The following is a 72,089-nucleotide window of genomic DNA, read 5'->3' on the forward strand; positions in this document are numbered from 1 at the left end:
TCTGTCTGACTGGCTGGTTGGCTGACTGGCTGGCTGGCTGCCAGTCTGACTGTCTGTCTGTCTGTCTGTCTGACTGGCTGGCTGGCCGGCTGTCTGTCTGTCTGTCTGTCTGACTGGCTGACTAGCTGGCTGGCTGGCTGTCTGACTGGATGCCTGACTGTCTGCCTGCTGTCTGACTGGCTGCCTGCCTGTCTGACTGTCTGCCTGCCTGGCTATCTAGCTGTCTGCATATCTGTCTATCTATTTGTCTGTTTAGTCTCTATTCAACAGCGTGTTTCTTGCCAGAAACGTATTGTGTTTGACCTATTGCCATAGAAACATATTGTGTTTTACCTATTGCCATAGAAACGTATTGTGTTTGACCTATTGCCATAGAAACATATTGTGTTTTACCTATTGCCATAGAAACGTATTGTGTTTGACCTATTGCCAAAGAAACGTATTGTGTTTGACCTATTGCCATAGAAACGTATTGTGTTTGACCTATTGCCATAGAAACATATTGTGTTTTACCTATTGCCATAGAAACATATTGTGTTTGACCTATTGCCAAAGAAACGTATTGTGTTTGACCTATTGCCATAGAAACATATTGTGTTTGACCTATTGCCAAAGAAACGTATTGTGTTTGACCTATTGCCATAGAAACATATTGTGTTTGACCTATTGCCATAGAAACATATTGTGTTTGACCTATTGCCATAGAAACTTATTGTGTTTGACCTATTGCCATAGAAACTTATTGTGTTTGATGTATTGCTTTAGAAACATATTGTGTTTGATGTATTGCCAAAGAAACATATTGTGTTTGATGTATTGCCAAAGAAACATATTGTGTTTGATGTATTGCCTTAGAAACGTGTTATGTTTGATGTATCGTGGCAATACGTTTCTAAGGCAATACATCAAACACAATACTTTTTTAAGGCAATACATCAAACACAATACTTTTTTAAGGCAAAACATCAAACACAATACTTTTTTAAGGCAATATGTCAAACACAATACGTTTCTATGGCAATACATCAAACACAATACGTTTCTATGGCAATAGGTAAAACACAATATGTTTCTAAGGCAATATGTCAAACACAATACGTTTCTATGGCAATACATCAAACACAATACATTTCTATGGCAATGCGTTTCTAAGATAGAAACATATTGTGTTGTGTTTGACGTATTGCTGATTCCTGATTGTGATGGTCTCTGTAGATAAATGGTGTGTGGTAGTCTCATCTCTCTCTGTAGGTAAATGGTGTGTGGTAGTCTCATCTCTCTCTGTAGGTAAATGGTGTATGATCTCTCTCTGCAGGTAAATGGTTTGTGAGTACCGGGAAAGACAACCTGCTGAACGCATGGAGAACCCCTTACGGAGCCAGCATATTCCAGGTGAATAGTTCACACTGGTTGTATGACTGACAGTTGTATGGCTGACTGACATCAGTTCTGATACAAAGGAGTTTTTCTGGCATTTTCTTTTTGACAATCATCGTGTGGTTTTGCTTCTCTCCTTCTATCCTCCCATTCTCTCTCTATCCCACCTCCTCCCCCTCTCTCTCCATCCTCCCCCTCTCTCTCCTCCTTCCTCTCTCTCTCCGTCCTCTTCTCTCTCTCCTACCCCCTCTCCCCCCTCTCCCTCTCTCTCCAGTCTAAGGAGTCATCCTCAGTGCTAAGCTGTGACATCTCTGGGGATGACAAGTACATTGTGACTGGCTCTGGAGACAAGAAGGCCACCGTCTATGAGGTCATCTACTAGACCCCTGACATTGACTTGTCACCCGACCAAAAAACGACCCTGTCCGAGGGTATTTTGTCTGTCCTGTGATGTAGTTTTGCCTGAAAACGGACAACTTCCTAATATGGATTCCGTACACCATCCTCTCCCCCCAGTGCCCCCACCCCAGGACTGATATGGATTCCGTACAGCACCCCTCACCCCTGACCTGGATGTGGACCAATCAAAATGCCTGAACAGAACAGAACCAAATACTGGAGACTTCTCTTCTTCTTCTGACTGTTTTGTTTTCTATCGAACCAATGACTTTTCTAACACTTGTTTCCACGAAGACGAATGAAGCCTCGTCTAGGAGTGCAGATAGAGGGGACATTCTGGAATGATAAAATATGACAAGACGACAAAATATCGTCCCTTGTATCACACCAGGAAATTACATTTTTCCTGATGCCTTTCTCAACACCCGGAGAAACTGCTGGTTGTCATCGGAACTTGTAAACAAGGCAGCATGGTATTTATCTTAACGTGACTCCATGCAGCCACTGGCAACGTCCAGGATAGGTTTGCCTGGAACCGCTTGTGGATTTGATAGCACTAACGCAGCACCTCCTGACACGGCTGATTGAATCGGGCCCTAAAATACCTTTCAAATGAGCGGTTGGACTAGTAGTGTCAGACTACCTAAGACAGGACAGTCGAGGCAGCTTGTAAACTTTCAGAAATGCCTTGAAATAACTTGTTCTGTATATTCCTCAGTTCACACTGAAATACTTTTTTAAGGCTTGGTGTTCAATCACATCCTCAACTCCAAATCAAGAGTCCATTCTGAATGTTAAACACAGTTAGCCGATGAACTTATTGACCTGGGAAAGACAGTTAGCTGATGAACTTATTGACCTGAGAAAGACAGTTAGCTGATGAACTTATTGACCTGGGAAAGACAGTTAGCTGATGAACTTATTGACCTGAGAAAGACAATTAGCCGATTAACTTATTGACCTGAGAAAGACAGTTAGCCGATGAACTTATTGACCTGGAAAGACAGTTAGCTGATGAACTTATTGGCCTGAGAAAGACAGTTAGCTGATTAACTTATTGACCTGAGAAAGACAGCTAGCAGATTAACTTATTGACCTGAGAAAGACAGTTAGCTGATGAACTTATTGACCTGAGAAAGACAGTTAGCCAATGAACTTATTGACCTGAGAAAGACAGTTAGCTGATGAACTTATTGACCTGAAAAAGACAGTTAGCTGATGAACTTATTGACCTGAGAAAGACAGTTAGCCAATGAACTTATTGACCTGAGAAAGACAGTTAGCCGATGAACTTATTGACTTGAGAAAGACAGTTAGCTGATGAACTTATTGACCTGAGAAAGACAGTTAGCCGATGAACTTATTGACCTGAGAAAGACAGTTAGCTGATGAACTTATTGACCTGAGAAAGACAGTTAGCTGGAGAACTTATTTACCTGAGAAAGATGTTATAACGTTGCTTCTGCTGATCTGGTTGAGCGTCTGTCTGATTGACATCTGTCAGTCATTAGAGAGATTGTCCACGATGATACTAGTGTAACATAGAAGTCCGACAGTGGAAGAAACTGCCTGTTGTTAGTTAAGCTAATTTCTTTCATACAAAATGCCTTTTGTCAGTTTTTCCATGTCTGAATTTATTAAAATGTTCTGTGGTAAAGATGTTTTGTGTGGCTGTTTTTTTCTCCCACCTTTCTCTCAGTGGTCTCCACGTTCCTCGATCCTAAATCTATCCCCCTAAGATTAGATAAATCAGGGTTGGCCAATCGAGTTAATGGCTGTGCAGGTTTTTGCTTCAGCCTGCTTTAACAAAACAAGTTAATTTTATCAGGTTTGTATGATTAGGCCTGGGTCGAAGAAAAAGCTTGCGATGAGCTGTCAAAACCTTGTTTGTCTCAGTATAGTTACATACCAACCTACCACTCTCTGTCCACGTCAAAGTGAAGGCTTAACTACCTAGGTATTTTTATCCACGTCAGCACCAACGATGTTAGGATAAAACAGTCAGAGGTCACCAAGTGCAACATAGCTTCAGCATGTAAATTAGCTAGAAAGATGTGTCGGCATCGAGTAATTGTCTCTGGCCCCTCTGTCTCTAACTCCTCTAGCTCCACAATGAGATAGGGTGCAGGCCAGGCAGCAGGCTGTTAGCCAGCCTGTCAGCATAGTGGAGTCTGCTACTAGCACAGTCAGTGTAGTCAGCTCAGAAATCCCCATTGTGACCGTGTCTGTGCCTCGACCTAGGTTGGGCAAAACTAAACATGGCGGTGTTCGTCTTAGCAATCTCACTGGAATAAAGACCTCCTCCATTTCTGCCATTATTGAAAGAGATTGTGATACCTCACATCGCAAAATAGGGCTACTTAATGTTAGATCCCTCACTTCCAAGGCAGTTATAGTCAATGAACTAATCACTGATCATAATCTTGATGTGATTGGCCTGACTGAAACATGGCTTAATCCTGATGTCACGCCCTGGCCATAGAGAGGCTTTTATTCTCCATTTTGGTAAGGCCAGGGTGTGACTAGGGTGGGCATTCTAGTTTGCTTATTTCTATGTTTTCTATTTCTTTGTGTTTGGCCGGGTATGGTTCTCAATCAGAGGCGGATGTCTATCATTGTCTTTGATTGGGAATCATTCTCAGGTAGCCTTTTTTCCTTTCGCATTTGTGGGTAGTTATCTTTGTTAGTGGCCAAGTTAAGCTTCACGGTCGTTTCCTTGTTTTGTTGGCGACATTAATTTCAGTCCAGTCAGTTCCAGGAAGAGGGTCGTGACAGAACTACCCACCACAAACGGACCAAGCAGCGTGGTAAGGAGGAGCAGCGTTTTCTGGACTCATGGACTTGGGAGGAAATCCTGGACGGTAAAGGATCCTGGAGGCAGGCTGGGAAATATCGCCGTCCAAAGGAGGAATTAAAGGCAGCGAAGGAGGAGCGACGGTATAAGGAGGCAAGTCATCGAAGCACGAGAGGCAGCCCCCCAATTTTTGGGGTGTGTTATGCAGTAGCGCACGGTTTCTCCGGTGCGCATACACAGCCCGGTGCGCTCCCAGCCAGTGCCACGCTAGAGTGGGCATCCAGCCAGGGCGGATTGTGCCAGCTCTGCGCACTGGGTCTCTGGTGCGCTGTAACTGCTCAGTGCGTCCTATGCCTTCGCTCCGCCGTGCCGGGCTAAAGTGGGTATTCAGCCAGGGGGAGTGGTGCAAGTTTTGAGCACCAGATCTCCAGTGCTACCTGTGCCTGCGCTCTGGAGGTGCCGGGCTAAAGTGTGCATTTAGCCTGGAAGAATGGTACCAGGGAAAAGCACCAGATCTCCAGTGCTACCCCACAGCCCGGATCATCCTGTGCCTCCTCCAAAGGACCAGGCCTCCAGTAGGTCTCCCCAACCTGGTGAATCCTGTGCCTCCTCCAAGGACCAGGCCTCCAGTAGGTCTCCCCAACCTGGTGAATCCTGTGCCTCCTCCAAGGACCAGGCCTCCAGTAGGTCTCCCCAACCTGGTGAATCCTGTGCCTCCACCAAGGACCAGGCCTACAGTAGGTCTCCCCAACCTGGTGAATCCTGTGCCTCCACCAAGGACCAGGCCTCCAGTAGGTCTCCCCAGCCTGGTGAGTCCTGTGCCTCCACCAAGGACCAGGCCTCCAGTAGGTCTCCCCAGCCTGGTGAGTCCTGTGCCTGCTCCACGAGCCAGTCCGGGGCCTCCAGCAACGGTCCCCGAGCCGGAGCCGGCAGCGAGGGCCTCCAGTCCAGGGCCCGCAACGAGGGTCACTAGTCTGGGGCCCGCAACGAGGGTCCCCAGTCCGGGGCCCGCAACGAGGGTCTCCAGTCCGTGGCCCGCAACGAGGGTCCCCAGTCCGGGGCCCGCAACGAGGATCCCTAGTCTGGGGCCCGCAGTGAGGGTCCCCAGTCCAGGGCCTGCAGTGAGGGTCCAGAGTCCGGGGTCGGCGCCGAGGGTTCCCGCACCAGAGGTGCCACCTCTAGTGACTGCGCTTTGGTCCAGTCATTTCCAGGAAGAGAATCGTGACACCTGATGAATTTACTGTGTTAAATGAGGCTTCACCTCCTGGTTACACTAGTGACAATATCCCCCGTGCATCCCGCAAAGGTGGAGGTGTTGCTAACATTTCCGATAGCAAAATTTGTATTTACAAAAAAAAAAAACATTTTCATATTTTGAGCTTCTAGTCATGAAATCTATGCAGCCTATTCAATCACTTTTTATAGCTACTGTTTACAGGCCTCCTGGGGCCTATACAGCGTTCCTCACTGAGTTCCCTGAATTCCTATCGGACCTTATAGTCATGGCAGATAATATTTGCATTTTTGGTGACTCTAATATTCATATGGAAAAGTCCACAGACCCACTCCAAAAGGCATTCGAAGCCATCATCAACTCAGTAGTTTTGTCCAACATATCTCCAGACCTACTCATTGGCACAGTTATACCCTGGATCTAGTTTTGTCCAGCATTTCCCAAGAGAGGATGGCTTTCACTTCAGCAGTTATAATTTCATGAACTTCTTAGATGAAAATATCATGATCATTAGAAAACAAATTACGGACTCTTCTTTGAATCTGCATATTTCTCCAAAACTCAGTTGTCCTGAGTCTGCACAACACTGCCAGGACCTAGGATCAATAGAGACACTCAAGTTTTCAGCCTATATCGAATCTCCCATCCCTCTCAATTTTATTTGAAAAAGCTGTTGCGCAGCAACTCACTGCCTTCCTGAAGACAAACAATGTATACGAAATGCTTCAGTCTGGTTTTAGACCCCATCATAGCACCGAGACTGCACTTGTGAAGGTGGTAAATTACCTTTAAATGGCGTCAGACCGAGGCTCTGCAACTGTCTTCGTGCTCCTAGACCTAAGTGCTACTTTTGACACCATCGATCACCACATTCTTTTGGAAAGATTAGAAACCCAAGTTGGTCTACACCAGGGGCCTGGGCAATTATTTTCCATGGAGGGCAACATTAGGATATATTTTTGCCATCGTAAGCCAGAATCATATTACAGGATTATACATCATGTGTATGACTGTGTTGACAGAGATGGCCGCCTCACTTCGCGTTCTAGGAAACTTTGCAGTATTTTGTTTTTTTATGTATTATTTCTTACATTGTTACCCCAGGAAATCTTAAGTCTTATTACATACAGCTAGGAAGAACTATTGGATATAAGAGAGACGTCAACTTACCAGCACTACAACCAGCACTACGACCAGGAATACGACTTTCCCGGAGCGGATCCTTTGTCCGAACCACCCAGAGCATTTGAACTGCTTCCAAAGGCTGACCCAAAACAACAGCTTAGGAGAAGAGGCAGACGGTGTCACGCCCTGACCATAGAGAGCCCTAGGGGGACTTGGGGGGTTTCTAGGTATTACATTTCTATGTTGGTGTGTGTGTATGGTTCCCAATTGGAAGCAGCTGATGATCATTGCCTCTAATTGGGGATCATACTTAGTGTGTCCTTTTTACCGATGTGGGATATTGTTTTATATTAGTGCCTATGTGCGCTACATGGTTCACGATCGTTATATCTTTGTTGTTTTGGAAGATTCACTATCATTAAAATGTGGAACTCTACTCACGCTGCGCCTTGGTCCAATTATCCATACGATGGTCGTGACAAACGGAGCTGGTCAGAATTCAGAGGCACACCACCCACCGCTTCCGAGTATATTACTCGCTAATGTCCAGTCTCTAGATAACAAGGTAGACAAAATTAGAGCAAGGGTTGCTTTCCAGAGAGACCTGGGATTGTAACTCTGTTTCACGGAAACATGGCTCTCTCAGGATATGCTGTCGGAGTCGGTACAGCCACCTGGATTCTTTGTGCGTCGCGCAGACAGGGATAAACATCTCTCCGGAAAGAAGAAGGGCTGGGGTGTATGTTTCATGATTAACATTTCACGGTGTAATTGTAACAACATACAGGAACTCAAGTTCTTTTGTTTACCTGAACTAGAATTCCTCACAATCAAATGCCGACTGTATTATCTCCCAACGAAATGATCCTCGGTTATTGTCATAGCCGTGTATATCCCCCCTCAAGCCGAAACCTCGATGGCCCTCAAAGAACTTCACTGGACTTTATGCAAACTGGAAACCATATATCCTGAGGCTGCATTTATTGTAGCTGGGGATTTTAACAAAGCAAATTGAGAACAAGGCCACCTAAATTCTATCAGCATATAGCACTGTAGCACTCGCGCTGGAAAAACATATAGACTGTAGCACTCGCGCTGGAAAACACTGGGCCATTGTTACTCTAACATCCGGGCCCTCCCCTCCGCCCTCCTTTCTGCAAATCTGACCACGACTCCATTTTGCTCCTCACTTCCTATAGGCAGGAACTCAAACAGGAAGTACCCGTGCTAAGGACTATTCAACGCAGGTCTGACCAATCGTAATCCACGCTTAAAGATTGTATTGATCATGCGGACTGGGATATGTTCCCGGGTAGCCTCAGAGAATAATGTCAACGTATACGCTGATTCGGTGAGTGAGTTTATAAGGAAGTGTTTAGGAGATGTTGTACCTACTGTGACTATTAAAACCTACCCTTGGAAACAACACCTCCACTTCGCTGATCCTCAACACAGGGGCCCCACAAGGGTGCATGCTCAGCCCCCTCCTGTACTCCCTGTTCACCTATGACTGCGTGGCCATGCACGCCTCCAACTCAATCATCAAGTTTGCAGACGACACAACAGTAGTAGGCTTGATTACCAACAACGACGAGACGGCCTACAGGGAGGGGTTGAGGGCACTCGGAGTATGGTTTCAGGAAAACAACCTCTCACTCAACGTCAACAAAACAAGGAGATGATCGTGGACTTCAGGAAACATTGTGGACTTCAGGAAACAGTAGAGGGAGCACCCCCCCCCCCCCCCCCCCCCCCCCCCCCCCCCCCCCATCCACATCGAAAGGACCCATCCACATCGAAAGGACAGCAGTGGAGAAGGTGAAAAGTTTTAAGTTCCTCTGCGTACACATCACAGACAAACTGTATTGGTCCACCCACACAGACAGCATGTTGAAGAAGGCTCAGCAGCGCCTCTTCAACCTAAGGAGGCTGAAGACATTTGGCTTAACACCTAAAACCCTCACAAACTTTTACAGATGCACAATCAAGAGCATCCTGTCAAACTGTATCACCGCCTGGTACAGCTACTGCTCCGTCCACAACCGCAAGGCTCTCCAGAGGGTGGTGTGGTCTGCACAACGCATCACTAACACAGAGAAGCTGCTGCCAACATACAAACTTGAAATCATTCGCCACTTTAATAAATGGATCACTTGTCACTTTAATAATGTTTTCATATCTTGCATCACTCATCTCATATGTATATACTATATTTTATACCATCTATTGCATCTTGCCTATGCCGCTCTGTCATTGCTCATTCATATATTTATATATTCTTATCCCATTCCTTTACGAGATTGTATGTATTAGGTTTTGTTGTGTAATTGTTAGATATTACCTGTTAGATATTACTGCACTGTCGGGACTAGAAGCATTTCTCTACACTCACAATAACATCTTCTAACCATGTGTATGTGACCAATAAAGCTTGATTTGATGTATCTACTGTAAATCCCATCCAAATATGCTACTTATTTTACTTTTTTTGAACATGCACAGAAATAAACCACATCCACATTCTCCTTTTGGTTGGTATTTTCATGATTGAACATGCAATGAACTACACGGAGGGAAAAGTACACTGAGCATTCAGCACCACGGACAGAACTCTTGTTAACGGGTATGCACCAAAACACAAAGAGAGAGAAAGTAACATTACATTTAAACTACTCAATCAGTGTGAGGAGTGAAGTCTCTGATGGGCATTGACTAGAGCAGTGAAGTCAGGTATAATTTCTGACATCGCTATGCGCAGGATTGCTGAGAGGTGAGAGTCAGTAAGAGATGATCTGTGCCTTGACTTGTTATATGAAAATGTCTGTCCACACACATAGGTTCACCCAAACAGTACAAACATCTTCTGAGCAGGACTCCTAATCTTTGGAAAGTTGTGTTCATCGAGAGATGCATAGAACCTTGTCAATGACATTGTTCTGAATAGGTCTCCAATCACTGCATCAGACTGAAGATGGATAAGCTCAAGTTGCAGGTCAGTGGGAGCGTTATCCACATTGAAGGTGAAAGGAGAGGAAACCAACAGCATGTCATTTTCCAACACTTTTAAATCCTCAAAACAATGAGAACTGTTCATAGCGCGCAGCAGCGATGTATAATTCTCTCGCTGGTCATCTGATAGGGAACACACTAGTAGTGTCAGAAGGTCATCTGATAGGGAACATACTAGTAGTGTCATCTGATAGGGAACAGACTAGTAGTGTCAGAAGGTCATCTGATAGGGAACAGACTAGTAGTGTCATCTGATAGGGAACAGACTAGTAGTGTCAGAAGGTGGGTGAGACTGTTGTCATCTGATAGGGAACAGACTAGTAGTGTCGGAAGGTGGGTGAGACTGTTGTCATCTGATAAGGAACAAACTAGTAGTGTCAGTAGGTGGGTGAGACTGTTGTCATCTGATAGGGAACAGACTAGTAGTGTCAGAAGGTGGGTGAGACTGTTGTCATCTGATAGGGAACAGACTAGTAGTGTCGGAAGGTGGGTGAGACTGTTGTCATCTGATAAGGAACAGACTAGTAGTGTCAGTAGGTGGGTGAGACTGTTGTCATCTGATAGGGAACAGACTAGTAGTGTCAGAAGGTGGGTGAGATTGTTGTCATCTGATAGGGAACAGACTAGTAGTGTCAGAAGGTGGGTGAGGACTGTGGTCATCTGATAGGGAACAGACTAGTAGTGTCAGAAGGTCATCTGATAGGGAACAGACTAGTAGTGTTGGAAGGTGGGTGAGACTGTTGTCATCTAATAGGGAACAGACTAGTAGTGTCGGAAGGTGGGTGAGACTGTTGTCATCTGATAGGGAACAGACTAGTAGTGTCAGTAGGTGGGTGAGACTGTTGTCATCTGATAGGGAACAGACTAGTAGTGTCAGAAGGTGGGTGAGATTGTTGTCATCTGATAGGGAACAGACTAGTAGTGTCAGAAGGTCATCTGATAGGGAATAGACTAGTAGTGTTGGAAGGTGGGTGAGACTGTTGTCATCTGATAGGGAACAGACTAGTAGTGTCAGAAGGTGGGTGAGACTGTTGTCATCTGATAGGGAACAGACTAGTAGTGTCAGAAGGTGGGTGAGACTGTGGTCATCTGATAGGGAACAGACTAGTAGTGTCGGAAGGTGGGAGAGATTGTTGTCATCTGATAGGGAACCGACTAGTAGTGTCGGAAGGTGGGAGAGATTGTTGTCATCTGATAGGGAACCGACTAGTAGTGTCGGAAGGTGGGAGAGACTGTTGTCATCTGATAGGGAACAGACTAGTAGTGTCAGAAGGTGGGGGAGATTGTTGTCATCTGATAGGGAACATAGACTAGTGTCGGACGGTCATCTGATAGGGAACAGACTAGTGTCGGACGGTCATCTGATAGGGAACAGACTAGTGTCGGACGGTCATCTGATAGGGAACCGACTAGTAGTGTCAGAAGGTGGGTGATATTGTTGGCTTCTACTTGGTGGATCAGGAGGAGTAATGTTCCATTGAAGGCTTTGACAAGGCTGTACATCTGATGTGCAAAAAGGTCCTTCCCTTGTAGTTTGGAGTTCAGTTCATTCATGAGGCCATGATGTTCACGGTGAAGGAAATATCTGCCAACCATTCTTTATCTTGCAGTTGAGTGAAATCCACATATTTTCCTTTCATTTGCAAAAACGCAGCATTCTCCGACTTCAGGACCCTTTTAAGCACCTTCCCAAACTCACGTTTGTGTGATCTCTCTTTTGACAAACATATCAACAATATTTTTTCCATATTTGTGACATTGCATAAATCTGAATCTTTTTGTCTAAAAATGATGCAGAAAAACGAATCCATGCTTTTGTCACTTCTAGATTAGACTACTACAGCGCTTTACTCTCTGGCTTCCCGGATAAAGCACTAAATCAACTTCAGTTAGTCCTAAACATCGCTGATAGAATCCTGACTAGAACCAAAAATGTGATCATATTACTCCAGTGCTAGTCTCCCTACACTGTCTTCCTGTTAAGGCAAGGGCTGATTTCAAGGTTTTACTGCTAAGCATTACATGGACTAATCTCCTACCTAATCTTTACGATTTGGTCCTGTCGTACATACCTACACTAACACTACGGTCACAAGACACAGGCCTGCTTACTGTCCCTAGAATGTCTAAGCAAACAGCTGGAGGCAGGGATTTCTCCTATACAGCTACATTTTTATGGAATGGTCTGCCTACCCGTGTAAGAGACGCAGACTCTTTAAGTCTTTACTGAAGACTCATCTCTTCAGTTCGTCATATGATTGAGTGTAGTCTAGCTTACTGGTGCTCTTCCATGCCGTCCCTAGGAGGGGTGTCACGTGAGTGGGTTGAGTCACTGACGTGATCTTCCTGTCCGGTTTTGCACCACCCTTGGGCTCACAGGATGAAGGAGATCTTTGTGGGCTATACTCAGCCTTGTCTTGTCTCAGGATGGTAAGTTGGTGGTTGAAGATATCCCTTCTAGTGGTGTGGGGGCTGTGCTTTGGCAAAGTGGGTGGGGTTATATCTTGCCTAGTTGGCCCTGTTCGGGGGTATCGTCGAACAGGGCCACAGTGTCCCCCGACCCCTTGTCTCAGCCTCCAGTATCTATGCTGCAATAGTCTGTGCCGGCGTGCTAAGATCAGTCTGTCCTATCTGGAGTACTACTCCTGTCTTATCCGGTGTCCTGTGTGAATTTAAGTGTGCTCCCTCTAATTCTCTCTGCCTCCCCTCCCGGAGGACCTGAGCCCTAGGATCATGCCTCAGGACTACCTGGCATGATGACTCCTTGCTGTCCCCAGTCCACCTGGCCGTGCTGCTGCTCCAGTTTCAACTGTTCTGCCTGCGGCTATGGAACACTGACCTGTTCACCGGACGTGCTACCTGTCCCAGACCTGCTGTCTCGACCTCTGAATGCTGTACTATGAAAAGCCAAATGACATTTCCTCCTGAGACACTGACCTGTTGCACCTCTACAAACACTGTGGTTATTATGTGACGCTGCTGATCATCTATGAACATTTGAAAATCTTGAAGAACAATCCGTGCTTAATGGCCATGTTCCTCTCTACCCAGTACAGCCCGAAGAGGACTGGTCACCCCTCATAGCCTGGTTCCTCTCTACCCAGTACAGCCAGAAGAGGACTGGTCACCCCTCATAGCCTGGTTCCTCTCTACCCAGTACAGCCAGAAGAGGACTGGTCACCCCTCATAGCCTGGTTCCTCTCTACCCAGTACAGCCAGAAGAGGACTGGCCACCCCTCATAGCCTGGTTCCTCTCTACCCAGTACAGCCAGAAGAGGACTGGCCACCCCTCATAGCCTGGTTCCTCTCTACCCAGTACAGCCAGAAGAGGACTGGCCACCCATCTTCCTAGGTTCCTGCCTCTATAGGGAGTTTTTCCCCTCAGAGCCTGGTTCCTCTCTAGGTTTCTTCCTAGGTTCCTGCCTCTCTAGGGTGTTTTTCCCCTCAGAGTCTGGTTTCTCTAGGTTTCTTCCTAGGTTCCTGCCTATCTAGGGAGTTTTTCCCATCAGAGCCTGGTTCCTCTCTAGGTTTCTTCCTAGGTTCCTGCCTCTCTAGGGAGTTTTTGCCTCTCAGAGCCTGGTTTCTCTAGGTTTCTTCTTAGGTTCGTGCCTCTCTAGGGTGTTTTTCCCCTCAGAGTCTGGTTCCTCTCTAGGTTTCTTCTTAGGTTCATGCCTCTCTAGGGTGTTTTTTCCCCTCAGAGCCTGGTTCCTCTCTAGGTTTCTTCCTAGGTTCCTGCATCTCGAGGGAGTTTTTCCCCCTCATAACCTTGTTCCTCTCTAGGTTTCCTCTTAGGTTCCTGCTTTGTCCTGCACTGCTAGTCTGTTCCTCTCTCTCCATATCCCTCCCCCTTTCCATCCCTCCCTCCCTCCCTCTCTCCATCCCTTCTCTCCATCCCATCTCTCTCTCCATATCCCTCCCACTTTCCATCCCTCCCTCCCTCTCTCATCTCTCCCTCCCCTCCCTCTCTCCATCCCTCCTCCTATCTCTCTCTACATATCCCTCCCCTTTCCATCCCTCCCTCCCTCTCTCATCCCTCCCTCCCTCCCCTCCCTCTCTCCATCCCTCCTCCTATCTCTCTCTACATATCCCTCCCCCTTTCCATCCCTCCCTTCCTCTCTCCCTCCCTCCCTCACTCTCTCCATCCCTCCCTCCACTTTTCCATCCCTCCCTCCCTCTCTCCCTCCCTCCCTCTCTCTCTCCATCCCTCACTCTCTCCATCCCTCCCTCCCTCTCTCCATCCCTCCCTTCTCTCCCTCCCTCCCTTCCCTCCCATGGTGGTACGAGGGCCAGATTGGGAATTTAGCTAGGACACTACTCTTACAAAAAGTGCCATGTGATCTTTAGTGACCACTTAGAGGGAAGACACCAGTTTAACATCCCATCCGAAGTACAGGTGCATCAAAGCAGGGACTGAGATTCTGAAAAACAGCTTCTTTCTCAAGGCCATCAGACTGTTAAATAGCCATCACGAACTCAGAGAGGCTGCTGCCTACATTGAGACCCAATCACTGGCCACTTTAATAAATGGATCACTAGTCACTTTATACAATGCCACATTAAATAATGTCACTTTAATAATGTTTACATATCTTGCATTACTCTTTTCTCTGTATATATCAATGATGTTGCTCTTACTGCAGGCGATTCCCTGATCCACCTCTACGCAGACGACACCATTCTGTATACTTCTGGCCCTTCCTTGGACACTGCTATCTAACATCCAAATGAGCTTCAATGCCATACAACACTCCTTCCGTGGCCTCCAACTGCTCTTAAACGCTAGTAAAACCAAATGCATGCTTTTCAACCGTTCGCTGCCTGCACCCGCACGCCCGACTAGCATCACCACCCTGGATGGTTCCGACCTAGAATATGTGGACATCTATAAGTACCTAGGTGTCTTGCTAGAGTGTAAACTCTCCTTCCAAACTCATATCAAACATCTCCAATCTAAAATCAAATCTAGAGTCGGCTTTCTATTCCGCAACAAAGCCTCCTTCACTCAGGCCACCAAACTTACCCTAGTAAAACTGACTATCCTACCGATCCTCGACTTCGGCGATGTCATCTACAAAATAGCTTCCAATACTCTACTCAGCAAACTGGATGCAGTTTATCACAGTGCCATCCGTTTTGTTACTAAAGCACCTTATACCACCCACCACTGGCTCCAGGTCATCTACAAGTCCATGCTAGGTAAAGCTCCGCCTTATCTCAGTTCACTGGTCACGATGGCAACACCCACCCGTAGCACGAGCTCCAGCATGTGTATCTCACTGATCATCCCGAAAGCCAACACCTCATTTGGCCGCCTTTCCTTCCAGTTCTCTGCTGCCTGTGACTGGAACGAATTTCATCCCTACTATTGCTGCCCCAGTCAACTGTAAGTGCTGTTATTGTGAAGTGGAAACGTCTAGGAGCAACAACGGCTCAGCCGCGAAGTGGTAGGCCACACAAGCTCACAGAACGAGACCGCAGAGTGATGAAGCGCGTAGCTCTAAAAAAATGTCTGTCCCTGGTTGCAACGCTCACTACCAAGTTCTAAACTGCCTCTGGAAGAAACGTCAGCACAAGAACTGTTCATCGGGAGGATTAATGGAAAGGCGTTCTCTGGCGAATGAATCTGGGTTTTGTGGATGCCAGGAGAATGCTACCTGCTTGAATGAACAGTGCCAACTGTAAATGCCCTCAAACAACAAGTGTGTTGAAGAACTTGACTGGCCTGCACAGAGCCCTGACCTCAACTCCATCGAACACCTTTGGGATGAATTGGAAGGCCGACTGCGACCCAGGCCTAATCGCCCAAAATCAGTGTCCGACCTCACTAATGCTGTTGTCTCTGAATGGAAGCAAGTCTACGCAGCAATGTTCCAACATCTAGTGGAAAGCCTTCCCAGAAGAGTGTAGGCTGTTATAGCAGCAATGTTCCAACATCTAGTGGAAAGCCTTCCCAGAGGCTGTTATAGCAGCAAAGGGGTGACCAACTCCATTTTAATGCCTTCCCAGAAGAGTGGAGGCTGTTATAGCAGCAAAGGGGGGGCCAACTCCATATTAATGACTTAGCAGAAGAGTGGAGGCTGTTATAGCAGCAAAGGGGGGACCAACTCCATATTAATGACTTAGCAGAAGAGTGGAGGCTGTTATAGCAGCAAAGGGGGGGACCAACTCCATATTAATGACTTCCCAGAAGAGTGGAGGCTGTTATAGCAGCAAAGGGGGGACCAACTCCATATTAATGTCCAGGATTTTGGACTGAGATGTTCGACTAGCAGGTGTCCGCATACTTTTAGTAATGTAGTGTATGTAATCTACAGCTCCATATTTAATACTGTATCATGTATAGATGTATAAATGCTATCCACATCAGCCACTTTGGGCAGGGGGAAAGGCAGGAATAAGCATGCTAGCTTTCATGGAAGTATGTCTGTGTATGCAGGGAGAAGCAGCCACGATCTTCCTCCTGGGAGAAGCAGCCACGGTCTTCCTCCTGGGAGAAGCAGCCACGGTCTTCCTCCTGGGAGAAGCAACCAGAGTCTTCCTCCTGGGAGAAGCAGCCACGGTCTTCCTCCTGGGAGAAGCAGCCAGAGTCTTACCCTGGGAGAAGCAGCCAGTCTTCCTCCTGGGAGAAGCAGCCAGAGTCTTCCTCCTGGGAGAAGCAGCCAGAGTCTTCCTCCTGGGAGAAGCAGCCAGAGTCTTCCTCCAGGGAGAAGCAGCCAGAGTCTTCCTCCAGGGAGAAGCAGCCAGAGTCTTCCTCCTGGGAGAAGCAGCCAGAGTCTTCCTCCAGGGAGAAGCAGCCAGAGTCTTCCTCCAGGGAGAAGAAGCCAGAGTCTTCCTCCTGGGAGAAGCAGCCAGAGTCTTCCTCCTGGGAGAAGCAGCCACGGTCTTCCTCCTGGGAGAAGCAGCCAGAGTCTTCCTCCAGGGAGAAGCAGCCAGAGTCTTCCTCCAGGGAGAAGCAGCCAGAGTCTTCCTCCTAACGAGGTGTGACCATGATTCATTCATATCTCTGTCCTGTCCCAAATGGCACGCTATTCCCTATATAGTACACTGCTTTAGACCAGAGCCCTATTCCCTATATAGTGCACTACTTTAGACCAGAGCCCTATTCCCTATATAGTGCACTACTTTAGACCAGAGCCCTATTCCCTATATAGTGCACTACTATAGACCAGGGCCCTATTCCCTATATAGTGGTACTACTATAGACCAGAGCCCTATTCCCTATATAGTGGTACACTGTTACCTGTTTGTTAATGAGATTCTCTCTGCTGGAGTCTACCACGGCATCGACACAGAGGGGTCAGAGGTCACCAGGGAGAGACGATAGCTGGGGAGGTCAGAGGGCAAGGAGGAGAGTGGACGATTCTGTAATTCTGTAAAACAGGAGCGTAGATTTGAGTGGGGGTCGCGGCAGATTCCATGCATACCAACAGGATCATAGATAATGGGAGTGTTTCTGAAAAAACATGAATCTCTTTCAACACTAAATGAACTAAAAGCTATTGTGCTGAATGTCTCTCATCGTATCTCTCGTCCTCGCCACTCTTCCTCTCCTCTCGTCCTCTCCTCTTCCTCTCCGGACTCCACTTGTGAACAGAGCACTACAGAGCACTCGTGGCTGGAGAGGTTGTTTTATCACTGCTTTTAAGCTCTCTCCAACAACTAAAGCAAAAGCCTGTTCTAACTCTCTGTGTACGTGTGTTGACTGTGATACAATGTAAATGCTTCATTACAGGGAAAAGGCCATCCTCTTAGACACGTGGATTAATGCGGGAGTCTGCTCTGTCTAATCAACTTCTGTGCAAATAGACACAAATAGCCTGTAAGACAAACATCTGACCTTCTCCTGTCTTTTTACAGACAGAAAAAAGGAACGTAGTTTTGTTTTTAGCGGAAGGAGAGAGTGAGATGTATAGAAAGACCTTCCACATGCACCATATGCTAATCTCCCTGTCTCCTCAGAGCTAATATAACACAGCTGATTGTCCTCTCTCCTCAGAGATAATATAACACAGCTGATTGTCCTCTCTCCTCAGAGCTAATATAACACAGCTGATTGTCCTCTCTCCTCAGAGCTAATATAATACAGCTGATTGTCCTCTCTCCTCAGAGCTAATATAACACAGCTGATTGTACTCTCTTCTCAGAGCTAATGTAACACAGCTGATTGTCCTCTCTCCCCAGACAGAGCTAAAAAAACACAGCTGATTGTCCTCTCTCTTCAGACAGAGCTAATATAACACAGCTGATTGTCCTCTCTCCCCAGACAGAGCTAATATAACACAGCTGATTGTCCTCTCTCCTCAGACAGAGCTAATATAACACAGCTGATTGTCCTCTCTCCCCAGACAGAGCTAATATAACACAGCTGATTGTCCTCTCTCCTCAGAGCTAATATAATACAGCTGATTGTCCTCTCTCCTCAGAGCTAATATAACACAGCTGATTGTCCTCTCTCCTCAGAGCTAATATAACACAGCTGATTGTCCTCTCTCCTCAGACAGAGCTAATATAACACAGCTGATTGTCCTCTCTCCCCAGACAGAGCTAATATAACACAGCTGATTGTCCTCTCAGCTCAGAGCTAATTTAACACAGCTGATTGTCCTCTCTCCTCAGACAGAGCTAATATAACACAGCCGATTGTCCTCTCTCCCCAGACAGAGCTAATATAACACAGCTGATTGTCCTCTCTCCTCAGACACAGCTAATATAACACAGCTGATTGTCCTCTCTCCTCAGAGCTAATATAATACAGCTGATTGTCCTCTCTCCTCAGAGCTAATATAGTACAGCTGATTGTCCTCTCTCCTCAGAGCTAATATAATACAGCTGATTGCCCTCTCTCCTCAGAGCTATTATAACACAGCTGATTGTCCTCTCTCCTCAGAGCTAATATAATACAGCTGATTGTCCTCTCTCCTGAGAGCTAATATAACACAGCTGATTGTACTCTCTTCTCAGAGCTAATGTAACACAGCTGATTGTCCTCTCTCCCCAGACAGAGCTAAAAAAACACAGCTGATTGTCCTCTCTCTTCAGACAGAGCTAATATAACACAGCTGATTGTCCTCTCTCTTCAGACAGAGCTAATATAACACAGCTGATTGTCCTCTCTCCCCAGACAGAGCTAATATAACACAGCTGATTGTCCTCTCTCCTCAGACAGAGCTAATATAACACAGCTGATTGTCCTCTCTCCCCAGACAGAGCTAATATAACACAGCTGATTGCCCTCTCTCCTCAGACAGAGCTAATATAATACAGCTGATGTCCTCTCTCCACATAGCTAATATAATACAGCTGATTGTCCTCTCTCCTCAGACAGAGCTAATATTACACAGCTGATTGTCCAATCTCCTCAGACAGAGCTAATTTAACACAGCTGATTGTCCTCTCTCCTCAGACAGAGCTAATATAACACAGCTGATTGTCCTCTCTCCTCAGAGCTAATATAATACAGCTGATTGTCCTCTCTCCTCAGAGCTAATATAATACAGCTGATTGTCCTCTCTCCTCAGAGCTAATATAACACAGCTGATTGTCCTCTCTCCTCAGAGCTAATATAATACAGCTGATTGTCCTCTCTCCTCAGAGCTAATATAATACAGCTGATTGTCCTCTCTCCTCAGAGCTATTATAACACAGCTGATTGTCCTCTCTCCTCAGAGCTAATATAATACAGCTGATTGTCCTCTCTCCTGAGAGCTAATATAACACAGCTGATTGTACTCTCTTCTCAGAGCTAATGTAACACAGCTGATTGTCCTCTCTCCCCAGACAGAGCTAAAAAAACACAGCTGATTGTCCTCTCTCTTCAGACAGAGCTAATATAACACAGCTGATTGTCCTCTCTCTTCAGACAGAGCTAATATAACACAGCTGATTGTCCTCTCTCCCCAGACAGAGCTAATATAACACAGCTGATTGTCCTCTCTCCTCAGACAGAGCTAATATAACACAGCTGATTGTCCTCTCTCCCCAGACAGAGCTAATATAACACAGCTGATTGCCCTCTCTCCTCAGACAGAGCTAATATAATACAGCTGATGTCCTCTCTCCACATAGCTAATATAATACAGCTGATTGTCCTCTCTCCTCAGACAGAGCTAATATTACACAGCTGATTGTCCAATCTCCTCAGACAGAGCTAATTTAACACAGCTGATTGTCCTCTCTCCTCAGACAGAGCTAATATAACACAGCTGATTGTCCTCTCTCCTCAGAGCTAATATAATACAGTTGATTGTCCTCTCTCCTCAGAGCTAATATAATACAGCTGATTGTCCTCTCTCCTCAGAGCTAATATAACACAGCTGATTGTCCTCTCTCCTCAGAGCTAATATAATACAGCTGATTGTCCTCTCTCCTCAGAGCTAATATAATACAGCTGATTGTCCTCTCTCCTCAGAGCTAATATAATACAGCTGATTGCCCTCTCTCCTCAGAGCTATTATAATACAGCTGATTGTCCTCTCTCCTCAGACAGAGCTAATATAACACAGCTGATTGTCCTCTCTCCTCAGACAGAGCTAATATAACACAGCTGATTGTCCTCTCTCCTCAGACAGAGCTAATATAATACAGCTGATGTCCTCTCTCCACAGAGCTAATATAATACAGCTGATTGTCCACTCTCCTCAGACAGAGCTAATATTACACAGCTGATTGTCCAATCTCCTCAGACAGAGCTAATTTAACACAGCTGATTGTCCTCTCTCCTCAGACAGAGCTAATATAACACAGCTGATTGTCCTCTCTCCTCAGAGCTAATATAATACAGCTGATTGTCCTCTCTCCTCAGATCTAATATAATACAGCTGATTGTCCTCTCTCCTCAGACAGAGCTAATATAATACAGCTGATTTTCCTCTCTCCTCAGACAGAGCTAATATAATACAGCTGATTGTCCTCTCTCCTCAGACAGAGCTAATATAACACAGCTGATTGTCCTCTCTCACCAATAGCTAATATAACACAGCTGATTATCCTCTCTCCCCAGAGCTAATATAATACAGCTTATTGTCCTCTCTCCTCAGACAGAGCTAATATAATACAGCGTATTGTCTTATTAACTTAAACAGAGGTAATATGCAGGTCTTATAAGAGACAGGATTTATAAATTGAATTAGTGGCTCCACCATGTGGCATCCTGCTGTATAGGCTCCCCCTTGTGGCAGCCTGCTGTAAAAACAACTCCACGTGAGTAAGGGTGACTGAATAGAACACAACACAGAAGTAAGCATCAAATTGCAGAGTTAGTTTTTCATGGAATGTCTATATAACTCCTTGCAGATAAAGCATGAAATCACTGATGGTCTACAGTAAGTAAACCCAGACAAAGCTAAGGTTAACAAGAGACAATATAAAAGGTGGTTAAGGCAAGGTAACTGGAATAGGGGCCATTTGACCAGAACCCAAGGGGAATAGGGGGCCATTTTACCAGAACCCACAGGGAATAGGGGCCATTTGACCAGGGCCAACGGGAAATAGGGGCCATTTGACCAGGACCCATGGGGAATGGGGCCATTTAACCAGGACCCACGGGGAATAGGGGGTCATTTGACCAGGACCCAAGGGGAATAGGGGGCCATTGATCAATGCCCACAGGGAATAGGGGGCCATTTGACCAGGACTCAAGGGGAATAGGGGGCCATTTGACCAGGACCCAAGGGGAATAGGGGGCCATTTGACCAGGGCCCACAGGGAATAGGGGGGCATTTGACAAGGGCCCACAGGGAATAGGGGCCAGTTGACCAGGGCCCACGGGGAATAGGGGCCATTTGAACAGGTCCCACGGGGAATAGGGGCCATTTATTCAGGGCCCACAGGGAATAGAGGGCCATTTGATCCTGACCATAGGGGAATAGGGGGCCATTTGACCTGTGCCCACTAGGAATAGGGGGCCATATGACCTGTGCCCACTAGGAATAGGGGGCCATATGACCTGTGCCCACTAGGAATAGGGGGCCATTTGACCACTGCCCACGGGGAATAGAGGGAATTTTTCTCCAGGACCCACGGGGAATAGGGGCCATTTGACCACTGCCCATGGGGAATAGGGGTCATTTGACCCAGGCCCACGGGGAATAGGGGCCATTTGACCAGGGCCCATGGGGAATAGGGGCCATTTAACCAGGGCCTACGAGGGCCATTTGACCAGGGCCTACGAGGAATAGGGGGCCATTTGACCAGGGCCCATGGGGAATAGGGGCCAATTAACCTGGACCCAAGGGGAATATGGGCCATTTAACCAAGACCCACGGGGAATAGGGGGCCATTTGACCAGGGCCCACAGGGAATAGGGGGCCATTTTACCAGGGCCCATGGGGAATAGGGGCCAATTAACCTGGACCCAAGGGGAATATGGGCCATTTAACCAAGACCCAAGGGGAATATGGGCCATTTGACCAGGACCCACAGGGGAATAGGGGGCCATTTGACCAGGACCCACAGGGGATAGGCGGCCATTTGACCAGGACCCACAGGGAATAGGGGGCCATTTGACCAGGACCCACAGGGGAATAGGGGGCCATTTGACCAGGAACCACAGGGGAATAGGGGGCCATTTGACCAGGACCCACAGGGGAATAGGGGGCCATTTGACCAGGACCCACAGGGAATAGTGGGTTATTTGACCAGGACCCACAGGGGAATAGGGGGCCATTTGACCAGGACCCACAGGGAATAGTGGGCTATTTGACCAGGACCCACAGGGGAATAGGGGGCCATTTGACCAGGACCCACAGGGGAATAGGGGGCCATTTGACCAGGACCCACAGGGAATAGTGGGCTATTTGACCAGGACCCACAGGGGATAGGGGGCCATTTGACCAGGACCCACAGGGAATAGGGGGCCATTTGACCAGGAACCACGGGGAATAGGGGGTGTCTGTACAGCTAGGGAAGATGGGTTGGATATACAGTTGTAGAAGTGGTGAGGTTTTGGTTATTGTGATGTGTGGTGTTGTTTTGTATCGTGGGGTAGAGGGCAAGGTGAGGATGCATCACAGGGGATATTTGTTTTAAAGGGGGGGTGAGGTTTTAATGAAATTAAATGAGGATGTATCATTATCATTAAAGAAAGACAAAAAGTCTCTCTCTAAATTTCAATTTCAATTCAAGAGGCTTTATTGTCATGGGAAACATGTTAACGTTGCCAAAGTAAGTGAAATAGATAACAAACACAAGTTAAATAAACAATGAAAAATAACAGTAAGCATTACACAAAAGTTCAAATGTCATATTATATATATACAGTGTTGTAAACGATGTGCAAATAGTTAAAGTACAAAAGGGAAAATAAATAAGCATAAATATGGGTTGTATTTACAATGGTGTTTGTTCCTCACTGGTTGCCCTTTTCTTGTGGCAACAGGTCACAAATCTTGCTGCTGTGATGGCACACTGTGGTACTTCACCCAGTAGATATGGGAGTTTATCAAAATTGGGTTTGTTTTCTAATTCTTTGTGGATCTGTGTAATCTGAGGGAAATATGTCTCTCTAATATGGTCATTCATTGGGCAGGAGGTTAGGAAGTGCATCTCAGTTTCCACCTCATTTTGTGAGCAGTGAGCACATAGCCTGTCTTCTCTTGAGAGCCAGATCTGACTACGACTGAGTCTGTACATAGTCAAAGCTTTCCTTAAGTTTGGGTCAGTCACAGTGGTCAGGTATTCTGCCACTGTGTACTCTCTGTTTAGGGCCAAATAGCATTCTAGTTTGCTCAGTTTTTTAGTAGCAGCATGGGTCGGCTTCCTATTGGGCAATCTCAGGGGACCAATGACTGTGCTTGCAGTTGATATAAATTTTTACAACCATGATTGGTTTTTCTAAAACGTGATCAGTGCATGAACACGCACGCACACACACGCACACACTACAACATTGCTGTAGTACTACAGTACTACGTTACTACAGTACTACAGTACTAGAGTATTACAGTATTACAATACTACAGTACTACAGTAGTAGAGTATTACAGTATTACAGTAATACAGTACTAGAGTATTGCAGTATTATAGTACTACAGTACTACAGAATTACAGTATTACAGTACTAGAGTATTACAGTACTACAGTACTGGAGTATTACAGTATTACAGTACTAGCGTATTACAGTATTACAGTACTACAGTATCACAGTACTAGAGTATTACAGTATTGCAGTACTACAGTACTAGAGTATTACAATACTAGAGTATTACAGTACTACAGTACTAGAGTATTACAGTACTACACTACTACAGTACTACTATGTTCTAGACTAGAGAGACCAAAAATATAAATAAAAATCCACACAATGAATAGGAAGAAAACATTTACATAATAAATATGAATAAAGATTAACATAATGAATATATATAAAATGTATATAATGAATAGGAAAACATGTTAACATAATTAATAGGAATATCAGACAGTAAAAAAAACCTGAACAAAGACATAAAAGACATAGAATGACATATTACAGAAATCACATGACCCATTGGGACCTATTACATGAGTTACAGAAATCACATGACACATTGGGACCTATTACATGAGTTACAGAAATCACATGACACATTGGGACCTATTACATGAGTTACAGAAATCACATGACCCATTGGGACCTATTACATGAGTTACAGAAATCACATGACACATTGGGACCTGTAACATGAGTTACAGAAATCACATGACCCATTGGGACCTATTACATGAGTTACAGAAATCACATGACCCATTGGGACCTATTACATGAGTTACAGAAATCACATGACACATTGGGACCTGTAACATGAGTTACAGAAATCACATGACCCATTGGGACCTGTAACATGAGTTACAGAAATCACATGACCCATTGGGACCTATTACATGAGTTACAGAAATCACATGACACATTGGGACCTATTACATGAGTTACAGAAATCACATGACCCATTGGGACATGTAACATGAGTTACAGAAATCACATGACACATTGGGACATGTACCATGAGTTACAGAAATCACATGACACATTGGGACCTATTACATGAGTTACTGAAATCACATGACACATTGGGACATTTAACATGAGTTACAGAAATCACATGACCCATTGGGACCTGTAACATGAGTTACAGAAATCACATGACACATTAGGACATGTAACATGAGTTACAGAAATCACATGACACATTGGGACATGTAACATGAGTTACAGAAATCACATGACACATTGGGACATGAGTTACAGAAATCACATGACACATTGGGACATATTACATGAGTTACAGAAATCACATGACACATTGGGACATGTAACACGAGTTACAGAAATCACATGACCCATTGGGACATATTACATGAGTTACAGAAATCACATGACCCATTGGGACCTGTAACATGAGTTACAGAAATCACATGACACATTGGGACATTTAACAAGAGTTACAGAAATCACATGACACATTGGGACATGTAACATGAGTTACAGAAATCACATGACCCATTGGGACATATTACATGAGTTACAGAAATCACATGACACATTGGGACCTCAGTCTCAGAGATCACGACAGGCATTAGCTAACAGACACACGCAACTGTAAATAAATAATGAGACATTTGGCCTTCAGGTCCCAGATGAAAGAAAGTGCATCTCTGTGTCCACGTTGGGGGCCTGGCACTCTGTCCCCCCCCCTTCCCTCCCTGCCTCCCCCACCCTCCCCCTGCCCCCCCCTCTCCCTTGGCCCTGCGGGCTGAAGACAGAGGGGAAGGCATTTTTAAAGGCCTTTCTGAAGTTGTTGCCCATGAAAGCGTAGACCAGAGGGTTGACAGAAGAGTTGGAGTAGGACATGCAGTGGGCCCAGATCTTCACCTGGCAAACAAAACATCACTTTATTTACATGTAATTAACCAAAACGAAACCAATCAAACAAACACTTTATTTTCACGTTATAAAACAAAACAAAACCAGCACTTTATTTACACGTGCACTTAAAAAATTATATATATTTCCCCTTTATTTAACCAGGTAGACTAGTTGAGAACAAGTTCTCATTTGCAACTGCGACCTGGCCAAGATAAAGCAAAGCAGTGTGACAGAAACAACACAGAGTTACACATAGAATAAGTCAATAACACAATAGAAATATCTATATACAGTGTGTGCAGATGTAGTAAGATTAGGGAGGTAAGGCAATAACTAGGCCATAGAGGCGAAAATAATTACAATTTAGCATTAGCACTGGAGTGATAGATGTGCAGATGATGATGTGTAAGTAGAGATACCGGAGTGCAAAGGAGCAAAAAACAAATAACAGTATGGGGATGAGGTAGTTGGGTAGGCTATTTACGGATGGGCTATGTACAGGTGCAATGATTGGTAAGCTGCTCTGACAGCTGATGCTTAAAGCTAGTGAGGGAGATATAAGACCAGCTTCAGTGATTTTTGCAGTTCGTTCCAGTCATTGGCAGCAGAGAACTGGGAGGAGAGGCGGCCAAAGGTGGAATTGGCTTTGGGGATGACCAGTGAAATATACCTGCTGGAGCGTGTGCTACGGGTGGGTGCTGCTATGGTGACCAGTGAGCTGAGATAAGGCTGGGATAAGGTGGGGCAAAGACTTATAGATGACCTGGAGCCAGTGGGTTTATCGACGAGTATGAAGCGAGGGCCAACCAACGAGAGAGTACAGGTCACAGTGGTGGGTCGTATATGGGGCTTTGGTTACAAATAGAATACAACCAATTTGCTGAGTAGAGTGATGGGGGCTATTTTGTAAATGACATCGCTGAAGTCATGGATCAGTAGGATAGTCAGTTTTACGAGGGTATGTTTGGCATCATGAGTGTGATGCTTTGTTGCGAAATAGGAAGCCAATTCTAGATTTAACTTTGGATTGGATATGTTTGATGTGAGTGTGGAAGGAGAGTTTATAGTCTATAGAGACACCTAGGTATTTGTAGTTGTCCACATATTCTTTTTTACCCCTTTTTTCTCCCCAATTTTGTGGTATCCAATTGTTAGTAGTTACTGTCTTGTCTCATCGATGCAACTCCCGTACGGACTCGGGAGAGACGAAGGTTGAGACCCATGTGTCCTCCGAAACACAACCCAACCAAGTCCTGTGTTCAGCGCTCCACCATCTGTGTTCAGCGCTCCACCATCTCTGTTCAGCGCACCACCATCTCTGTTCAGCGCTCCACCATCTCTAATCAGCGCTCCACCATCTCTGTTCAGCGCTCCACCATCTCTGTTCAGCGCTCCACCATCTCTGTTCAGCGCTCCACCATCTCTGTTCAGTGCTCCACCATCTCTGTTCAGCGCTCCACCATCTCTGTTCAGCGCTCCACCATCTCTGTTCAGTGCTCTACCATATCTGTTCAGTACTCCACCATCTCTGTTCAGTGCTCCACCATCTCTGTTCAGCGCTCCACCATCTCTGTTCAGCGCTCCACCATCTCTGTTTAGCGCTCCACCATCTCTGTTCAGTGCCTGCCAGGGTTGGGGTCCATTGAAATTCCAATATATTCAGAAAGTAAACCAAATTCAAATTCTAACGCCACATTTTCTGTCATTGAAACGCATTGAAAATAATTTGAGTTGTAATTTCAGTGTACTTCCTGAATTGAAGAGACATTAAATGGAGTTAACCTCAAGCCTGCTATTTGTCCACTGTGATGATGGGTGGCTTGTTACCATAGAATAGCTATAGAACTCAATTGAATGAATAGGCGGGCAGGCGGGCGGGCGGACGGACGGACGGACGGACGGACGGACGGACAGACAGACAGACAGAGTTACCTTGTAGAGTATGCAGGACAGACAGACAAACAGACTTACCTTTTAGAGTGCGTAGGGCAGACAGACAGAGTTAACATGTAGAGTGCGTAGGGCAGACAGACAGACAGAGTTATCTTGTAGAGTGCGTAGGGCAGACAGACAGAGTTACCTTGTAGAGTGTGTAGGACAGACAGAGTTACCTTGTAGAGTGCATAGGACAGACAGACAGAGATACCTTTTAGAGTGCGTAAGGCAGACAGAAAGACAGACAGAGTTACCTTGTAGTGTGCATAGGGCAGACAGACTAACAGACAGACAGACAGACTTACCTTTTATAGTGTGTGGGGCAGACAGACAGACTTACCTTTTAGAGTGTGTAGGGCAGACAGACCTTTACCTTGAAGAGTGTGTAGGGCAGACAGACAGACAGAGTTACCTTGTAGAGTGCGTAGGGTAGACAGACAGACAGACTTACTTACCTTGTAGCGTGCATAGGGTAGACAGACAAACAGAGTTACCTTGTAGAGTGTGTAGGGCAGATAGAGTTACCTTGTAGAGTGTGTAGGGCAGACAGAGTTACCTTGTAGAGTGTGTAGGAGCGCAGGTGTGGTCCGAAGGCCTGGAGCAGGATGCAGATCTGGATGGGCCCCCAGCACACAGTGAACAGAGCCACCATCACCACCACCATCCTAGAGACACGAGCCCTGACTGTTGCACCACGTTCTGCTTGGGCTATTACCTACAGGGGGTAGGGGTTAAGGTTAGGGGGTGGGGATAGGGGTGGGGTTAGGGGTTAAGGTTAGGGGAAGGTTAGAGGATGGGGTTAGAGGATGGGGTTAGGGAAGGGTTAGAGGATGGGGTTAGGGGAGGGTTAGAGGATGGGGTTAGGGGAGGGTTAGAGGATGGGGTTAGGGGAGGGTTAGAGGATGGGGTTAGGGGAAGGTTAGAGGATGGGGTTAGGGGAGGGTTAGAGGATGGGGTTAGGGGAGGGTTAGAGGATGGGGTTAGGGGAAGGTTAGAGGATGGGGTTAGGGGAAGGTTAGAGGATGGGGTTAGGGGAAGGTTAGAGGATGGGGTTAGGGGAGGGTTAGAGGATGGGGTTAGGGGAGGGTTAGAGGATGGGGTTAGGGGAAGGTTAGAGGATGGGGTTAGGGGAGGGTTAGAGTATGGGGTTAGGGGAGGGTTAGAGGATGGGGTTAGGGGAAGGTTAGAGGATGGGGTTAGGGGAGGGTTAGAGGATGGGGTTAGGGGAGGGTTAGAGGATGGGGTTAGGGGAAGGTTAGGGGAAGGTTAGGGGATGGGGTTAGGGGATGGTTAGGGTAATGATAGAGGACGGGGTTAGGGGAGGGTTAGAGGATGGGGTTAGGGGAGGGTTAGAGGATGGGGTTAGGGTAAGGATAGAGGACGGGGTTAGGGGAGGGTTAGAGGATGGGGTTAGGGGAAGGTTAGGGGATGGGGTTAGGGGAGGGTTAGGGTAATGATAGAGGACGGGGTTAGGGGAAGGTTAGGGGATGGGGTTAGGGGAGGGTTAGAGGATGGGGTTAGGGGAGGGTTAGAGGATGGGGTTAGGGGAAGGTTAGGGGATGGGGTTAGGGGAAGGTTAGGGGATGGGGTTAGGGCAGGGGTGTCAAAGTCAAATGGACGGAGGGCCAAATAAAAAAATCAGCTACAAGACGAGGGCCGGACTGTTCGAATGTTCATTGAAAATTTTTTAAATGACGCATATAGTCTAGTGAACCTAATTGAACCTACTGAAAACCTAACAAATATATTACAATATGATCAGATAAATAAAGCAATATTTTCTTATGGCTCTGTCAGTAATCTTTAATTTTCAACAGACACAAAAGACAAATTTCCTTTATATAAATATCCCCATAACATGAACATTAAATGAAAGAAACCGGTATTCAAGGCACCATCAGTAGACTATATTTTCTATTTTAGCAAAAGTGGGCTAAATTTACTTCAAAGAAAAAACAATAATAGCAATTTTCTATCATCCACTCAACTGAAATATTTTTAAAATATAATTGGATTGAAATACAAAAAAATAAAGTGCAAAAATCTATTAATCAAAAACAACACTTTGTTTAAGGAGAAGTAACATGCAGTGAAAACAAATATTAAATTTTAACTTTTAAACTTGAACTGAGTAAAAACTCTAAATATGTGATTGCACAGTAATGTTCACTTGTTTGAGGTTGAGGGTGATACTTGGTGGTGTCCCATCTTTTCCACAAGTTCATCAATGTTCGGGGTAAGGCTCTGAGCTGAAGAAATCCTCAGAATTGAGTGGAGGTGTTCAGCAGTAAGTCGACTTCTGTGTGATGTTTTGTTCAGGTTCATCAAAGAAAACAGTTGTTCACACAGGTATGTGCTGCCAAACATAGACAACGTTTGAGCAGCCTGGATGCGCAGCTGGGGCATTGTGCCGGGGAGGAAACGGGCAAACTCCGCAGCACCCACTGCCGCATATTTTTCCCTCAGTGCATCATTGCATTGGAGGTCAATCAACTCCATTTGGAGGTTTGGTGGTGAGCTTTCCACGTCAACAGCAAATGGGTTACCGAGCAGTTCCAACCTGCTTTTTTGTGCTTCAAAGTCAGCAAATCGGCGTCGAAAGTCAGTGGTAAGCATACCTATTTTATCAGCCAACTGTGTGCTCGGGAACGCACTGGTAGAGAGCTTCTCTTTCATGGTCTGGCAGCTGGGAAAGTGGCTCAAATTTTCTTTCCGCATCTGCGTCTCCCACAGAGTCAGTTTGGTTTTAAATGCCTTCACTGTACTGTACATATCAGAGATGACACGATCCCGACCCTGCAGCTGCAAGTTTATTGCATTCAGATGACTCGTAATGTCACACAGAAAAGCCATTTCACACAGAAACATTTCGTCTCGGAGTTGTGTTGTGTCTTTCCCTTTGCTGTCCAAGAATAGACAAATCTCCTCACGAAGCTCGAAACATCTTTGAAGCACCTTTCCCTGGCTTAGCCATCGCACCTCTGTGTGATAAGGCAAATCACCATGCTCCGTTTCTAACTCCGTCAGAAATGCCTTGAACTGGCGGTGATTCAAACCTTTGGCTCTGATAAAGTTAACTGTGCGCGTGATGATGCTCATTACATGCTCCATTTTCAAGGCTTTACCGCACAACGCTTCCTGGTGTATGATACAATGATAAGCTGTCAGCTCACCTGTCGCGTTTTCCTCTTGCATCTTTTCCCGTATCTTCGCCACCAGTCCGCTCCTGTGTCCACACATCGCAGGTGCTCCGTCGGTTGTCAAACCCACGAGTTTTTCCCAAGGCAGCTCCATCTCATTTACACATCTTGACACCTCTTCATACAAATCATGCCCCGTAGTTGTGCCATGCATAGGACGTAAAGCCAAAAACTCCTCTGTCACGCTTAGGCTGGAGTCCACTCCGCGGATGAAAATTGACAACTGGGCAATGTCAGAAATGTCGGTGCTCTCATCCACAGCCAAGGAATATGCAATAAAATCTTTTCCCTTTTTCACAAGCTGCTCTTTTAGATTGATGGACAACTGGTCTACTCTCTCGGCAATGGTGTTTCTGCTCAGACTCACATTTAAAAAGAGTTGCCTTTTTTCTGGGCAAACTTCGTCACAAACTTTAATCATGCAGTTTTTGATGAAATCCCCCTCCGTAAATGGCCGGGCTGATTTAGCGATCTCTTCTGCCAAAATAAAACTGGCCTTGACAGCAGCCTGGCCTTGTGATTTGGCTTTTTTGAACAGAGCCTGTCGAGATTTGAGGCCTCGTTTTAATTCCTCTGCCTTTTGTAGCCTTTGTTCCATGTCCATATTCTTGTTTTTGTCCGCGTGTTTCGTTTCATAATGTCGTCTCAGATTATACTCTTTCAGTACCGCCACACTTTCTCCACACAGAAGACACACAGGTTTTCCAGCTACCTTCGTGAACATATACTCCGACTCCCACCTTGTTTGAAACCCCCGGTTCTCAGTATCCACCTTCCGTTTTGCCATTTTTGATGGGTATCTGAAAGTTAATTTTACTGTGATGCTGACGACTGCTGTGCCAATAAATATTGAAATGAAGCAGCCTACTGCTCGGTGCGTCACCTTTGCATTGTGGGAAATGTAGTATTGGTGCGTGTAAAAGATCTGCGGGCTGCCGGCTTGCTGCGGGCCGGTTCTAATAATAAATCAAGATCATCCCAGGGGCCGTAAAAAACCTTCTTGCGGGCCGGATGTGGCCCGCGGGCCTTGACTCTGACATATGTGGGTTAGGGGATGGTTAGGGTAATGATAGAGGGCGGGGTTAGGGGAGGGTTAGAGGATGGGGTTAGGGGAAGGTTAGGGGATGGGGTTAGGGGATGGTTAGGGTAATGATAGAGGACGGGGTTAGGGGAAGGTTAGGGGTTGGGGTTAGGGGATGGTTAGGGTAATGATAGAGGATGGGGTTAGGGGAGGGTTAGAGGATGGGGTTAGGGGAAGGTTAGGGGATGGGGTTAGGGGATGGTTAGGGTAATGATAGAGGACGGGGTTAGGGGAGGGTTAGAGGATGGGGTTAGGGTAAGAGGTAGACATGTTGTGTTGTCTAACTACCTGGTAGTTGCTGTCGGTGGGCTGTACCGAGGGCTGTCCCATGCGTTTGATCATGAAGGCGTAACAGAAGCAGATGGTGACGAGAGGTAACAGGTAGACAGCCAGGAAGCTGTAAAGGATAAACGCTCTCTGGAGGCGGGCTGAAGGAAACACTTCGCTGCAGTAGGTCTGGGGACCGAACCAACAGCCTTCCTCTAAACGCTGATACAGAGCTATAGGCACTGACAGCAGGAGAGAACCTGGGGGAAGGATGGAGAGATGGAGAGATATGGAGACAGAGTGATGGAGAGGGAGAGATGGAGAGATGAGAAATAGAGGTGGAGAGATGGAGATAGAGATGGAGAGGTGGAGATGGCGAGAGAGAGAGATGGAGAGCAGGATAGATGGAGATGGAGAGAGGGAGAGATGGAGAGCAGGATAGATGGAGAGATGGACATGGAGAGATGGAGATGGAGATATAGAGATGGAGATATAGAGATGGAGATATACAAAGCTGTGAACGATCTGAGAGACAAGGCAAGAAGGACCTTCTATGCCATCAAAAGGAACATAAAATTCAACATACCAATTAGGATCTGACTAAAAATACTTGAATCAGTTATAGAACCCATTGTCCTTTATGGTTGTGAGGTCTGGGGTCCGCTCACCAACCAAGAATTCACAAAATGGGACAAACACCAAATTGAGACTGCATGCAGAATTCTGCAAAAATATCCTCCGTGTACAACGTAGAACACCAAATAATGCATGCTGAGCAGAATTAGGCCGATACCCACTAATTATCAAAATCCAGAAAAGAGCCGTTAAATTCTACAACCACCTAAAAGGAAGCGATTCCCAAACCTTCCATAACAAAGCCATCACCTACAGAGGTGAACCTGGAGAAGAGTGCCCTAAGCAAGCTGGTCCTGGGGCTCTGTTCACAAACACAAACAGACCCCACAGAGTCCCAGGACTGCAAAACAATTAGACCAAATCATGAGAAAACAAAAAGATAATATAACTTGACACATTGGAAAGAATTACCAAAAAACTGAATAAACTAGAAAGCTATTTGATGGTAAACAGAGTACACAGTGGCAGAATACCTGTCCACTATGACTGACCCAAATTTAAGGAAAGCTTTGACTATGTACAGACTCAGTGAGCATTGCCTTGCTATTGAGAAAGGCTGTGGTAGGCAGACCTGGCTCTCAAGAGAAGACAGGCTATGTGCACACTGCCCACAAAATGAGGTGGAAACTGAGATGCACTTCCCCTAACCTCCTGCCCAATGTATGACCATATTAGAGACACATATTTCCCTCAGATCCACAAAGAATTAGAAAACAAACCCGATTTTGATGAACTCCCATATCTACTAGGTGAAATTCCACAGTGTGCCATCACAGCAGCAAGATTTGTGACCTGTTGCCACAAGAAAAGGGCAACCAGGGAAGAACAAACACCATTGTAAATACAACCCATATTTATGCTTATTTATTTTCCCTTTTGTACATGAACGATTTGTACATCGTTACAACACTATATATATATATAATATGACCTTTGTAATGTCTTTATTGTTTTGAAACTTCTGTATGTGTAATGTTTACTGTTAATTGTTATTGTTTATTTCACTTTTGTATATTATCTACCTCACTTGCTTTGGCAATGTTAACACATGTTTCCCATGCCAATAAAGCCACTTGAATTGAATTGAATAGAGATGGAGATGGAGAGAAAAATAGATGTAGAGATAGATAGAGAGATAGAGATGGAGATATAGAGAGAGTATGTAGAGATGGAGAGAGTATGTAAAGATGAAGATATGTAGAGATGGAGAACAGGACAAATATAGAAGGAGAGATGGAGATGGAGAGAAGGAGAGATGGTGAGAAAGAGATGGAGAGAGGGAGATGGAGAGAGGGAGATGGAGAGATAGAGAGATGGAGAGACAGAGATGGAGAGAAAGAGAGATGGAGAGATAGAGATGGAGAGATAGAGAGTATGTATCGCACAGATATGGAAATATAACAGAATAGATGTGAAAGTGTGTGGTGTGCGGTGTGTGTGGTGTGTGTGTGTGATGAGTGGTGTGTGGTGTGTGTAGTATGTGGTGTGTATGGTGTGTGGAGTGTGTGGTGTGTGGAGTGTGTGGTGTGTATGGTGTGCGGTGTGGGTGGTGAGTGCTGTGTGGTGTGTGTGGTATGTGGTGTGTATGGTGTGTGTGGTGTGTGGTGTGTGTGGTGAGTGGTGTGTGTGTGTGTGGTGTGTGGTGTGTGCGGTGTGTGTGGTGAGTGGTGTGTGCGGTGTGTGTATGGTGTGTGGTGTGTGTGGTGTGTGGTGTGTGGTGTGTGTGGTGTGTGTGTGGTGTGTGGTGTGTGTGGTGAGTGGTGTGTGTGGTGAGTGGTGTGTGTGTGGTGTGTGGTGTGTGGTGTGTGGTGTGTGGTGTGTGGTGTGTGGTTTGTGGTGTGGTGTGTGTGGTGTGGTGTGTGTGGTTTGTGTGGTGTGTGTTTGTGGTGTGTGTTTGTGGTGTGGTGTGGTGTGTGTGGTGTGTGTGATGTGTGTGTGGTGTGTGTGTGTGGTGTGTGTGATGTGTGTGTGGTGTGTGTGTGTGTGGTGTGTGTGTGGTATGTGTGTGTGGTTTGTGTGGTGTGTGTTTGTGGTGTGTGTGGTGTGTGGTGTGGTGTGTGTGGTGTGGTGTGTGTGGTTTGTGTGGTGTGTGTTTGTGGTGTGTGTGGTTTGGTGTGTGTGGTGTGTGTGGTATGTGTGTGTGGTGTGTGTGTGTGTGGTGTGTGGTGTGTGTGGTGTGTGGTGTGGTGTGTTTGGTATGTGTGTGTGGTTTGTGTGGTGTGTGTGTGTGGTGTGTGTGTGTGGTGTGTGGTGTGGTGTGTGGTGTGGTGTGTGAGGTATGTGTGCGTGGTTTGTGTGGTGTGTGTGTGGTGTGTGTGTGTGTGTGGTGTGTGTGCGTGGTTTGCGTGGTGTGTGTGTGTGGTTTGTGTGGTGTGTGTGTGTGGTGTGTGTGTGTGGTGTGTGTGGTATGTGTGTGTGGTTTGTGTGGTGTGTGTTTGTGGTTTGTGTGGTGTGTGTTTGTGGTGTGTGTGGTGTGGTGTATGGTGTGTGTGGTGTGTGTGGTATGTGTGCGTGGTTTGTGTGTGGTGTGTGTGTGGTGTGTGTGTGTGGTGTGTGTGGTGTGTGTGTGGTGTGTGTGGTGTGTGGTGTGGTGTGTGTGGTATGTGTGCGTGGTTTGTGTGGTGTGTGTGTGTTGTGTGTGTGGTGTGTGTGTGGTGTGTGTGTGATGTGTGTGTGGTGTGTGTGTACCTATCCAGATGGAAACAGAGACCATCACGGCCATGCGAGGGGTGCGGTGGCGTAGGGACTGTAGAGGGTAGACGGTCACATAGCAACGGTCAACACTCATAGCAGACAGAGTGATACAGGTCGCCTGGGCTGTCACCTGGAACACACAGATAAACAGGTCGACCTGGGCTGTCACCTGGAACACACAGATAAACAGGTCGACCTGGGCTGTCACCTGGAACACACAGATAAACAGATCGCCTGGGCTGTCACCTGGAACACACAGATAAACAGATCGACCTGGGCTGTCACCTGGAACACACAGATAAACAGGTCGACCTGGGCTGTCACCTGGAACTCACAGATAAACAGGTCGACCTGGGCTGTCACCTGGAACACACAGATAAACAGATCGCCTGGGCTGTCACCTGGAACACACAGATAAACAGGTCGACCTGGGCTGTCACCTGGAACACACAGATAAACAGGTCGACCTGGGCTGTCACCTGGAACACACAGTTATACAGGTTACCTGGAACACACAGATAAACAGGTCGCCTGGGCTGTCACCTGGAACACACAGTTATACAGGTTACCTGGAACACACAGATAAACAGGTTACCTGGAACACACAGATAAACAGGTCGACCTGGGCTGTCACCTGGAACACACAGATAAACAGATCGCCTGGGCTGTCACCTGGAACACACAGATAAACAGGTCGACCTGGGCTGTCACCTGGAACACACAGATAAACAGGTCGACCTGGGCTGTCACCTGGAACACACAGATAAACAGATCGCCTGGGCTGTCACCTGGAACACACAGATAAACAGATCGACCTGGGCTGTCACCTGGAACACACAGATAAACAGGTCGACCTGGGCTGTCAACTGGAACACACAGATAAACAGATCGCCTGGGCTGTCACCTGGAACACACAGATAAACAGGTCGACCTGGGCTGTCACCTGGAACACACAGATAAACAGGTCGACCTGGGCTGTCACCTGGAACACACAGTTATACAGGTTACCTGGAACACACAGATAAACAGATCGCCTGGGCTGTCACCTGGAACACACAGATAAACAGGTCGACCTGGGCTGTCACCTGGAACACACAGTTATACAGGTTACCTGGAACACACAGATAAACAGGTCGCCTGGGCTGTCACCTGGAACACACAGATAAACAGGTCGACCTGGGCTGACACCTGGAACACACAGATAAACAGATCGCCTGGGCTGTCACCTGGAACACACAGATAAACAGGTCGACCTGGGCTGTCACCTGGAACACACAGATAAACAGGTCAACCTGGGCTGTCACCTGGAACACACAGTTATACAGGTTACCTGGAACACACAGATAAACAGATCGCCTGGGCTGTCACCTGGAACACACAGATAAACAGGTCGACCTGGGCTGTCACCTGGAACACACAGTTATACAGGTTACCTGGAACACACAGATAAACAGATCGCCTGGGCTGTCACCTGGAACACACAGATAAACAGGTCGACCTGGGCTGTCACCTGGAACACACAGATAAACAGGTCGACCTGGGCTGTCACCTGGAACACACAGTTATACAGGTTACCTGGAACACACAGATAAACAGGTCGCCTGGGCTGTCACCTGGAACATACAGTTATACAGGTTACCTGGAACACACAGATAAACAGGTTACCTGGAACACACAGATAAACAGGTTGCCTGGCCTGTCACCTGGAACACACAGTTATACAGGTCACCTGGAACACACAGTTATACAGGTCACCTGGAACACACAGATAAACAGCTTGCCTGGCCTGTCACCTGGAACACACAGATAAACAGGTTGCCTGGCCTGGTACCTGGAACACACAGATAAACAGCTTGCCTGGCCTGTCACCTGGAACACACAGATAAACAGGTTGCCTGGCCTGTCACCTGAACACACAGATAAACAGGTTGCCTGGCCTGTGACCTGGAACACACAGATAAACAGGTTGCCTGGCCTGTCACCTGGAACACACAGATAAACAGGTTGCCTGGCCTGTCACCTGAACACACAGTTATACAAGTCACCTGGAACACACAGTTATACAGGTCACCTGGAACACACAGTTATACAGGTCACCTGGAACACACAGTTATACAGGTCACCTGGAACACACAGTTATACAGGTCACCTGGAACACACAGTTATACAGGTTACCTGGAACACACAGTTATACAAGTCACCTGGAACACACAGTTATACGGGTCACCTGGAACACACAGTTATACGGGTCACCTGGAACACACAGTTATACAGGTCACCTGGAGCACACTAATCACTATTGAATTTTTACAATAATTTAGTTAAAAGCACAAAAATCACCTTTGAGCTTCTATGTTTAGACAAAACAGATACAGACCCTGCAGAGTCCAACTCTGACCCCTGTGTGTGTATTTTATGTGACCCACCTGTTGTAGGTAGCTGACAGTCTGTGGTTTGTGTGTGACCCACCTGTTGTAGGTAGCTGACAGTCTGTGGTTTGTGTGTGTGACCCACCTGTTGTAGGTAGCTGACATTCTGTGGTTTGTGTGTGACCCACCTGTTGTAGGTAGCTGACATTCTGTGGTTTGTGTGTGACCCACCTGTTGTAGGTAGCTGACAGTCTGTAGTTTGTGTGTGACCCACCTGTTGTAGGTAGCTGACAGTCTGTGGTTTGTGTGTGACCCACCTGTTGTAGGTAGCTGACAGTCTGTGGTTTGTGTGTGACCCACCTGTTGTAGGTAGCTGACAGTCAGTGGTGTGTGTGTGACCCACCTGTTGTAGGTAGCTGACAGTCAGTGGTGTGTGTGTGATACACCTGTTGTAGGTAGCTGACAGTCTGGGGTTTGTGTGTGAACCACCTGTTGTAGGTAGCTGACAGTCTGTGGTTTGTGTATGACCCACCTGTTGTAGGTAGCTGACAGTCTGTGGTTTGTGCGTGACCCACCTGTTGTAGGTAGCTGACAGTCTGTGTTTTGTGTGTGTGACACACCTGTTGTAGGTAGCTGACAGTCTGTGGTGTGTGTGTGACCCACCTGTTGTAGGTAGCTGACAGTCTGTGGTTTGTGTGTGTGACACACCTGTTGTAGGTAGCTGACAGTCTGTGGTGTGTGTGTGACCCACCTGTTGTAGGTAGCTGACAGTCTGGGGTTTGTGTGTGACCCACCTGTTGTAGGTAGCTGACAGTCTGGGGTTTGTGTGTGACCCACCTGTTGTAGGTAGCTGACAGTCTGTGGTTTGTGTGTTTGACCCATCTGTTGTAGGTAGCTGACAGTCTGTGGTTTGTGTGTGACCCACCTGTTGTAGGTAGCGGACAGTCAGTGGTTTCTGTGTGTGACCCACCTGTTGTAGGTAGCTGACAGTCTGTGGTTTGTGTGTGACCCACCTGTTGTAGGTAGCTGACAGTCTGTGGTTTGTGTGTGTGACCCACCTGTTGTAGGTAGCTGACAGTCTGTGGTTTGTGTGTGTGACCCACCTGTTGTAGGTAGCTGACCAGACGACACATGAGATCTCCGAAGACCCAGCTTGGCAGAGGGTACAGGGTAGCGGTGAAGGGAACACAACACACCAGGAACATTATGTCTGTGGTGGCCAGGTTCACTGCAGCAACACAGGACAGAGAGGTTAGAGGGTAGCCAGGAACACAGGACAGAGAGGTTAGAGGGTAGCCAGGACACAGGACAGAGAGGTTAGAGGGTAGAGGGTAGCCAGGAACACAGGACAGAGAGGTTAGAGGGTAGCCAGGACACAGGACAGAGAGGTTAGAGGGTAGCCAAGGCCACAGGACAGAGAGGTTAGAGGGTAGCCAGGAACACAGGACAGAGAGGTTAGAGGGTAGCCAGGGACACAGGACAGAGAGGTTAGAGGGTAGCCAGGGACACAGGACAGAGAGGTTAGAGGGTAGCCATGAACACAGAACAGAGAGGGTAGAGGGTAGCCAGGAACACAGGACAGAGAGGTTAGAGGGTAGAGGGTAGCCAGGAAAACAGGACAGAGAGGTTAGAGGGTAGAGAGTAGCCAAGGACACAGGACAGAGAGGTTAGAGGTTAGAGGGTAGCCAGGAACACAGGACAGAGAGGTTAGAGGGTAGAGGGTAGCCAGGAACACAGGACAGATAGGTTAGATGGTAGCCAGGACACAGGACAGAGAGGTTAGAGTGTAGAGAGTAGCCAAGGACACAGGACAGAGAGGTTAGAGGTTAGAGGGTAGCCAGGAACACAGGACAGAGAGGTTAGAGGGTAGAGGGTAGCCAGGAACACAGGACAGAGAGGTTAGATGGTAGCCAGGACACAGGACAGAGAGGTTAGAGGGTAGCCAAGGCCACACGACAGAGAGGTTAGAGGGTAGCCAGGGACACAGGACAGAGAGGTTAGATGGTAGCCAGGACACAGGACAGAGAGGTTAGAGGGTAGCCAAGGCCACAGGACAGAGAGGTTAGAGGGTAGCCAGGAACACAGAACAGAGATGGTAGAGGGTAGCCAGGAACACAGGACAGAGAGGTTAGAGGGTAGAGGGTAGCCAGGAACACAGGACAGAGAGGTTAGAGGGTAGAGAGTAGCCAAGGACACAGGACAGAGAGGTTAGAGGTTAGAGGGTAGCCAGGAACACAGGACAGAGAGGTTAGAGAGTAGAGGGTAGCCAGGAACACAGGACAGAGAGGTTAGAGGGTAGAGGGTAGCCAGGAACACAGGACAGAGAGGTTAGAGGGTAGCCAAGGACACAGGACAGAGAGGTTAGAGGTTAGCCAGGAACACAGGACAGAGAGGTTAGAGGGTATCCAGGAACACAGGACAGAGAGGTTAGAGGGTAGCCATGAACACAAGACAGAGAGGTTAGAGGGTAGCCAGGAACACAGGACAGAGAGGTTAGAGGGTAGATGGTAGAGGGTAGCCAGGAACACAGGACAGATAGGGTAGAGGGTACCCAGGAACACAGGACAGAGAGGTTAGAGGGTAAAGGGTAGCCAGGAACACAGGACAGAGAGGTTAGAGGGTAGCCAAGGACACAGGACAGAGAGGTTAGAGGTTAGCCAGGAACACAGGACAGAGAGGTTAGAGGGTAGCCAGGAACACAGGACAGAGAGGTTAGAGGGTAGAGGGTAGCCAGGGACACAGGACAGAGAGGTTAGAGGGTAGCCAGGAACACAGGACAGAGAGGTTAGAGGGTAGATGGTAGAGGGTAGCCAGGAACACAGGACAGAGAGGGTAGAGGGTAGCCAGGAACACAGGACAGAGAGGTTAGAGGGTAGCCAAGGACACAGGACATAGATGTTAGATGTTAGAGGGTAGCCAGGAACACAGGACAGAGAGGTTAGAGGGTAGCCAGGGACACAGGACAGAGAGGTTAGAGGGTAGCCAGGAGCACAGGACAGAGAGGTTAGAGTGTAGCCAAGGACACAGGACAGAGAGGTTAGAGGTTAGAGGGTAGCCAGGAACACAGGACAGAGAGGTTAGAGGGTAGCCAGGAACACAGGACAGAGAGGTTAGAGGGTAGCCAGGAACACAGGACAGAGAGGTTAGAGGGTAGCCAGGGACACAGGACAGAGAGGTTAGAGGGTAGAGGGTAGCCAGGAACACAGGACAGAGAGGTTAGAGGGTAGCCAGGAACACAGGACAGAGAGGTTAGAGGGTAGATGGTAGAGGGTAGCCAGGAACACAGGACAGATAGGGTAGAGGGTACCCAGGAACACAGGACAGAGAGGTTAGAGGGTAAAGGGTAGCCAGGAACACAGGACAGAGAGGTTAGAGGGTAGCCAAGGACACAGGACAGAGAGGTTAGAGGTTAGCCAGGAACACAGGACAGAGAGGTTAGAGGGTAGCCAGGAACACAGGACAGAGAGGTTAGAGGGTAGAGGGTAGCCAGGGACACAGGACAGAGAGGTTAGAGGGTAGCCAGGAACACAGGACAGAGAGGTTAGAGGGTAGATGGTAGAGGGTAGCCAGGAACACAGGACAGAGAGGGTAGAGGGTAGCCAGGAACACAGGACAGAGAGGTTAGAGGGTAGCCAAGGACACAGGACATAGATGTTAGATGTTAGAGGGTAGCCAGGAACACAGGACAGAGAGGTTAGAGGGTAGCCAGGGACACAGGACAGAGAGGTTAGAGGGTAGCCAGGAGCACATGACAGAGAGGTTAGAGGGTAGCCAGGAGCACAGGACAGAGAGGTTAGAGTGTAGCCAAGGACACAGGACAGAGAGGTTAGAGGTTAGAGGGTAGCCAGGAACACAGGACAGAGAGGTTAGAGGGTAGCCAGGAACACAGGACAGAGAGGTTAGAGGGTAGCCAGGAACACAGGACAGAGAGGTTAGAGGGTAGCCAGGGACACAGGACAGAGAGGTTAGAGGGTAGAGGGTAGCCAGGAACACAGGACAGAGAGGTTAGAGGGTAGCCAAGGACACAGGACAGAGAGGTTAGAGGTTAGAGGGTAGCCAGAGTTGACGTTAGAGAGTTGATGTAACAGAGTTGACATAAGAGAGTTGACGTAACAGAGTTGACATAAGTGAGTTGACGTAACAGAGTTGACGTAAGAGAGTTGACGTAACAGAGTTGACATAAGAGAGTTGACGTAACAGAGTTGACATAAGAGAGTTGACGTAACAGAGTTGACATAAGAGAGTTGACGTAAGAGAGTTGATGTAACAGAGTTGACGTAAGAGAGTTGATGTAACAGAGTTGACGTAAGAGAGTTGACATAACAGAGTTGATGTAACAGAGTTGACATAACAGAGTTGACGTAACAGAGTTGACGTAACAGAGTTGACATAACAGAGTTGACATAACAGAGTTTATATAACAGAGTTGACATAACAGAGTTGACGTAACAGAGTTGACATAACAGAGTTGACGTAACAGAGTTGACATAACAGAGTTGACATACAGAACAGTACCTATATAGAAGTTGGTGACGGTCCTCATCTGCTGGTGCCTGGTGATAACGTGGATGACCAGAGAGTTCCCCACCAGGCCGACCAGCATGATGAGGCTGAACATGGTGGGCACCAGCCAGGCATCCACCAGCACCGGGGGTCCCTGGACATCCTGGTCCTCCAGAGAGGCTGACTGGTTACACAGTAAGCCTGAGAGGTCTGTTACGGCCAGGGGACGGAGGCTGCTGGGACCGGTCTCCACAGGGCTGTCTGTCATTATGCACAAGTACTGCAGCTAGTCCGCTGCCCTAATCTAAAATAAGCAACAGTGGACAAAGGATGTTAAAATATTTGTTCTATAATATCTTTTTCAAATTCATGTTCCAATCAAACGGAGACTTGATCTAAACCTGGTAAATAAAGGTGAAAATAATATCTAATTTCTGTTTGATCTGTGGTTAGAATAATTTATCAAAGCTAGAGGTCGAGTCACCTGTTCGGAGTATTCCTCTTTTAGCTCACTCCTACCAAGATGTTGAGGACACTCGACGGCCAGTTCAGATCTCACACAGGAGACGGTCAATGTTCGCTCGTGTCCTCCTTCACCCTGGTCAATCTGTAGAATATCAGCTCTCAGTTCAAAGCACTCTGTCAAAGCCACAGCAATGGACAGACAGACAGCACTGACTTCAGAGGTAGAGAGAAGAGAGGGGTGGGGAAGGGGGTAGAGAGAAGAGAGGGGAGGGGAGGGGAAGGGAAGGGGGTAGAGAGAAGAGAAGGGAGGGGGAAGAGAGAAGAGAGGGGTGGGGAAGGGAAGGGGGTAGAGAGAAGAGAGGGGAGGGGGAAGAGAGAAGAGAGGGGAAGGGAAGGGGGTAGAGAGAAGAGAGGGGTGGGGAAGGGGGTAGAGAGAAGAGAGGGGAGGGGTAGAGAGAAGAGAGGGGTGGGGAAGGGGGTAGAGAGAAGAGAGGGGAGGGGTAGAGAGAAGAGAGGGGAGGGGGTAGAGAGAAGAGAGGGGAGGGGGTAGAGAGAAGAGAGGGGAGGGGGAAGAGAGAAGAGAGGGGAGGGGGTAGAGAGAAGAGAGGGGAGGGGAAGGGGGTAGAGAGAAGAGAGGGGAGGGGAAGGGGTAGAGAGAAGAGAGGGGAGAGGGGAGGGGGTAGAGAGAAGAGAGGGGTGGGGAAGGGGGTAGAGAGAAGAGAGGGGAGGGGTAGAGAGAAGAGAGGGGAGGGGAAAGGGGTAGAGAGAAGAGAGGGGAGGGGGTAGAGAGAAGAGGGGGGAGGGGGTAGAGAGAAGAGAGGGGAGGGGGAAGAGAGAAGAGAGGGGAGGGGGTAGAGAGAAGAGAGGGGAGGGGAAGGGGGTAGAGAGAAGAGAGGGGGGGGGGAAGGGGTAGAGAGAAGAGAGGGGAGAGGGTAGATACCATACTATATACAGGGTCAGTTAATACCATACTATATACAGGGTCAGTTAATACCATACTATATACAGGGTCAGTTAATACCATACTATATACAGGGTCAGTTAATACCATACTATATACAGGGTCAGTTAATACCACACTATATACAGGGTCAGTTAATACCATACTATATACAGGGTCAGTTAATACCATACTATATACAGGGTCAGGTTAATACCATACTATATTCAGGGTCAGTTAATACCATACTATATACAGGGTCAGTTAATACCATACTATATACAGGGTCAGTTAATACCATACTATATACAGGGTCAGTCAATACCATACTATATACAGGGTCAGTCAATACCATACTATATACAGGGTCAGTTAATACCATACTATATACAGGGTCAGTTAATACCATACTATATACAGGGTCAGGTTAATACCATACTATATACAGGGTCAGTTAATACCATACTATATACAGGGTCAGTTAATACCATACTATATACAGGGTCAGTTAATACCATACTATATACAGGGTCAGTCAATACCATACTATATACAGGGTCAGTCAATACCATACTATATACAGGGTCAGTCAATACCATACTATATACAGGGTCAGTTAATACCATACTATATACAGGGTCAGTTAATACCATACTATATACAGGGTCAGTTAATACCATACTATATACAGGGTCAGTTAATACCATACTATATACAGGGTCAGTTAATACCATACTATATACAGGGTCAGTTAATACCATACTATACAGGGTCAGTTAGTACCTACTATATACAGTGACAGTAGTTACAGTATATACATGGCCAGTTCCAGGGTCAGTAGTTATATGTACGGTCAGTTACTGTAGTGGTAGATATGTCTATAGGTTACTGGAGTGGTAGATATGTCTACAGGTTACTGGAGGGGTAGATATGTCTATAGGTTACTGGAGGGGTAGATATGTCTACAGGTTTCTGGAGTGGTAGATATGTCGAAAGGTTACTGGAGGGGTAGATATGTCTATAGGTTACTGGAGGGGTAGATATGTCTATAGGTTGCTGGAGGGGTAGATATGTCTACAGGTTACTGGAGTGGTAGATATGTCTATAGGTTACTGGAGGGGTAGATATGTCTATAGGTTACTGGAGGGGTAGATATGTCTATAGGTTACTGGAGTGGTAGATATGTCTATAGGTTACTGGAGGGGTAGATATGTCTATAGGTTACTGGAGGGGTAGATATGTCTACAGGTTACTGGAGTGGAAGTGGTAGATATGTCTACAGGTTACTGGAGGGGTAGATATGTCTATAGGTTACTGGAGGGGTAGATATGTCTACAGGTTACTGGAGTGGTAGATATGTCTACAGGTTTCTGGAGTGGTAGATATGTCTATAGGTTTCTGGAGTGGTAGATATGTCTACAGGTTACTGGAGGGGTAGATATGTCTACAGGTTACTGTAGTGGTAGATATGTCTACAGGTTACTGGAGTGGTAGATATGTCTATAGGTTTCTGGAGTGGTAGATATGTCTACAGGTTACTGGAGTGGTAGATATGTCTATAGGTTTCTGGAGTGGTAGATATGTCTACAGGTTTCTGGAGTGGTAGATATGTCTATAGGTTTCTGGAGTGGTAGATATGTCTACAGGTTACTGGAGTGGTAGATATGTCTATAGGTTTCTGGAGTGGTAGATATGTCTACAGGTTTCTGGAGTGGTAGATATGTCTATAGGTTTCTGGAGTGGTAGATATGTCTACAGGTTACTGGAGGGGTAGATATGTCTACAGGTTTCTGGAGTGGTAGATATGTATATAGGTTACTGTAGTGGTAGATATGTCTACAGTTTACTGGAGTGGTAGATATGTCTACAGGTTTCTGGAGTGGTAGATATGTCAGCATTCCCAGCATTCCTCATACCAGCAGCATCTCTCTCCCCCTCCAGCAGCCCTAATACCAGCAGCATACCACCCTGCATCTCACCCTCCAGCAGCCCTAATACCAGCAGGATACCACCCTGCATCTCTCCCCCTCCAGCAGCCCTAATACCAGCAGCATACCACCCTGCATCTTGCCCTCCAGCAGCCCTAATACCAGCAGGGTACCACCCTGCATCTCTCTCCCTACAGCAGCCCTAATACCAGCAGCATACCACCCTGCATCTCTCCCTCCAGCAGCCCTAATACCAGCATCATACCACCCTGCATCTCTCCCTCCCTCCTGCAGCCCTAATACCAGCATAATACCACCCTGCATCTCTCCCTCCAGCAGCCCTAATACCAGCATCATACCACCCTGCATCTTTCCCTCCAGCAGCCCTAATACCAGCATCATACCACCCTGCATCTCTCCCTCCAGCATCATACCACCCTGCATCTCTCCCTCCAGCAGCCCTAATACCAGCATCATACCACCCTGCATCTCTCTCTCCCTCCAGCAGCCCTAATACCAGCATCATACCACCCTCCAGCAGCCCTAATACCAGCATCATACCACCATGCATCTCTCTCTCCCTCCAGCAGCCCTAATACCAGCAGCATACCACCCTGCATCTCTCCCTCCAGCAGCCCTAATACCAGCAGCATACCACCCTGCATCTCTCCCTCCAGCATCATACCACCCTGCATCTCTCCCTCCAGCAGCCCTAATACCAGCATCATACCACCCTGCATCTCTCTCTCCCTCCAGCAGCCCTAATACCAGCAGCATACCACCCTGCATCTCTCCCTCCAGCAGCCCTAATACCAGCAGCATACCACCCTGCATCTCTCCCTCCAGCAGCCCTAATACCAGCAGCATACCACCCTGCATCCCACTGCTGGCTTGCTTCTTAAGCTAAGCAGGGTTGGTCCTGTTCGGACCTTGGATGGGAGACCAGATGTGGCTGGAAGAGGTATTGGAGCAGGAATAGCCCAGTGCCCCATGGCAGGGACTGGGGACATTGCCCTGTGTAGGGTGCCGTTTTTCGGATGGGACGTTAAAACGGGTGTCTTGAATCTCTATGGTCACTAAAGATCCCATGGTGTTTATTGTAAGTGTAGGGGTGTTAACCCTGGTGTCCTGACTAAATTACCAACCTGTCACCTAATCATCCCCAGCTTCCAAATGGTTCATTCATCCCCTATCCTCTCCCCTGTAACTATTCCCCCAGGCTGTTGCTGTAAATGAGAATGTGTTGTCAGCCAACTGACCTGGTTAAAAGAAGACAAAACACTTTATATTTCCTATTTATTCTAGTCGAGACACATCACACCAACTGTACATAGACGTATTGCACTAGTTACATACATGTCAAACACGTGTTCTGGCATGGAGCAGAACGAACCCTCTGTGGGTGAGGAATATGGTTTTGTGCGTTTATACAGTTTACAGGGTTTTGTACATTCTTATTCACACACACACACACACACACACACACACACACACACACAACCAAGTAAAACTAAAATAATTTACAAACTGCAAAAACAGTCGGTCGGGAACTCTTCAACCCCAGGGGTGTATTCAGTAAGGTGAAACGTTCTCAGCGTTGCAGACAGAAATGTAACAAATAGAGCAGACATTACTCTACTGTATATTCTTCTATGATTGAAAGACAAATCATACATGTTCTATAAAACACATTTCTATCAGATTGTTGTGTAAATGTTGCACCCGACTGACCCCCCCCCCCCCCGCATCATGTGGATGGATAACTATTTCCTGTGCTGCGTTCCATTGGCTAACCAACATTTCCTGTGCTGCGTTCCATTGGCTAACCAACATTTCCTTTGCTGTCTACTGTATTTTCAGCCTAGCTGTCCAAGTCTTCTGGGTACTGATACAGTATAGCCTGTCAGAACCCTGGTGTGTCTATGTGCTCTTTAGTCTAAGAAGAGGGCAGACAGGACTTCAGGGGGAAGTCTATTGCTCAGTGTTTAGCTACAAGGTCTAAGGAGGGTCCACCATGCTTCAAGGCCCACAGCTTTACTGTCCTGCTCTCCACTTCTTTATTCACCTCACAGGCCTCTGGCTAGGGAAGAGATGGGCTGTGGGAGAGAGAGAGAGAGGGAGAGGGAGGGAGGGAGAGAGGGAGAGGGGGAGAGAGAGGGAGAGATGGGCTGTGGGAGAGAGAGAGAGGGAGAGGGAGGGAGGGAGAGAGGGAGAGAGGGAGAGGGGGAGAGAGAGGGAGAGATGGGCTGTGGGAGAGAGAGAGAGAGGGAGAGGGAGGGAGGGAGAGGGGGAGAGAGAGGGAGAGATGGGCTGTGGGAGAGAGAGAGAGGGAGAGGGAGGGAGGGAGAGAGGGAGAGGGGGAGAGAGAGGGAGAGGGAGGGAGGCGGGGAAGAGATGGGCTGTGGGAGAGAGAGAGAGGGAGAGGGAGGGAGGCGGGGAAGAGATGGGCTGTGGGAGAGAGAGAGAGGGAGAGGGAGGGAGAGAGGGAGAGGGGGAGAGAGAGGGAGAGATGGGCTGTGGGAGAGAGAGAGAGGGAGAGGGAGGGAGGGAGAGAGGGAGAGGGGGAGAGAGAGGGAGAGGGAGGGAGGCGGGGAAGAGATGGGCTGTGGGAGAGAGAGAGAGGGAGAGGGAGGGAGGCGGGGAAGAGATGGGCTGTGGGAGAGAGAGAGAGGGAGAGGAAGGGAGGCGGGGAAGAGATGGGCTGTGGGAGAGAGAGAGGGAGAGGGAGGGAGGCGGGGAAGAGATGGGCTGTGGGAGAGAGAGAGGGAGGGAGGCGGGGAAGAGATGGGCTGTGGGAGAGAGAGAGAGAGAGGGGGGAGGCGGGGAAGAGACGGGCTGTGAGAGAGAGAGGGAGGCGGGGAAGAGACGGGCTGTGAGAGAGAGAGGGAGGCGGGGAAGAGATGGGCTGTGAGAGAGAGAGGGAGGCGGGGAAGAGACGGGCTGTGAGAGAGAGAGGGAGGCGGGGAAGAGATGGGCTGTGAGAGAGAGAGAGGGAGGCGGGGAAGAGACGGGCTGTGAGAGAGAGAGAGAGAGAGGGAGAGGGGGAGGCAGGGAAGAGACGGGCTGTGAGAGGGAGAGAGAGGGAGGCGGGAAGAGACGGGCTGTGAGAGAGAGGGAGGCGGGGAAGAGCGTGGCTGTGAGAGAGAGGGAGGGAGGCGGGGTTGGGCGGTGTGTGTTGGGAGGCCACCACAGCAGGAAGCCTTGTCAGATGTTGAAGCCCTCTCCACAGCAGGAAGCCCTGTCAGATGTTGAAGCCCTCTCCACAGCAGGAAGCCCTCTCAGATGTTGAAGCCCTCTCCACAGCAGGAAGCCTTGTCAGATGTTGAAGCCCTCTCCACAGCAGGAAGCCCTCTCAGATGTTGAAGCCCTCTCCACAGCAGGAAGCCCTGTCAGATGTTGAAGCCCTCTCCACAGCAGGAAGCCCTGTCAGATGTTGAAGCTCTCTCCACAGCAGGAAGCCCTGTCAGATGTTGAAGCCCTCTCCACAGCAGGAAGCCCTGTCAGATGTTGAAGCCCTCTCCACAGCAGGAAGCCCTGTCAGATGTTGAAGCCCTCTCCACAGCAGGAAGCCCTGTCAGATGTTGAAGCTCTCTCCACAGCAGGAAGCCCTGTCAGATGTTGAAGCTCTCTCCACAGCAGGAAGCCCTGTCAGATGTTGAAGCCCTCTCCACAGCAGGAAGCCCTGTCAGATGTTGAAGCCCTCTCCACAGCAGGAAGCCCTGTCAGATGTTGAAGCTCTCTCCACAGCCACAGGTGCCCTTGATGTTGGGGTTGTTGAAGACAAACTCACTGGACAGCTTGGACTCCACGAAGTCCATCTCTGTCCCCAGCAGAGTGAGCTGGGCCTTCTTCTCTATAAATACACGGACACCTGCAGGACCATCCAATCCCATCATTCAGTATTATACACCACCCAACATTATACACCATCCAACATTATACACCATCCAACATTATACACCACCCAACATTATACACCATCCAACATTATACACCATCCAACATTATACACCATCCAACCCCACCCACCACTCCGTATTATACACCATCCAACCCCACCACTCAGTATTATACACCACCCAACATTATACACCACCCAACCCCACCACTCAGTATTATACACCATCCAACCCCACCACTCAGTATTATACACCACCCAACATTATACACCACCCAACCCCACCCACCACTACGCATTATACACCACCCAACATTATACACCATCCAACCCCACCACCCAACATTATACACCATCCAACCCCACCCACCACTCCGTATTATACACCATCCAACCACATCACCCAACATTATACACCATCCAACCCCACCCACCACTCTGTATTATACACCATCCAACCCCACCCACCACTCTGTATTATACACCATCCAACCCCACCACCCAACATTATACACCATCCAACCCCACCCACCACTCTGTATTATACACCATCCAACCCCACCCACCACTCTGTATTATACACCATCCAACCCCACCACCCAACATTATACACCATCCAACCCCACCCACCACTCTGTATTATACACCATCCAACCCCACCATCCAACCCCACCCACCACTCTGTATTATACACCATCCAACCCCACCCACCACTCTGTATTATACACCATCCAACCCCACATTATACACCACCCAACCCCACCCACCACTCAGTATTATACACCATCCAACCCCACATTATACACCACCCAACCCCACCCACCACTCAGTATTATACACCATCCAACCCCACCACTCAGTATTAAACACACAATATCACTTAACACATATGGAGTGATTTCAGAGCAAACAGAAATTGTATTTTAATTCCATAATATTTGGTATTAAGAATGAATTCTAATTAATTTGAATTTGTTGTGGTTCCTTATCATTAGGGACTGGTGAACCCCTCTTGTAGGGGCTGGAAACCTATTCTAATTGTTAGGGTTATTTTGGAGAGCAATATCTCTGAAATGGTACGACCAACAGAGACCAAACTTACACGTGGTGCAACCCGGCCCAACGGTGGCGCTACAAACTTGATAGATCAGCCATTTTGAAAATAGTGTAAATTCTTCCAACATTTTTAAACAGCATCTCCTCAACATTTTTAAACAGCATCTCCTCAGACACTGCTAAATGGATTTCTCAGAAACTTGGTGTACAGCATCTATACACAAATATCTTTAAATGCATAATAAATTAAATTGATATCGTAAACGTCATGGCTAGTGTGAGCCAATGAAGTTGAGTGAGTTTGGGCCTGACGTCAAGTCACTCTTGGAGGGAATAGAGCCCCTTGCTGGCCATGTATCACAATACACTACAATGTTTGCACCAGTCCACAACCAGACCAAGGACCAGTGTACCCAGTCCGCAACCAGACCAAGGACCCGTGTACCCAGTCCACAACCAGACCAAGGACCAGTTTAAATGGCAAAAAATAAGATCCAATTTGAGCATTAAAAATGCAAAAATATTGAATACATGTATTATTCTCACTGAAATCACTCCATATACATATCTCTTAATACATATCATGTTTTGAAAAAAAAAATTCAACATTACATTGGGGAGATGTTGATGGTAAAGTTACACAATTCAACGACAGACAATCAATTACATACATCATTCTGAGGAAAACATTTCAGTGATAAGGAAGGAAGACGATAACGTTGCTCACCATCCTGCAGCACCTCCTCATCAGCCTGATCCTTCTGCTTGGTGAAGTCCAGAGTGTAGGTCATACCGTTACAGCCCCGTGTCCTCACACCCACCTTCAGACCAATCTGGAACACAAACACCATTATCTCCTCAGGGGGATAGAGGAGGGTTACATATAATCTCAGGGGGATAGAGGGGGGGTTACATTATCTCAGGGGGATAGAGGAGGGTTACATATTATCTCAGGGGGATAGAGGAGGGTTACATATTATCTCAGGGGGATTAGAGGAGGGTTACATATTATCTCAGGGGGATAGAGGAGGGTTACATATTAACTCAGGGGGATAGAGGGGGGTTACATATAATCTCAGGGGGATAGAGGGGGGGTTACATTATCTCAGGGGGATAGAGGAGGGTTACATATTATCTCAGGGGGATAGAGGGGGGGTTACATTATCTCAGGGGGATAGAGGAGGGTTACATATTATCTCAGGGGGATAGAGGAGGGTTACATATTATCTCAGGGGGATAGAGGGGGGGTTACATTATCTCAGGGGGATAGAGGAGGGTTACATATTATCTCAGGGGGATAGAGGAGGGTTACATATTATCTCAGGGGGATTAGAGGAGGGTTACATATTATCTCAGGGGGATAGAGGAGGGTTACATGTTAACTCAGGGGGATAGAGGGGGGTTACATATAATCTCAGGGGGATAGAGGGGGGGTTACATTATCTCAGGGGGATAGAGGAGGGTTACATATTATCTCAGGGGGATAGAGGAGGGTTACATATTATCTCAGGGGGATAGAGGGGGGGTTACATTATCTCAGGGGGATAGAGGAGGGTTACATATTATCTCAGGGGGATAGAGGAGGGTTACATATTATCTCAGGGGGATTAGAGGAGGGTTACATATTATCTCAGGGGGATAGAGGGGGGGTTACCTTATCTCAGGGGGATAGAGGAGGGTTACATATTATCTCAGGGGGATAGAGGAGGGTTACATATTATCTCAGGGGGATAGAGGGGGGGTTACATTATCTCAGGGGGATAGAGGAGGGTTACATATTATCTCAGGGGGATAGAGGAGGGTTACATATTATCTCAGGGGGATTAGAGGAGGGTTACATATTATCTCAGGGGGATAGAGGGTTACATATTATCTCCTCGGGGGGATAGAGGAGGGTTACATATTATCTCCTCAGGGGGATAGAGGAGGGTTACATATTATCTCCTCAGGGGGATAGAGGAGGGTTACATATTATCTCAGGGGGATAGAGGGGGGTTACATATAATCTCAGGGGGATAGAGGGGGGGTTACATTATCTCAGGGGGATAGAGGAGGGTTACATATTATCTCAGGGGGATAGAGGAGGGTTACATATTATCTCAGGGGGATAGAGGGGGGGTTACATTATCTCAGGGGGATAGAGGAGGGTTACATATTATCTCAGGGGGATAGAGGAGGGTTACATATTATCTCAGGGGGATTAGAGGAGGGTTACATATTATCTCAGGGGGATAGAGGGGGGGTTACCTTATCTCAGGGGGATAGAGGAGGGTTACATATTATCTCAGGGGGATAGAGGAGGGTTACATATTATCTCAGGGGGATAGAGGGGGGGTTACATTATCTCAGGGGGATAGAGGAGGGTTACATATTATCTCAGGGGGATAGAGGAGGGTTACATATTATCTCAGGGGGATTAGAGGAGGGTTACATATTATCTCAGGGGGATAGAGGGTTACATATTATCTCCTCGGGGGGATAGAGGAGGGTTACATATTATCTCCTCAGGGGGATAGAGGGTTACATATTATCTCCTCAGGGGGATAGAGGAGGGTTACATATTATCTCAGGGGGATAGAGGGGGGTTACATTATCTCAGGGGGATAGAGGAGGGTTACATATTATCTCAGGGGGATAGAGGAGGGTTACATATTATCTCAGGGGGATTAGAGGAGGGTTACATATTATCTCAGGGGGATAGAGGAGGGTTACATATTATCTCCCGGGGGGATAGAGGAGGGTTACATATTATCTCCTCAGGGGGATAGAGGAGGGTTACATATTATCTCCTCAGGGGGATAGAGGAGGGTTACATATTATCTCAGGGGGATAGAGGGGGGTTACATATTATCTCAGGGGGATAGAGGAGGGTTACATATTATCTCAGGGGGATAGAGGAGGGTTACATATTATCTCAGGGGGATAGAGGAGGGTTACATATTATCTCAGGGGGATAGAGGAGGGTTACATATTATCTCAGGGGGATAGAGGAGGGTTACATATTATCTCAGGGGGATAGAGGAGGGTTACATATTATCTCAGGGGGATAGAGGAGGGTTACATATTATCTCAGGGGGATAGAGGAGGGTTACATATTATCTCAGGGGGATAGAGGAGGGTTACATATTATCTCAGGGGGATAGAGGAGGGTTACATATTATCTCAGGGGGATAGAGGAGGGTTACATATTATCTCAGGGGGATAGAGGAGGGTAAGTTAGAAGGATACTTACATATTCTGGCTTGTTCTCCAGGAGGGTCCGGATCCTATTCACAGCAGGAGGAGTCTGGAAGAACAAACAGAGGAAAGGAGTTGATGATCATTCACAACAGTTATGACAGTGCAGTCAATGGCAGTCTTCCAGCAGCGTACCACCCTGCATCCCACCGCTGGCATTAACCAGCAGCATACCACCCTGCATCCCACCGCTGGCTTTAACCAGCAGCATACCACCCTGCATCCCACCGCTGGCTTTAACCAGCAGCATACCACCCTGCATCCCCACCGCTGGCTTTAACCAGAGACATACCCCAAGCGACTTACAGCTGTAATCGCAGCAAAAGGTGGCGCTACAAAGTATTAACTTAAGGGGGCTGAATAATTTTGCACGCCCAATTTTCAGTTTTTGATTTGTTAAAAAAGTTTGAAATATCCAATAAATGTCGTTCCACTTCATGATTGTGTCCCACTTGTTGTTGATTCTTCACAAAAAAATACAGTTTTATATCTTTATGTTTGAAGCCTGAAATGTGGCAAAAGGTCGCAAAGTTCAAGGGGGCCGAATACTTTCGCAAGGCACTGTATCACCGTAAATGCTGCACGGCCAATGCAAACACCGGATTGACCAAGCAGCGGTTTTACCCGCGAATTTAAAAACCTACCCACATTTGGCAGGTGGCAAGTGTTATTAATTTTAGGCCCTGGTCAATGACCAGAACATGTGTAACTTTTGAAAGGTAGGCGCAAGCCATCTCTGGCACCGTGGGTCACCACAACGTGTACCCAGGCGAATAGTGATATCGCTCACTAAGTAGCATAACCATGTTAATATGAAATTACCGGAGGTAAATCTTCAAGGTTAATCTCATTGCCAGCATAGTGAAGATGGCATTGTTAATCAGAACAGTGGTCTGGGAATAGAACTTCCTGAAGGCGAGTTGGTGCTCAAAACAACAGAAACTGGCAGGGTGAAAAATGCACTAAAATGAGGCCTGGGTTTTTCGGCGATTACATAAACTAAAGGCAAGCAGATTGGACACAGTAATATTATGAAAGTGGGCTCCATGGCGGATGCAATATACTAATTTTAATCAGATGTATTTATTTTTTAGAAATGTCCAGTCTACCAGTAAATTATACCAAAAAAGATTTGATTATATCACAACATATCTGTAACTAGCTAAAGCTAGTGTATTCCTAATCGTTAACGATATTAGCTAGTTTAGCTAACTCTCACACGCAACTCAATCACTGTTCGTCAAAATCATTAGGAAACATGCATACCACACGTTATGAGATTCACCAGAGAACAACGACATCTTTAAAACTACAGACAACAACAACTGGGACCCCCGTTAGCCGGAGCGGCGTAACATTAGCTAGCTAGCTCACTTTAATGTACCTTCGGAGCTAGCGGTCATACCACAAACCGTCAGTTTAGAGAAGAAAATAGCAATGTCGAATACTTCTACACACTTACCAGAGTTAAAGCAGCTCTTGTAGCTAATATCTTTCTTTTACTGACAGCTCTGACCGTCGCTCTCGCCACCATTGAGGCAGACATGTTCAGCAGTCAACAGAAACATTAAATGTAGCCCCGTTAGCTAACATGAAAACACCTGTCTGCGCATGCGTGCCAAAGGGGCCGATATCAGATACAGAGCCACGATAGGAGGATTTTTATTAGTTGACAGGCAGTTCAGCCAATAGACAAAGTACAGTTATGAAACCTCCAAAAACATGAGCAACACAACAGAGACACAAGGTCATTTAAAACCATAACATTGTAGTACCTACCCCCTTTTATGTATGTAGCTACACCGAGTGAATAACAGTCTCAGCAGAAATGCTGCTTGAGTACAAACTGTACAAGCACTGGGGGCTGCCAGTATACAATTTGAGGAGGCTACATAGAAATGAGATTCAACCTAAAATTGAGTCATTCCAAAAGAAAGCCAGTGTGAGGGTTTATTTTCTAAACTAATGACAGAAAGATATTAACCCCCCAAAATATCTGGACATTAATTCACTTTAATGAACATTAGCATTAGCCCAGGGCAGGGGGGCAGGGGGGCAGACCTTCACATTACAGCAAACAGTCTCACCAATCCAAGGCACTGGCCATGAAACGCATCATACAAACAAAAGCATATTTCCCGTTTTCCATCAACCCCCCACACCACCCCAAATACTTCACCGATGTATGCAGAACCCCAAATCAACCCTCAGCCCGATCCCATTTCCAGTGTTCGAGAGTGTAGAGTGATAAGGATAATTAATTTGGTACGCATAAGCAATATAAGTGGAATTTAATGTTTCACCATATTACTACAGCTGTCCAATCCTCTCAGATCTACACACATGGGAGTTAGTGGTCCATTTAGGTACAGGCAACCCCAGGCAACCCCAGGCAACCCCAGGCAACCCCAGATACAGACACATTTTCAGTATATGACTCTGCCCAAATAGTCACTGCAATGACAGCACTACAAACACAGTGTGTTAAGAGGGGGCAGGAAGGCTCCAGCTAGTTACCATCTTTGGATGTTCTGGCATTTAGGGAAATTTTAATACAAGCTGTCAATTATTATCAATAGTCCCAATTTGTTTCAGGGACAATTCTAAAATCCAGGTTAAAAACGAAATAATAATTTCAAGTTTTCATAACAAATCGGTAATTGTCATTTTTGGGCGCTGATTATGGCCGATTATATTGCAATCCACCAGGAGACTGCGTGGCAGGTTGACCACCTGTTACGCGAGTGCAGGCAGCAAGGAGACATGGTAAGTTGTTAGCTAGCATCAAACTTGTCTTATAATAAACAATCAATCTTAACATAATCACTAGTTAACTACACATGGTTGATGATATTACTAGTTTAACTAACTTGTCCTGCGTTGCAAATAATCAATGTGGTACCTGAAATTGTGTCACTTCTGTTACGCTCTGTGTAAGCAGAGTCAGGGTATATGCAGCAGTTTGGGCTGCCTGGCTCGTTGCGAACTGTGTGAAGACCATTTCTTCCTAACAAAGACCGTAATTAATTTGCCAGAATTGTAAATAATTATGACATAACATTGAAGGTTGTACAATGTAAGAGCAAGATTTAGACTTATGGATGCCATCCGTTATATAAAATACGGAACGCTTCTGTATTTCATTGAAATAATAAGCGTTTTGTTTTCAAAAAAATTGTTTCCGGATTTGACCATATTAATGACCTAAGGCTCATATTTCTGTGTGTTATTATATTATAATTAAGTCTATGATTTGATATTTGATAGAGCAGTCTGAGCAGTGGGAGGCAGCAGCAGGCTCGTAAGCATTCATTCAAACCTTGGTGGTAAGTTGGTGGTTGAAGATATCCCTCTAGTGGTGTGGGGGCTGTGCTTTGGCAAAGTGGGTGGGGTTGTATCCTTCCTGTTTGGCCCTGTCCGGGGGTGTCCTCGGATGGGGCCACAGTGTCTCCTGACCCCTCCTGTCTCAGCCTCCAGTATTTATGCTGCAGTAGTTTATGTGTTGGGGGGCTAGGGTCAGTTTGTTATATCTGGAGTACTTCTCCTGTCCTATTCGGTGTCCTGTATGAATTTAAGTGTGCTATCTCTAATTCTCTCTTTCTCTCATTCTTTCTCTCTCTCGGAGGACCTGAGCCCTAGGACCATGCCTCAGGACTACCTGACATGATGACTCCTTGCTGTCCCCAGTCCACCTGGCCGTGCTGCTGCTCCAGTTTCAACTGTTCTGCCTTATTATTATTGGACCATGCTGGTCATTTATGAACATTTGAACATCTTGGCCATGTTCTGTTATAATCTCCACCCAGCACTGCCAGAAGAGGACTGGCCACCCCACATATCCTGGTTCCTCTCTAGGTTTCTTCCTAGGTTTTAGCCTTTCTAGGGAGTTTTTCCTAGTCCTTCATAAAATAATAGAGACAGTTGATCTAGCTGGTCTGTCATAATATAATAGAGACAGTAGATCTAGCTGGTCTGTCATAATATAATAGAGACAGTAGATCTAACTGGTCTGTCATAATATAATAGAGACAGTAGATCTAGCTGGTACTTCATAATATAATAGAGACAGTAGATCTAGCTGGTCTGTCATAATATAATAGAGACAGTAGATCTAGCTGGTCTGTCATAATATAATAGAGACAGTAGATGTAGCTGGTCTGTCATAATATAATAGAGACAGTAGATATAGCTGGTGTGTCATAATATAATAGAGACAGTAGATCTAGCTGGTCTGTCATAATATAATAGAGACCGTAGATCTAGCTGGTCTGTCATAATATAATAGAGACAGTAGATCTGTAACGGCTTTCTTCTATCTCCTCCTCTGACGAAGAGGTGGAACAAGGATCGAACCAAAATGCAGCGTGTAGATTGCGATCCATGTTTAATGAACAAACGTAAACATGAATTAATACAAACACTACAAAACAAAAGAACGTAATGAACAAAACGAAAACCGAAACAGCCTATACTTGTTTAAACTAACAAAGACAGGAACAAGGACACTAAGGACAATCACCCACGACCAGCTCAAAGAATATGGCTGCCTAAATATGGTTCCCAATCAGAGACAACGATAAACACCTGCCTCTGATTGAGAACCACTTCAGACAGCCATAGACTTAACTAGAACACCCCACTAGCTACAATCCCCATACATACACACCACATACAAAAACCCATGCCACACCCTGGCCTGACCAAATAAATAAAGATAAACACAAAATACTTCGACCAGGGCATGACAAGATCTAGCTGGTCTGTCATAATACAATGGAGACATTGAGACGGTAGATCTAGCTGGTATGTCATAATATAATAGAGACAGTAGATCTAGCTGGTCTGTCATAATATAATAGAGACAGTAGATCTAGCTGGTCTGTCATAATATAATAAAGACAGTAGATCTAGCTGGTCTGTCAAAATATAATAGAGACAGTAGATCTAGCTGGTCTGTCATAATATAATGGAGACATATAGACAGTAGATCTAGCTGGTCCTTCATAATATAATAGAGACAGGAGATCTAGCTGGTCTGTCATAATATAATAGAGACAGTAGATCTAGCTGGTATGTCATAATATAATAGAGACAGTAGTTCAGGCTGGTCGGTCATATTATAAAAGAGAAATAAGATCTAGCTGGTCTGTCATAAAATATTTGGAGACACAGAGACAGTAGATCTAGCTGGTCCTTCATAATATAATAGAGACAGTAAATCTAGCTGGTCTGTCATAATATAATAGTGACAGTAGATCTAGCAGGTCTGTCATAATATAATAGAGACAGTAGATCTAGCTGGTCTGTCATAATATAACAGAGACAGTAGATCTAGCTGGTCTGTCATAATATAATAACGAGAGTAGATCTAGCTCGTCTGTCATAATATAATAGAGACAGTAGATCTAGCTGGTCTGTCATATTGTAATAGAGACAGTAGCTCTAGCTGGATTGTCATAATATAATAGAGACAGTAGTTCAGGCTGGTCTGTCATATTATAAAAGAGAAAGAAGATCTAGCTGGTCTGTCATAATATAATAGAGACAGTAGATCTAGCTGGTCTGTCATAATATAATAAAGACAGTAGATCTAGCTTGTCTGTCATAATATAATAGAGACAGTAGATCTAGCTGGTCTGTCATATTGTTATAGAGACAGTAGCTCTAGCTGGTCTGTCATAATATAATAGAGACAATAGATCTAGCTGGTCCTTCATAATATAATAGAGACAGTAAATCTAGCTGGTCTGTCATAATATAATAGAGACTGTAGATCTAGCTGGTCTGTCATAATATAATAGAGACAGTATATGTAGCTGGTCTGACATAATATAATACAGACAGTAGATATAGCTGGTGTGTCATAATATAATAGAGACAGTAGATCTAGCTGGTCTGTCATAATATAATAGAGATAGTAGATCTACCTGGTCTGACATAATATAACAGAGACAGTAGATCTAGCTGGTATGTCCTAATATAATAGAGACAGTAGATCTAGCTGGTCTGTCATAATATAATAGAGCCAGTAGATCTAGCTAGTCTGTCATATTGTAATAGAGACAGTAGCTCTAGCTGGTCTGTCATAATATAATGGAGACATAGAGACAGTAGATCTAGCTGGTATGTCCTAATATAATAGAGACAGTAGATCTAGCTGGTCTGTCAAAATATAATAGAGACAGTAGATCTAGCTGGTCTGTCATAATATAATAGAGACAGTAGATCTAGCTGGTCTGTCAAGATGTAATAGAGACAGTAGATCTAGCTGGTCTGTCATAATATAATAAATACAGTAGATCTAGCTGGTCTGTCATAATATAATAGAGACAATAGATCTAGCTGGTCTGTCATATTGTAATAGAGAGAGTAGATCTACCTGGTCTGACATAAGATAATAGAGACAGTAGTTCAGGCTGGTCTGTCATATTATAAAAGAGAAAGAAGATCTAGCTGGTCTGTCATAATATAATGGAGACATAGAGACAGTAGATCTAGCTGGTATGTCATAATATAATAGAGACAGTAGATCTAGCTGGTCTGTTATAATATAATAGAGACAGTAGATCTAGCTGGTCTGTCATAATATAATAAAGACAGTAGATCTAGCTGGTCTGTCAAAATATAATAGGGACAGTAGATCTAGCTGGTCTGTCATATTGTAATAGAGACAGTAGCTCTAGCTGGTCCTTCATAAAATAATAGAGACAGTTGATCTAGCTGGTCTGTCATAATATAATAGAGACTGTAGATCTAGCTGGTCTGTCATAATATAATAGAGACAGTAGATCTAACTGGTCTGTCATAATATAATAGAGACAGTAGATCTAGCTGGTACTTCATAATATAATAGAGACAGTAGATCTAGCTGGTCGGTCATAATACAATAGAGACAGTAGATCTAGCTGGTCTGTCATAATACAATAGAGACAGTAGATCTAGCTGGTCTGTCATAATATTATAGAGACAGTAGATCTAGCTGGTCTGTCATAATATAATAGAGACAGTAGATCTAGCTGGTCTGTCATAATATAATAGAGACAGTAGATATAGGGGTGTGTCATAATATAATAGAGACAGTAGATCTAGCTGGTCTGTCAAAATATAATAGAGACAGTAGATCTAGCTGGTATGTCATAATATAATAGAGACAGTAGTTCAGGCTGGTCGGTCATATTATAAAAGAGAAATAAGATCTAGCTGGTCTGTCATAAAATAATGGAGACACAGAGACAGTAGATATAGCTGGTCTGTCACAATATTATAGAGACAGTAGATCTAGCTGGTCAGTCATAATATAATAGAGACAGTAGATCTAGCTGGCCTGTCATATTGTTATAGAGACAGTAGCTCTAGCTGGTCTGTCATAATATAATAGAGACAATAGATCTAGCTGGTCCTTCATAATATAATAGAGACAGTAAATCTAGCTGGTCTGTCATAATATAATAGAGACAGTAGATCTAGCTGGTCTGTCATAATATAATAGAGACAGTAGATCTAGCTGGTCCTTCATAATATAATAGAGACAGTAGATCTAACTGGTCTGTCATAATATAATAGAGACAGTAGATCTAGCTGGTCTGTCATAATATAATAGAGACAGTAGATCTACCTGGTCTGACATAAGATAATAGAGACAGTAGATCTAACTGGTCTGTCATAATATAATAGAGACAGTAGATCTAGCTGGTCTGTCATAATATAATAGAGACAGACGATCTAGTTGGTCTGTCATAATATTATAGAGACAGTAGATGTAGCTGGTCTGTCATAATATAATAGAGACAGTAGATCTAGCTGGTGTGTCATAATATAATAGAGACAGTAGATCTAGCTGGTCTGTCATAATATAATAGAGATAGTAGATCTACCTGGTCTGACATAAGATAATAGAGACAATAGATCTAGCTGGTTTGTCATAATATAATGGAGACAGTATATGTAGCTGGTCTGACATAAATTAATACAGACAGTAGATATAGCTGGTGTGTCATAATATAATAGAGACAGTAGATCTAGCTGGTCTGTCATAATATAATAGAGATAGTAGATCTACCTGGTCTGATATAAGATAATAGAGACAGTAGATCTAACTGGTCTGTCATAATATAATAGAGACAGTAGATCTAGCTGGTCTGTCATAAAATAATAGAGACAGTAGATCTAGCTGGTATGTCCTAATATAATAGAGACAGTAGATCTAGCTGGTCTGTCATAAAATAATAGAGACAGTAGATCTAGCTGGTATGTCATAATATAATAGAGACAGTAGATCTAGCTGGTCTGTCAAAATATAATAGAGACAGTAGATCTAGCTGGTCTGTCATAATATAATAAAGACAGTAGATCTAGCTGGTCTGTCATAATATAATAGAGACAGTAGATCTAGTTGGTCTGTCATATTGTAATAGAGACAGTAGCTTTAGCTGGTCTGTCATAATATAATAGAGACAATAGATCTAGCTGGTCCTTCATAATATAATAGAGACAGTAAATCTAGCTGGTCTGTCATAATATAATAGAGACAGTAGATTTAGCTGGTACTTCATAATATAATAGAGACAGTAGATCTAGCTGGTCTGTCATAATATAATAGAGACAGTAGATCTAGCTGGTCCTTCATAATATAATAGAGACAGTAGATCTAGCTGGTTTGTCATAATATAATAGAGACAGTATATGTAGCTGGTCTGACATAATATAATACAGACAGTAGATATAGCTGGTGTGTCATAATATAATAGAGACAGTAGATCTAGCTGGTCTGTCATAATATAATAGAGACAGTAGATCTACCTGGTCTGACATAAGATAATAGAGACAGTAGATCTAACTGGTCTGTCATAATATAATAGAGACAGTAGATCTAGCTGGTCTGTCATAATATAATAGAGACAGTAGATCGAGCTGGTCTGTTATAATATAATAAAGACAGGAGATCTAGCTGGTCTGTCATAATATAATAGAGACAGTAGATCTAGCTGATACTTCATAATATAATAGAGACAGTAGATGTAGCTGGTCTGTCATAATATAATCGAGACAGTAGATCTAGCTGGTTTGTCATAATATAATAGAGACAGTATATGTAGCTGGTCTGACATAATATAATACAGACAGTAGATGTAGCTGGTGTGCCATAATATAATAGAGACAGTATATGTAGCTGGTCTGACATAAATTAATACAGACAGTAGATATAGCTGGTGTGTCATAATATACTAGAGATAGTAGATCTACCTGGTCTGACATAAGATAATAGAGACAGTAGATTTAACTGGTCTGTCATAATATAATAGAGACAGTAGATCTAGCTGGTCTGTCATAATATAATAGAGACAGTAGATCTAGCTGGTATGTCCTAATATAATAGAGACAGTAGATCTAGCTGGTCTGTCATAATATAATAGAGACAGTAGATCTAGCTAGTCTGTCATATTGTAATAGAGACAGTAGCTCTAGCTGGTCTGTCATAATATAATGGAGACATAGAGACAGTAGATCTAGCTGGTATGTCCTAATATAATAGAGACAGTAGATCGAGCTGGTCTGTCATAATATAATAGAGACAGTAGATCTGTAACGGCTTTCTTCTATCTCCTCCTCTGACGAAGAGGTGGAACAAGGATCGAACCAAAATGCAGCGTGTAGATTGCGATCCATGTTTAATGAACAAACGTAAACATGAATTAATACAAACACTACAAAACAAAAGAACGTAATGAACGAAACGAAAACCGAAACAGCCTATACTTGTTTAAACTAACAAAGACAGGAACAAGGACACTAAGGACAATCACCCACGACCAGCTCAAAGAATATGGCTGCCTAAATATGGTTCCCAATCAGAGACAACGATAAACACCTGCCTCTGATTGAGAACCACTTCAGACAGCCATAGACTTAACTAGAACACCCCACTAGCTACAATCCCCATACATACACACCACATACAAAAACCCATGCCACACCCTGGCCTGACCAAATAAATAAAGATAAACACAAAATACTTCGACCAGGGCATGACAAGATCTAGCTGGTCTGTCATAATACAATGGAGACAGTAGATCTAGCTGGTCTGTCATAATATAATAAAGACAGTAGATCTAGCTGGTCTGTCAACATATAATAGAGACAGTAGATCTAGCTGGTCTGTCATAATATAATAGAGACAGTAGATCTAGCTGGTCTGTTATAATATAATAAAGACAGTAGATCTAGCTGGTCTGTCATAATATGATAGAGACAGTATATCTAACTGGTCTGGCACAATATAATAAATACAGTAGATCTAGCTGGTCTGTCAAAATATAATAGAGACAGTAGATCTAGCTGGTCTGTCTTAATATAATAGAGACAGTAGATCTAGCTGGTCTGTCATAATATAATAAAGACAGTAGATCTAGCTGGTCTGTCATAATATGATAGAGACAGTAGATCTAGCTGGTCTGTCATAATATAATAGAGACAGTAGATCTAACTGGTCTGGCATAATATAATAAATACAGTAGATCTAGCTGGTCTGTCATAAAATAATAGAGACAGTAGATCTAGTTGGTCTGTCATATTGTAATAGAGACAGTAGCTCTAGCTGGTCTGTCATAATATAATAGAGACAATAGATCTAGCTGGTCCTTCATAATATAATAGAGACAGTAAATCTAGCTGGTCTGTCATAATATAATAGAGACAGTAGATTTAGCTGGTACTTCATAATATAATAGAGACAGTAGATCTAGCTGGTCTGTCATAATATAATAGAGACAGTAGATCTAGCTGGTCCTTCATAATATAATAGAGACAGTAGATCTAGCTGGTTTGTCATAATATAATAGAGACAGTATATGTAGCTGGTCTGACATAATATAATACAGACAGTAGATATAGCTGGTGTGTCATAATATAATAGAGACAGTAGATCTAGCTGGTCTGTCATAATATAATAGAGACAGTAGATCTACCTGGTCTGACATAAGATAATAGAGACAGTAGATCTAACTGGTCTGTCATAATATAATAGAGACAGTAGATCTAGCTGGTCTGTCATAATATAATAGAGACAGTAGATCTAGCTGGTCTGTTATAATATAATAAAGACAGTAGATCTAGCTGGTCTGTCATAATATAATAGAGACAGTAGATCTAGCTGATACTTCATAATATAATAGAGACAGTAGATGTAGCTGGTCTGTCATAATATAATAGAGACAGTAGATCTAGCTGGTTTGTCATAATATAATAGAGACAGTATATGTAGCTGGTCTGACATAATATAATACAGACAGTAGATGTAGCTGGTGTGTCATAATATAATAGAGACAGTAGATCTAGATGGTCTGTCATAATATAATAGAGACAGTAGATCTAGCTGGTCTGTCATAATATAATAGAGACAGCAGATCTAGCTGGTCTGTCAAAATATAATGGAGACATTGAGACGGTAGATCTAGCTGGTATGTCATAATATAATAGAGACAGTAGATCTAGCTGGTCTGTCATAATATAATAGAGACAGTAGATCTAGCTGGTCTGTCATAATATAATAAAGACAGCAGATCTAGCTGGTCTGTCAAAATATAATAGAGACAGTAAATCTAGCTGGTCTGTCATAATATAATGGAGACAGTAGATCTAGCTGGTCTGTCATAATATAATAGAGACAGTAGATCTAGCTGGTCTGTCATAATATAACAGAGACAGTAGATCTAGCTGGTCTGTCATAATATAATAAAGAGAGTAGATCTAGCTCATCTGTCATAATATAACAGAGACAGTAGATCTAGCTGGTCTGTCATATTGTAATAGAGACAGTCGCTCTAGCTGGTCTGTCATAATATAATAGAGACAGTAGATCTAGCTGGTCTGTCATAATATAATAGAGACAGTAGATCTAGCTGGTCTGTCATAATATAATAAAGACAGCAGATCTAGCTGGTCTGTCAAAATATAATAGAGACAGTAAATCTAGCTGGTCTGTCATAATATAATGGAGACAGTAGATCTAGCTGGTCTGTCATAATATAAAAGAGACAGTAGATCTAGCTGGTCTGTCATAATATAACAGAGACAGTAGATCTAGCTGGTCTGTCATAATATAATAAAGAGAGTAGATCTAGCTCATCTGTCATAATATAACAGAGACAGTAGATCTAGCTGGTCTGTCATATTGTAATAGAGACAGTAGCTCTAGCTGGTCTGTCATAATATAATAGAGACAGTAGTTCAGGCTGGTCTTTCATATTATAAAAGAGAAAGAAGATCTAGCTGGTCTGTCATAGTATAATGGAGACATAGAGACAGTAAAGCTAGCTGGTATGTCCTAATATAATAGAGACAGTAGATCTAGCTGGTCTGTCAAAATATAATAGAGACAGGAGATCTAGCTGGTCTGTCATAATATAATAAAGACAGTAGATCTAGCTGGTCTGTCATAATATAATAGAGACAATAGATCTAGCTGGTCCTTCATAATATAATAGAGACAGTAAATCTAGCTGGTCTGTCATAATATAACAGAGACAGTAGATCTAGCTGGTCTGTCATAATATAATAGAGACAGTAGATCTACCTGGTCTGACATAAGATAATAGAGACAGTAGATCTAACTGGTCTGTCATAATATAATAGAGACAGTAGATCTAGCTGGTCTGTTATAATATAATAAAGACAGTAGATCTAGCTGGTCTGTCATAATATAATAGAGACAGTAGATCTAGCTGATACTTCATAATATAATAGAGACAGTAGATGTAGCTGGTCTGTCATAATATAATAGAGACAGTAGATCTAGCTGGTTTGTCATAATATAATAGAGACAGTATATGTAGCTGGTCTGACATAATATAATACAGACAGTAGATGTAGCTGGTGTGTCATAATATAATAGAGACAGTAGATCTAGATGGTCTGTCATAATATAAAAGAGACAGTAGATCTAGCTGGTCTGTCATAATATAACAGAGACAGTAGATCTAGCTGGTCTGTCATAATATAATAAAGAGAGTAGATCTAGCTCATCTGTCATAATATAACAGAGACAGTAGATCTAGCTGGTCTGTCATATTGTAATAGAGACAGTAGCTCTAGCTGGTCTGTCATAATATAATAGAGACAGTAGTTCAGGCTGGTCTTTCATATTATAAAAGAGAAAGAAGATCTAGCTGGTCTGTCATAGTATAATGGAGACATAGAGACAGTAAAGCTAGCTGGTATGTCCTAATATAATAGAGACAGTAGATCTAGCTGGTCTGTCAAAATATAATAGAGACAGGAGATCTAGCTGGTCTGTCATAATATAATAAAGACAGTAGATCTAGCTGGTCTGTCATAATATAATAGAGACAATAGATCTAGCTGGTCCTTCATAATATAATAGAGACAGTAAATCTAGCTGGTCTGTCATAATATAACAGAGACAGTAGATCTAGCTGGTCTGTCATAATATAATAGAGACAGTAGATCTACCTGGTCTGACATAAGATAATAGAGACAGTAGATCTAACTGGTCTGTCATAATATAATAGAGACAGTAGATCTAGCTGGTCTGTTATAATATAATAAAGACAGTAGATCTAGCTGGTCTGTCATAATATAATAGAGACAGTAGATCTAGCTGATACTTCATAATATAATAGAGACAGTAGATGTAGCTGGTCTGTCATAATATAATAGAGACAGTAGATCTAGCTGGTTTGTCATAATATAATAGAGACAGTATATGTAGCTGGTCTGACATAATATAATACAGACAGTAGATGTAGCTGGTGTGTCATAATATAATAGAGACAGTAGATCTAGATGGTCTGTCATAATATAATAGAGACAGTAGATCTAGCTGGTCTGTCATAATATAATAGAGACAGCAGATCTAGCTGGTCTGTCAAAATATAATGGAGACATTGAGACGGTAGATCTAGCTGGTATGTCATAATATAATAGAGACAGTAGATCTAGCTGGTCTGTCATAATATAATAGAGACAGTAGATCTAGCTGGTCTGTCATAATATAATAAAGACAGCAGATCTAGCTGGTCTGTCAAAATATAATAGAGACAGTAAATCTAGCTGGTCTGTCATAATATAATGGAGACAGTAGATCTAGCTGGTCTGTCATAATATAAAAGAGACAGTAGATCTAGCTGGTCTGTCATAATATAACAGAGACAGTAGATCTAGCTGGTCTGTCATAATATAATAAAGAGAGTAGATCTAGCTCATCTGTCATAATATAACAGAGACAGTAGATCTAGCTGGTCTGTCATATTGTAATAGAGACAGTAGCTCTAGCTGGTCTGTCATAATATAATAGAGACAGTAGATCTAGCTGGTCTGTCATAATATAATAGAGACAGTAGATCTAGCTGGTCTGTCATAATATAATAAAGACAGCAGATCTAGCTGGTCTGTCAAAATATAATAGAGACAGTAAATCTAGCTGGTCTGTCATAATATAATGGAGACAGTAGATCTAGCTGGTCTGTCATAATATAAAAGAGACAGTAGATCTAGCTGGTCTGTCATAATATAACAGAGACAGTAGATCTAGCTGGTCTGTCATAATATAATAAAGAGAGTAGATCTAGCTCATCTGTCATAATATAACAGAGACAGTAGATCTAGCTGGTCTGTCATATTGTAATAGAGACAGTAGCTCTAGCTGGTCTGTCATAATATAATAGAGACAGTAGTTCAGGCTGGTCTTTCATATTATAAAAGAGAAAGAAGATCTAGCTGGTCTGTCATAGTATAATGGAGACATAGAGACAGTAAAGCTAGCTGGTATGTCCTAATATAATAGAGACAGTAGATCTAGCTGGTCTGTCAAAATATAATAGAGACAGGAGATCTAGCTGGTCTGTCATAATATAATAAAGACAGTAGATCTAGCTGGTCTGTCATAATATAATAGAGACAATAGATCTAGCTGGTCCTTCATAATATAATAGAGACAGTAAATCTAGCTGGTCTGTCATAATATAACAGAGACAGTAGATCTAGCTGGTCTGTCATAATATAATAGAGACAGTAGATCTACCTGGTCTGACATAAGATAATAGAGACAGTAGATCTAACTGGTCTGTCATAATATAATAGAGACAGTAGATCTAGCTGGTCTGTCATAATATAATAGAGACAGTAGATCTAGCTGGTGTGTCATAATATAATAGAGACAGTAGATCTAGATGGTCTGTCATAATATAATAGAGACAGTAGATCTACCTGGTCTGACATAAGATAATAGAGACAGTAGATCTAACTGGTCTGTCATAATATAATAGAGACAGTAGATCTAGCTGGTCTGTCATAATATAATAGAGACAGTAGATCTAGCTGGTCTGTCAAAATGTAATAGAGACAGTAGATCTAGCTGGTCTGTCATAATCTAATAAATACAGTAGATCTAGCTGGTCTGTCATAATATAATGGAGACAGTAGATCTAGTTGGTCTTTCATATTGTAATAGAGACAGTAGCTCTAGCTGGTCTGTCATAATATAATAGAGACAATAGATCTAGCTGGTCCTTCATAATATAAAAGAGACAGTAAATCTAGCTGGTCTGTCATAATATAATAGAGACAGTAGATCTAGATGGTCTGTCAAAATGTAATAGAGACAGTAGATCTAGCTGGTCTGTCATAATCTAATAAATACAGTAGATCTAGCTGGTCTGTCATAATATAATGGAGACAGTAGATCTAGTTGGTCTTTCATATTGTAATAGAGACAGTAGCTCTAGCTGGTCTGTCATAATATAATAGAGACAATAGATCTAGCTGGTCCTTCATAATATAAAAGAGACAGTAAATCTAGCTGGTCTGTCATAATATAATAGAGACAGTAGATCTAGATGGTACTTCATAATATAATAGAGACAGTAGATCTAGCTGGTCTGTCATAATATAATAGAGACAGGAGATCTAGCTGGTCTGTCATAATATAATAAAGACAGTAGATCTAGCTGGTCTGTCATAATATAATAGAGACAATAGATCTAGCTGGTCCTTCATAATATAATAGAGACAGTAAATCTAGCTGGTCTGTCATAATATAACAGAGACAGTAGATCTAGCTGGTCTGTCATAATATAATAGAGACAGTAGATCTACCTGGTCTGACATAAGATAATAGAGACAGTAGATCTAACTGGTCTGTCATAATATAATAGAGACAGTAGATCTAGCTGGTCTGTCATAATATAATAGAGACAGTAGATCTAGCTGGTCTGTTATAATATAATAAAGACAGTAGATCTAGCTGGTCTGTCATAATATAATAGAGACAGTAGATCTAGCTGGTCTGTCATAATATAATAGAGACAGTATATCTAGCTGGTCTGACATAATATAATACAGACAGTAGATCTACCTGGTCTGACATAAGATAATAGAGACAGTAGATCTAACTGGTCTGTCATAATATAATAGAGACAGTTGTTCAGGCTGGTCTGTCAAATTATAAAAGAGAAAGAAGATCTAGCTGGTCTGTCATAATATAATGGAGACATAGAGACAGTAGATCTAGCTGGTATGTCCTAATATAATAGAGACAGTAGATCTAGCTGGTCTGTCAAAATGTAATAGAGACAGTAGATCTACCTGGTCTGTCATAATATAATAAATACAGTAGATCTAGCTGGTCTGTCATAATATAATGGAGACAGTAGATCTAGTTGGTCTTTCATATTGTAATAGAGACAGTAGCTCTAGCTGGTCTGTCATAATATAATAGAGACAATAGATCTAGCTGGTCCTTCATAATATAAAAGAGACAGTAAATCTAGCTGGTCTGTCATAATATAATAGAGACAGTAGATCAAGATGGTACTTCATAATATAATAGAGACAGTAGATCTAGCTGGTCTGTCATAATATAATAGAAACAGTAGATCTAGCTGGTACTTCATTATATAATAGAGACAGTAGATCTAGCTGCTCTGTCATATTGTAATAGAGACAGTAGCTCTAGCTGGTGTGTCATAATATAATAGAGACAGTAGATCTACCTGGTCTGACATAAGATAATAGAGACAGTAGATCTAACTGGTCTGTCATAATATAATAGAGACAGTAGATGTAGCTGGTCTGTCATATTGTAATAGAGACAATAACTCTAGCTGATCTGTCATAATATAATAGAGACAGTAGTTCAGGCTGGTCTGTCATATTATAAAAGAGAAAGAAGATCTAGCTTGTCTGTCATAATATAATTGAGACATAGAGACAGTAGATCTAGCTGGTATGTCCTAATATAATAGAGACAGTAGATCTAGCTGGTCTGTCATAATATAATAGAGACAGTAGATCTAGCTGGTCTGTCATAATATAATAAAGACAGCAGATCTAGCTGGTCTGTCAAAATATAATAGAGACAGTAAATCTAGCTGGTCTGTCATAATATAATGGAGACAGTAGATCTAGCTGGTCTGTCATAATATAATAGAGACAGTAGATCTAGCTGGTCTGTCATAATATAACAGAGACAGTAGATCTAGCTGGTCTGTCATAATATAATAAAGAGAGTAGATCTAGCTCATCTGTCATAATATAACAGAGACAGTAGATCTAGCTGGTCTGTCATATTGTAATAGAGACAGTCGCTCTAGCTGGTCTGTCATAATATAATAGAGACAGTAGATCTAGCTGGTCTGTCATAATATAATAGAGACAGTAGATCTAGCTGGTCTGTCATAATATAATAAAGACAGCAGATCTAGCTGGTCTGTCAAAATATAATAGAGACAGTAAATCTAGCTGGTCTGTCATAATATAATGGAGACAGTAGATCTAGCTGGTCTGTCATAATATAAAAGAGACAGTAGATCTAGCTGGTCTGTCATAATATAACAGAGACAGTAGATCTAGCTGGTCTGTCATAATATAATAAAGAGAGTAGATCTAGCTCATCTGTCATAATATAACAGAGACAGTAGATCTAGCTGGTCTGTCATATTGTAATAGAGACAGTAGCTCTAGCTGGTCTGTCATAATATAATAGAGACAGTAGTTCAGGCTGGTCTTTCATATTATAAAAGAGAAAGAAGATCTAGCTGGTCTGTCATAGTATAATGGAGACATAGAGACAGTAAAGCTAGCTGGTA

General features: G+C 44.7%; 4 protein-coding genes across 11 annotated transcripts in view; 2 read left to right on the forward strand and 2 right to left on the reverse strand.

Moving 5' to 3' along the window:
• The window catches only part of LOC139411816 (transducin-like enhancer protein 4), an 89,118-nt gene extending 85,685 nt beyond the window's left edge, over positions 1 to 3,433 (forward strand). Inside the window, exons 15-16 of the mRNA XM_071158556.1 lie at positions 1,316 to 1,392; positions 1,652 to 3,433. Coding sequence (XP_071014657.1) covers positions 1,316 to 1,392; positions 1,652 to 1,759 — 185 coding nt within the window. The 3' untranslated portion in view covers positions 1,760 to 3,433. The remainder of the gene's footprint in view (positions 1 to 1,315; positions 1,393 to 1,651) is intronic.
• Positions 3,434 to 9,679: 6,246 nt separating this feature from the next.
• Positions 9,680 to 16,912, forward strand: LOC139411817 (MARCO-like protein). Its single transcript, XM_071158557.1, has 2 exons — positions 9,680 to 9,699; positions 16,375 to 16,912. Exons 1-2 carry the CDS (start codon positions 9,680 to 9,682, stop codon positions 16,910 to 16,912), a joined length of 558 nt encoding a protein of 185 aa, XP_071014658.1.
• An 8,242-nt stretch (positions 16,913 to 25,154) lies between these two features.
• LOC139410549 (G-protein coupled receptor 54-like) lies at positions 25,155 to 43,076 on the reverse strand. Of its 8 annotated transcripts, none has more exons than XM_071155825.1 (8): positions 42,949 to 43,076; positions 42,477 to 42,768; positions 39,065 to 39,189; positions 35,587 to 35,722; positions 32,284 to 32,522; positions 28,271 to 28,379; positions 28,055 to 28,087; positions 25,653 to 25,785 (listed from the first exon to the last, which is right to left on the reverse strand). In XM_071155825.1, exons 2-8 carry the CDS (start codon positions 42,730 to 42,732, stop codon positions 25,691 to 25,693), a joined length of 993 nt encoding a protein of 330 aa, XP_071011926.1. In that variant the 5' UTR covers positions 42,733 to 42,768; positions 42,949 to 43,076; the 3' UTR covers positions 25,653 to 25,690. The 8 variants fall into 8 exon arrangements, 6 of the variants coding, with proteins under 6 accessions (XP_071011925.1, XP_071011926.1, XP_071011928.1 ...); XM_071155827.1 differs by having other exon boundaries at positions 28,271 to 28,429; XM_071155829.1 differs by having other exon boundaries at positions 25,773 to 25,785; positions 28,020 to 28,087.
• Positions 43,077 to 47,079: 4,003 nt separating this feature from the next.
• Positions 47,080 to 55,591, reverse strand: LOC139410551 (iron-sulfur cluster assembly 1 homolog, mitochondrial). The gene is made up of 4 exons (XM_071155830.1): positions 55,451 to 55,591; positions 53,984 to 54,037; positions 51,479 to 51,584; positions 47,080 to 49,668 (listed from the first exon to the last, which is right to left on the reverse strand). The coding sequence occupies exons 1-4, from the start codon at positions 55,532 to 55,534 to the stop codon at positions 49,520 to 49,522; spliced, it is 393 nt and encodes a 130-aa protein (XP_071011931.1). The 5' UTR covers positions 55,535 to 55,591; the 3' UTR covers positions 47,080 to 49,519.
• Positions 55,592 to 72,089: the final 16,498 nt, after the last annotated feature.

The sequence above is a fragment of the Oncorhynchus clarkii genome, chromosome 6 (genome assembly GCF_045791955.1).
Source record: "Oncorhynchus clarkii lewisi isolate Uvic-CL-2024 chromosome 6, UVic_Ocla_1.0, whole genome shotgun sequence".
Taxonomy (NCBI): domain Eukaryota; kingdom Metazoa; phylum Chordata; class Actinopteri; order Salmoniformes; family Salmonidae; genus Oncorhynchus; species Oncorhynchus clarkii.

Coding starts and splice junctions, on each gene's coding strand:
- LOC139411817 (XM_071158557.1), top strand. CDS start 9,680: ATGCGCAGGATTGCTGAGAG. Junction 9,700..16,374: donor ATGCGCAGGATTGCTGAGAG/GTGAGAGTCAGT, acceptor CTGTGTATGCAG/GGAGAAGCAGCCACGATCTT.
- LOC139410549 (XM_071155824.1), bottom strand. CDS start 42,732: ATGACAGACAGCCCTGTGGAGACCGGTCCCAGCAGCCTCCGTCCCCTG. Junction 32,523..35,586: donor CTCTGTTTCCATCTGGATAG/GTACACACACAC, acceptor TCCTTCCCCCAG/GTTCTCTCCTGCTGTCAGTG. Junction 28,430..32,283: donor CCACCGACAGCAACTACCAG/GTAGTTAGACAA, acceptor TACCCCCTGTAG/GTAATAGCCCAAGCAGAACG.
- LOC139410551 (XM_071155830.1), bottom strand. CDS start 55,534: ATGTCTGCCTCAATGGTGGCGAGAGCGACGGTCAGAGCTGTCAGTAAA. Junction 54,038..55,450: donor CAAGAGCTGCTTTAACTCTG/GTAAGTGTGTAG, acceptor TTGTTCTTCCAG/ACTCCTCCTGCTGTGAATAG. Junction 51,585..53,983: donor TGGAGAACAAGCCAGAATAT/GTAAGTATCCTT, acceptor TTTGTGTTCCAG/ATTGGTCTGAAGGTGGGTGT.